Below are 72,089 nucleotides of genomic sequence, written 5' to 3' on the forward strand. Positions count from 1 at the left end.
TTTAACTTTTTTCAGTTCATTATTTTCCAAATTGATATTAGCACAAAAATTTTTTGTTGAAGTACCACAAATGACCATACTTTTAGACACACCATTTTAACAGTAAATAAAGCAGTAAGTTGTGCATCATGCAGTAGAATCGCATTGTTCATGATACAGAAATGATAGAGAAGTTCCTGGCAAAGGTTGGCATGCATCTTAAGAGTCAAGGGAAAAAAAATCTCACATACACAAGATCATAAGAGTTAGTAAGATGTTATGAATGCAGATGAGACATTAAAACCCTACCGAACCCTAGTGAAGCAACCGCCTTCTAAAAATGAGAAGAAATTATCAGGAAATAAGGCAAATTCAATTCAATTTATCAAATATATTGAGCATCTTCTATGTACAAAATATTCTGCAATTTGCTTCTGGCATTCAAAAATGAATTTCTAAAGACATACTTCTCAGCTTAAAAAAAAATTGAACCTAATGTAATAGAATAGTATAGAAGATAATACATAAATAAAGAATAAAACATTTGGTATAGTGTGAGGGTCACAAGAATTAAAAAAAAAATTATTTGAGGATCTAAGCAATGAAAGAGACTATATGAGCATTGAATTCATGGTAACTTGGTAGAGGAGAATATATTTTAATAACTGAAGGTGTTTTAGATCAATTTTACAAACACTGTTGGGTAGTACACAAGACTGGAATAGAAGATTTTCATTATTTTTCAAAAGAAATAAATAGGAAGAAGCCATGTAATTTAATTATTACTGGACATAGTAACAGAGAAAAAATAAAGTGTAATCCTTGACCAATGGTTCTCAATTGTTAGCAGTCAAATGCTTGCTAAAAATTCAAATACTAGATTCTCTTCTTTAGAGAACGTGATTCAGTAGGCCTAGGATCAGTCTGGAACTTTTAATAATCACTAAAGATATTTTTATTTAGGCGATCCACGCACCAAACATTTAAAACAATATTCTAGTTTTTAGGAATGCAACTGACACAATATTTATGTTTAAAAATTCAGTAAGTAAAAGTATTTTTTTGATTAGTGATTTCAAAAGAGAAGAGGTTTAAGAGTTACGGTAACCTCTAAAATACAGTTCAGACAATGAAAAGGTAAATTAGCTCAGTGGGTTTGAATCTAATGCAATCATTAGGCCTGCATATGGAGTTAACTGATTATCTCTGATTTTAGAAGATCATATATTAAGATGGTTAATACAAATAAATGACATACACCCTAGAAACTGACATCTATAAGAGGAATAAGGGTAAAGACAATAAAAGGAGAAGAGTCTCAGCAATGAGATTCTAAGAAAAACAGAAAGGAAAATTGGTTAGTTGGGGGAAATGGTGTAATAATAAAAACATCTCTTATGGAGAAAGTACACCTTCATCCTGAATAAGAGTGAAATAAATCCCAATATATTTGAAGAGGTCATGAAACATCAGAATTGTTTGCTAAGAGTTAGTCTTCCAACTCATACAAATGACATATAGAAACTGGCAGGGCATAGGGGACTAATTGAACTAGAGCAATCATTGTTCAGAACCTTTGCAGTTATGAACTGCAGTGGTGCCACATGACTGGTTTTTAGCAAATTCTCTACAATTAAAAAAAAGTAGTTTGGAAACTACATAATACCTGGCATTATGTTTGAAACTTGTTGGCAAACTCAAATAATTATCCTTAAATTTTTATGAACACTAAGTAAAAAAATATAAAAGTGGGTAAAAGGAAAACAGGTATCATTAGGAATTAACATAATCAACAGGATTACCTATAAGAGTAATTCTGAAACATATTTCAAAAAACACTAATTTTGCCTCAAATATTAATAAATACATATTTTCATAAAAATAATTCCTTGGTCAAAAACGTTTATAAAATTCAGCCGTGTGTGTGTGTGTGTGTGTGTATTTACATGAGCATTTTTTCATACTAACATAAAAAGGCTCAGAGAATGCATGAAGTTTATAAAACTCATCTCTTTATCATTTTATTGCCCAGAATATCCCAAATTTACTTAACCATAGAGACAAAATTTTGAGTAACTTTTCATTGGATATTAGAATACATTGTATCAAAAATACACAATTGCTATAGTATGTGCAAGTTATACTACACTAGCATTATTTCCTTTTTGTGTGTATGTGCCATACAATTATTGGTAGAGCAAAATGAACTTTCAGATATGTTGTGTATTGAATATATAAAGAGTCCCTGATAAAAATATTTTATGAGATCCTTGATGTGGGCTAGCAGAGGCACCAGTTAATCAATTCATATTTTCCTTATGGCTTTGATGCCAAAGGCTAATTAAAATTGACATCTAACTAGGAGAAGGATTTATTTTTAATGACATTTAATGGATCTTTGTTTTTGCCCTTTTCATATATTTTTAAATGAATTGGAGAAGGGCAAAGAAGGTAATCCTATTAAATTTTTGGATTAAAATATATGACAGAAATAACTATAATTTGGGAATAAAATCTAAAATAAGTGGGATAGAATAATGGATTTAATTCCAGAAATTAAAAGTTAAAGATGAGTCTTTTTTCCATATGTTGGTGTAAGTCTGTTGCATACTAATGAATTTGTCAGGGCTCTTAAACAAAAGCAGGCAGATTGTAAAGGGGTTTCAAAACTTGGAAATACGATCCATACAAAAGTGATGTTACCAGGTTATATTTTTTCCCCTTTCCTCTCTTAGATCTGCCCAGAGTATAGGCACTGTCACAGAGCTGCCTTCTAGGACAGCATTGCAAGAGATAAAAATGTAATGTATTAGTTTCTTAGGGATTCCATAACACAGAACCAAAGACTGGGTGGCTGAAGACAACAGAAATTTGTCTCACATTTCTGGATGCATGAAGTCCAATATCAAGGTGTCAGCAGGTCCCTCTGAAACCTGGAGGGAAGAATCCTTCCACGCCTCTTCTAGCTTCTGGTGTTTACAGCACTCCTTGGTGTTCCTCGGCTTGTAGAGATATCACTCCAATTTCTACCTGCATTATCACATGGCCATTTTCTCCCTGGTGCCTCTGTCTTCAGAAATATGGTGTTCTTATCTCTGTATGTGTCTATCTTTGTGTCTCTTCTCCTCCTCTAAGGACACCAGTCATATTAGATTAAGGGCCCATCTTATTCCAGTAGGACATCATCTAAATTAAATCTTTACTACATTTTCAGAGACTCTATTCACAAGTGCCTGTGGCTAGGTCTTTAACATATTTGGAGGGAGGGACACAATTCAACCCACAATACTCAGGAACCCCATATTTCTGAAGAAAAGAAACAGTAAATGGGGCCTATATAGGTTGAAGACTGCAGAGGGAATCCTGGAGAGGAAAGAGTTAGAGAAGGTGGGTACCGTAATTCTATGTGTGAATCAACACAGGTTTGGGCTCACTCACAGGAGTGAGTGCTCACACACAGGACAGAAAGAAAGCAACACAGCACAGTCTTTGAGAGCTTCCCATGTATTTAGACATGGCCCAGTTCTTAGATTAATCTCTGAGTAGTACATGCGTGAGACAAATTCAAAGAGGCATAAGCTTTGAAAAGTGAACTGAAAATTGTACTGTCAGAACATTCTCTGAACCTAACTCAGTTGGCTGCCCAGAAAAATAAAACAAAACAAAAAATCAGTGTTCTCCTGAGAATTCTTAAAGGAAAGAGAGTCTGCCCAACATAATATTGAAAATATCCAGGGTCCAGTCCAAAGTTACTCAACATAAAAAGAGCTAGAGATGTTTGACCAGTTCTTAAGGGAAAAGACAATCAGATGCTGAACCTGGGAAAACCTAGATAGTATAATTATCAGACAAATATTTTAAAGTAACTACTGCAAAAATGTTTCATTAAATTAATGGAAAGATAGAATTTCTCAGTGTAGAAATAGAAACTAAAACAAAATGGAATTTAAAAAAAAAGAAAAATCACTGGCTGGACTCAAATAACAGAATGCAGATGAAAGAGGAAAGAATTACTGAGCTTGAGGATAGATCAATAATGTGCATTCAGTCTGAAGAAGAGAATGAGAAAAGGTTGAAAAAAAAAAAGAATAGAGCCTCAGGGATCTATGTGACAACATCAAAAGAAGTACCATTCGTGCTGTTGAAGTCCCAGAAACAGAAGAGAAAGATATTAGGGCAGAAAAAAAATTTTGAAGCAATAATGGCCAGAATTGCCCAAATTTCCTGAAAGACATACACTTAGATATTCAAGAAATTCAGTGAACTCCAAAGAAAAAACTAAAAAACAAAACACACACACCAGACATACCAAAATGAAATTGCTGAATACCACAACTTAAGAAAAATGCCTTCAAAGCAGCTAGAGAAAATGATACGTAATATACAGGACAGGGCTTCCCTGGTGGCGCAGTGGTTGAGAATCTGCCTGCTAATGCAGGGGACGCGGGTTCAAGCCCTGGTCTGGGAAGATCCCACATGCTGCGGAGCAACTGGGCCCGTGAGCCACAATTACTGAGCCTGCGCGTCTGGAGCCTGTGCTCCGCAACAGGAGAGGCCGTGATAGTGAGAGGCCCGCACGACGCGATGAAGAGTGGTCCCCGCTTGCCACAACTAGAGAAAGCCCTCACACAGAAACAAAGACCCAACACAGCCAAAAATAAAAATATACAGGACAATGATAATTCAAATGACTTCAGATCACTCATCAAAAACATGGAAACCAAAAGACAGTGGCATGACATCTTTAAAGTTTTGAAAGAAAAACCTTCCAACCTAGAATTCTATATCTTGAGAAAATATCTTTCAGGAATGAAAACAAAGTAAAGACCTTCCCAAAGGATGAAACAGTGAAAGAATTCCAGAACAGCAAACCTGCTCTACAGGTACTTCTAAAGGAAGCTCTTTGGCCTACAAGGAAATAATACCAGAGTAACATGGATTTATAGGAAATAGGGAATAAGAAGAAAAATACTAAACAGTTGGATAAATATAAAAGATTGACTTTTCTATTTAAGTGAGGTAAGGTTTACAATGTGTGGTTATGTAAGAGACATCATAACTATAACATAAAGGCCCAAGGAGGAGAAAAGATTCTATATGGTTGAAAGCCTTTTATATTTTAATAGAAATAGTACAATCTGCACAGTAAGCAGACTGACACTTTTCTTGTAATCCCCAGAGCAACTATAGCCCATAAACCAATATATAATTTAACATTTTACAAATAATCCAGGAGATGGGAGAAAAGATGAAACTGAAAAATAAGAGAGAAGAATCAGAAAACAAATGATAAATTTAGTAGACCTAAGTTCAACCACATCACTAATTACATTAAATAGTAACTGTCTAAATACTGCAATTAAAAAGCAACATAACATTCAAAATGTCCAAGGTGGAATTCAACATACATACTGCAGCACAGATTGAATGGAAATTACTATATGATAAAAGACACAACTTAAAATATCAACACAAAGATTAATTAAAAAGAATAGAAAAAGATGTAGCATGCCAACAAAACACATAACAAGTCTGGAATTACTCTTAAAGAACAGATAAATACAACTTCCAAAGAATTTTACCAGAGTAGAGATAAGGAGAGACATATCAGAGTGATGCAAGGAAAAATACATTAGGAAGACTTAAAAATTGAAAATGTATATGCATCTAATAATAGAAGCTTACATGAAGCAATATTGACAACATAAGAGGAGAAATAAAAATCCTGCAGTTATAGTAGAAGATTATAACATGTTGTGGAGCTACAGAGAAAACATTTTTATGTTTTATGTTTCTGCACAGTTAGGGCTCTGTGAGCAAACTTTACTGTAATTTGGAGCTTTATCCAAAAGAATAAGGCTTAGGATAGACAATCAGATGGTGAGAGAACTCCAGAGGGATTTACCTTTCTAGATGTAAGTGTTTAAATTTCAAGTGGGGTTAAGATCTGGGACCATAGGGAACCCCCCTGAGCCATAAAGCCTGAATTTGTACTGTTCTTCTAAATGCATGATTTTGTACTTGTCTTAGAATAAATGTGCTTATTAACAAAGAGACCCTTACTTTCTCTGCTTAAAATGACCGCTAAAAATAAAAATATCTTTATCTTCTCCTATTTGCAATAAATAGTTTAGCCTAACTTCAGAAGTAATGTAACAGATCAATTCTTATGGCAAACAAATAAGGTTGATGATTATCAATGAAGTTTGAGATGCTAAAATATGCACAAAAGATTTTATTACAACACAAGTATTTAATAACAAAAAATTGTTTTGAAGAGGGATCACATGGCATTTTCTGGCTCATTTAGTAATTTTAAAATGCATATGCTTGATTTACATACATTTGACTATTTGCTTATGAACAGAGAATATTTCCTCTGGCCACTAAGACAATGCTGCACAAATGGGTCTAAGTTATATGAGTATCAAAATGGAAGTCTGAGTAGCTGGGGTTTACAAGGACTAGTGTAAGAATGGGAGATGTTTATAGGAGGCTTGACATCTAGAGATATTTAGAACACTCTCCAAAAAGATCTAAGAAATCTGTATCAACTTGTATACTCACTTCATGCCTGATAGACTTAGTCTGCATATTTTATTGCATACTAAATACAAATTTTCTATTGCAGAATTAGATTTCTTGCAAAGTTGGCCATTTAAAATATGCCATAGGGCTTCCCTGGTGGCACAGTGGTTGAGAGTACGCCTGCCGATGCAGGGGACACGGGTGCGTGCCCCGGTCCGGGAGGATCCCACATGCTGCGGAGCGGCTGGGCCTGTGGGCCATGACCACTGAGCCTGCGCGTCCGGATCCTGTGCCCCACAACAGGAAAGGCCACAACAGTGAGAGGCCTGTGTACCGCAAAAAAAAAAAAAAAAAAAAAAGCCATAAATTCAGTAATAAGCAAAAAAAAAAAAAAAAAACCTTTTAGAAGTCATGATAATGAAATATACAAGCATTGCTACTTTAAACCATAGGAGAAATTTTAAAAAAACTAAACCAAAGAGATCAAATCTAGGAATTGGAAGAAATACACAACCAGGCAAATACGTTTTGCAGTCAGATGACATTTATAATTAGTATAAAGAGATCTATTACCCAAAAAAAAATCCCTGAGGATATTAGAAAATTTATATTCTGAACAAGAACTCTGAATCAATAAGAGAGAATTCAAGAATATTCACTGTGCTATGTTTAAACATAAGTGATGAGGGAGTTTATTTTTTTCTTTAATTTTTTTTAAACACATTTAAAACATTTATTTATTTATTTTTGGCTGCATAGGGTCTTCATTGCTGCGCGCAGACTTTAGTTAACTAGCAGAGAACGGGGGCTGCTCTTCATTGCGGTGTGTGCATTTCTCATTGTGGTGGCTTCTTTTGTTGTGGAGTACAGGCCCTAGAGCATGAGAGCTTCAGTAGTTGTGCCACGTGGGCTCAGTAGTTGTGGCTCACGGGCTCTAGAGTGCAGGCTCAGTAGTTGTGGCACACGGGCTTAGTTGCTCCGTGACATGTGGGGTCTTCAGAGGTAAGGAACTCCCTACCTTATGAGTCAGCCCATGCAAATTTTATATGGCTAAATTGTTAAGAAATACATTCTTATGGACAGAAGAAATCTGCCTTCTTATAACTTATACTGTAGTTTTGTCCTCTTAGAACACAAAAAGAAAGTCTAAGCCTTTTCAACATGACGGTTTTTCATTATTGGAAGACGACTGAAGGGATGTTTCCATTCTCTGTTCCTCAGCTAGAGATTTCCAGTTCCTTAATACTTGGTAGAGTTTTAGGTCCTTCTGTCTTACAAACCACTCTGCTCTGGGCACACTCAGGGTGTTGAGCCCCACTCTGTGTTCTTCTGTGTACAATGTAAGAGAGGTGGGGTTGACTGTCAAATCTTTTCTGCCTCCTTCAGTTCCCTTAGACAAAAATGAGAGAAGGACAGTGTCGGCCAAACATTGAAGGTCTTTGATTTGTCCATGGTCTAACTTGTACATAGTTGGCAATAGTGTAACACAATAACACTTTTGAAGATAAATTTTGTTACCAACAAGAAACTACTTTGCACTGAGGCAGGACGTGAAGTTCCATAAGAGATTGTTTCTTTTTATGTATCTCTTTTGTCAAAATTTAGCCATTTCACAGTCATTTCACAGTGATTGTGAGTCAATCACTGCTAAGAATGGGCCTACCATATTTGACTATCAGATTTTTACTCTTAAGTCATAATAATGAACAAAATCTAATTCTACCAAAAAGAAAGAAGCAAGTATTTGTTATTATTTAGGTAAGTAATAAAAGCCTGCTATGTTTTCAGAATATGAACCAATGTATAAAAGTTTCTCAAAGCACAACCATGGTTGACATTTTATCGTGAAGTGAGACTCAGAATTGTGGCCAAAAAAAATCATAACAAATTTTGGAATGAAAATGTGGTCAAGGTCAAAGAATAATTAAATAATTCTAGATGACTAGAAATTTGGAAATCTCAAAGAGCTATCAAGGTAATAAGAGGATTGGAACCATAAAGAGTATTTGGCATTTATTTTTTAATTTACACATTAATTTACCCATTGTTTACGTTATTTAAAAACTGTTTCCTTGAGCATCTACTTTATGAGCAATACTTATCTGTAGCATTAGGTAGTCAATGATCAATAGACATGTACTGTCTCTGCCTCATTTTTTGTGTAGTAGGAATAGAATTTAAGATAAAGAAACAAACACAAAATTATAAAATATAATAAACAATACATAGTACTGCAATATGCAGATGAAGAGACACTTTAAGTAATAATGACATTGAGACCCTCTCATAGAATGTAGCATACATGGTACCAGCTATTCAAAAACCAGTTGGAAGAATGTCAGAAGAGAAAATATATTCAAGGACTTTAAGGAATAGGAAACTCACAGAAGCAAAGAGCTGAATGAATTTAGTGGCTACAACATAGTGATCAAGAAGAATAGTGATCAGTGAAGAAATTAAAAAGATTGTAGAATCTAAATCATTAAAGACATAGATCATGAAAAGGAGTTTGGGTAGTACTGTAACCCAATGGGAAGCTGGAAAATGATATAAATTTAAGCTGGCAAACAGGAAAGCAAACAGGATTCCAAAAGATAGGATAACTTAGCACCTTAGTTAATACCTGTGCAAATTAAAGTTATTTTCTTCTCTTCTGTTCCTTCTTCTCTTCCTCCTAAACTTTCTCCTTTCCTCCTCCCTCCTCCTACTCTGTCTCCTTCTCTTCTTTACCACTGTCTCCTTTCCTCTTTCTCTTTACCCCTCTTCTTCTTCCACTGCCCCTCCTCCTCATTTTGTTTTTCTTCTTTAGCAGGAGCAAACTTAGGAACTTTATCAACCTGTGTACAAACCCTTGTTAGTTAATCACATCTTATTTGATTATGGAAGTTGAGACTGTGTGAGCAGCATAATTGAAGACCATTGATGTATAGGGAAAACTCATTCAGGGCGTCTTTTACCTTATGAGAATGCATCTTTGAGTGGCCACTGTACAATTTATGCACAAACTCTTCTCTACCAATGCTAACTTCTTACAAGTATGAATACTTGTAAGAATATCTAGTAATGAGTTTGGGGATTTAATCCAACACTGAGGTGTGGAAAACCTAGTAGCATTCACTAATTCATCCAACTAAAAGTGTGTGTTTACTGCTCAGGTCCTAGAGCTCATACATACAGTGTCTACCACTGAATTTGTTACTTAATTACCCACTGTCTGGAATCCCCCCTTATGGCATTGTGTACAGCTTATCTACTAAGGAGACCACTAACTCTCTGAGAGCATTTATTTTGTAGCTTTTACTACCTTTAATAACACCATAGAACATAAAAGAGTATTTTGTTCTGAATAAGTACTCAACAATTATTTTGGAATTGAATCAATACTGATCATTTATTCTCTATTATAAATTCAATATAGGTAGGGACTAGGTCACATCCATCTTTGTATAAAATATATACTAGCTTATTACCAAGAGAAGATTAGGCACTCCATGTGTTTGTTGAGTAAATGAACAAATTTATCAAGCTTTAAGATTTACCTTTCAGGAAAAACTAAGGAAAACACCTTGTCATAATCATCAAATTATATAGTGAATCTATGGCCACCATTTTTTTTTTTTTTTTTTTTGGTACTCATTCTTTATTTACTTTTTTTTTCAATTTTCTTTTATTTTTTTTTAAATACAGCAGGTTCTTATTAGTTATCTATTTTATACATATTAGTGTATATATGTCAATCCAAATCTCCCAGTTCATCCTACCACCACCACCTCCCACCTGCCACTTTCCCCTCTTGGTGTCCATATGTTTATTATCTACACCTGTGTCTCATTTCTGCCTTGCACACTGGTTCATCCATACCATGTTTCTACATTCCACATATATACGTTAATATATGACGTTTGTTCTTCTCTTTTTGACTTACTCCACTCTGTATGACAGTCTCTAGGTCCATATACATCTCTACAAATGACCCAATTTTGTTCCTTTTTATGGATGAGTAATATTCCATTGTATATATGTATCACATCTTCTTTATCCACTCACCTGTCGATGGGCATTTAGGTTGCTTCCATTACCTGGCTATTGTATATAGTGCTGCAATGAACATTGGGGTGCATTTATCTTTTTGAATTATGGTAATCTCTGGATGTATGCCCAGTAGTGGGATTGCTGGGTCATATGATAGTTCTATTTTTAGTTTTTCAAGGAACATCCATACTGTTCTCCATAGTGGCTGTATCAATTTACATTCCCACCAACGGTGCAAGAGGGTTCCCTTTTCTCCACACCCTCTCCAGTATTTATTGTTTGTAGATTTTTTGATGATGGCCATTCTGACTGGTGTGAGGCGATACCTCATTGTAGTTTTTATTTGCATTTCTCTAATAATTAATGATGTTGAGCAGCTTTTCATGTGCTTCTTGGCCATCTATATGTCTTCTTTGGAGAAATGCGTATTTAGGTCTTCTGCCCATTTTTTTTTTTTTTTGGCTTAATTAACAGAAATGTATTTCTCACAGTTCTGCCCATTTTTTGAGTGGGTTGTTTGTTTTATTAATATTGAGCCACATGAGCTGTTTATATATTTTGGAGATTAATCCTTTGTCCGTTGATTCATTTGCAAATATTTCCTCCCATTCTGAGGGTTGTCTTTTGGTCTTGTTTATGGTTTCCTTTGCTGTGCAAAAGCTTTGAAGTTTCATTAGGTCCCATTTGTTTATTTTTGCTTTTATCTCCATTACTCTAGGAGGTGGGTCAAAAAAGATCTTGCTGTGACTTATGTCAAAGAGTGTTCTTCTTATGTTTTCCTCTAAGAGTTTTATAGTATCCGGTCTTACATTTAGGTCTTTAATCCATTTTGAGTTTATTTTTGTGTATGGTGTTAGGGAGTGTTCTAATTTCATTCTTTTACATGTAGCTGTCTAATTTTCCCAGCACCACTTATTGAACACTTTTCTCCATTGTATATCCTTGCCTCCTTCATCATAGATTAGTTGACCATGGGGGTGTGGGTTTATCTCTGGGCCTTCTATCCTGTTCCATTGATCTATAATTCTGTTTTTGTGCCAGTACCATATTGCCTTGATTACTGGAGGTTTGTAGTATAGTCCGATGTCAGGGAGTCTGATTCCTCCAGCAATGTTTTTTTTTCCCTCAAGAGTGCTTTGGCTATTCGGAGTCTTTTGTGTGTCCGTACATATTTTAAGATTTTTTGTTCTAGTTCTGTAAAAAATGTCATTGGTAATTTGATAGGGATTGCATTGAATCTGTAGATTGCTTTGGGTAGTAGAGTCATTTTCACAATATTGATTCTTCTAATCCAGTAATTGGAAGAATCTGTTCGTGTCATCTTTGATTTCTTTCTGTGCCTTATAGTTTTCTGCATACAGGTCTTTTGTCTCCTTAGGTAGGTGTATTCCTTGGTATTTTAGTCTTTTTGTTGCAGTGATGAATGGGATTGTTTCCTTAATTTCTCTTTCTGATTTTTCATTGTTAGTGTATAGAAGTGCAAGAGATTTCTGTGCATTAATTTTGTATCCCACAACTTTACAAAATTCATTGATTAGCTCTAGTAGTTTTTTGGGGGCATCTTTAGAATTCTCTATGTATAGTATCATGTCATCTGCAAACAGTGACAGTTTTACTTCTTTTACAATTTGTATTCCTTTTATTTCTTTTTCTTCTCTGATTGCTGTGGCTAGGACTTCCAAAACTACATTGAATAGTAGGGGCAAGAGTGGACCTCCTTGTCTTTTTCCTGATCTTAGAGGAAATGCTTTCATTTTTTCACCATTGAGAATGATGTATGCTGTGGGTTTGTCGTATATGGGCTTTATTAGGTTGAGGTAGATTCCCTCTATTCCCAATTTCTGGAGAGTTTTTACCATAAATTTTGTTGAAATTTGTCAAAAGCTTTTTCTGCATCTATTGAGATGATCATATGGTTTTTGTTCTTTAATTTGTTAATATGGTGTATCACATTGACTGATTTGTGTATATTGAAGAATCCTGCATCCCTAGGATAAATCCCACTGAATCATGGTGTATGGTCCTTTTAATGTGTTGCTGGATTCTGTTTGCTAGTATTTGGTTGATGATTTTTGCATCTATATTCATCATGGATATTGGTCTGTAATTTTCTTTTTTTGTAGTATCGTTGTCTGGTTCTGGTATCAGGATGAGCCACAGCTGCCCCCCACCTCTTCAGGAGACCCTCCAACACTAGCAGGTATGTCTGGGTCCATCTCCTATGGGGTCATTGCTCCTTCCTCCTGGGTCCTGATTTGTATACTACCTTGTGTGTGCCCTCCAAAAGTGGAGTCTCTGTTTCCCGCAGTCCTGTCAAAGTCCTGTAGTGAAATCCCACTAGCCTTCAAAGTCTGATTCTCTGGGAATTCCTCCTCCCATTGCCAGACGCCCAGGTTGGGAAGCCTGATGTCGGGCAGAATCTTCACTCCAGTGGATGGATGTCTGTGGTATAATTATTCTCCAGTTTGTGAGTCACCCACCCAGAGGTTATGGGATTTGATTTTATTGTGATTGTGCCCCTCCTACAATCTCATTACGGCTTATCCTTTGTCTTTGGATCTTTTTTGGTGAGTTCCAGTGTCTTCCTGTCAGTGATTGTTCAGCAGTTAGCTGTGATTCCAGTGCTCTCTCTTTTTTTTTTTTTTTTGCATTTTTCTTTCCTCAATTTTTATGACTCCGAAGAGTCAAACAAAAGTGAAATATTTGATTGAATTTTTAATTTTGCCTTAGAAATGTGTCTGAGAATGAGAAGCTTGTCATCACAGATTTTCAAAAGTATAATCAGGATATCCAGAGGAAGACAAAATTCCAATTGATGTTTATCAGTAGCATATAGGCAGTGGTAAGCATTCTTCCTCACCATTCCCAAGTTAAAGAGCTAAGATAAAGTGTGTGAAGAGTAGTAAGGGGGCCTCCCTGCATTACATCAGAAGTTCGCAGAAATTTATAAATAGTCTTACATAAGTCATTCAAATTGTTTGTTAAAGTTTGCATGGACTAACTTTTGTCTGTTTTAAAATGTGTGATTAATTCTCAATTTAGCATAGGTGCCTGATAATACAATTAGAATTACAGTTTCATTATTTTCATCTTACATTTTAATATGAAAATTAAATAATATATTACTGTCAGTGAATTAAGTTATGGTAGGCAATTTGTCAGTAATAACTCTGGATAACATATCCAAAAGAGAATTCAATTTTACAATTCCCTTTGGAGTGCAATTAAGCCCATAATGAACCATTTAATTCACTTGATCTGTTTTATTTAGCATCCAAACCTAAACTAAGCTATATAAAATTTATTGAGTTACCCATATTATAATACATAAATATTTAAGTGATCAATCAGATGATCCTGCACTAATTTTCAAAACATTTAATTCATACATTCAAGACATACATATCAAAAGCTGACTGTGTGTCAGGCTGTGGGCTATAATGAGTGCTAAATCAAGTCTCACAAATATTTTAGAATTCAGAATGCAATACATTAGGGAAATTTCCTGGGAGTGGAATTTCATGTTCAGTGTCTGGGTAGGGTGAGAATTGGGAGAAGTTGTCACCATATCAGTCTTCATTAAACCAATTTTTTCAAAGTTGATAAACATGGCTACCAAAATTTTTCAGTAGATCTGCTATTTCTAGGACTGCTAACCTCTTTTCTTCTTATGAAGCAGGCAAATATATATTCCTAGCTATAAGCCTGCCATCACTGTTTTGAATGTAACTGCCTTTATAGGTACTTTCTGAGACTGGAAGCTGGTAAATAAGGTCAGGAAAAAGAAATTGTAAGAGAAAACCTTCAGTAAGCATAAAGTGGATGCTTTAATCAAATGGATATGTTTTAATATTCAGTTATTTTGCTGCATACTATCCAAAGTAAAGAGTGTTCAGTCATTATAAAGCATCTTTTGTAGTTTAAAACATACTGTATGGTGTTAGAAATTCTGATAATATCTGCATTATTCTTTTTTTAATTTAATTCTCAATGTACACACACATATATGGAAAAATATGTTAGAGATATCACACTAGCTTCTAATCTCCATCACCAGTTACCTCTTAAGCGTTGGTGTTGACTACTGTAGACCAAGAATTTGTAGATCATAGATTCTGCTTTCCTGGTCAAGATCCTCTGCTGCATGTCCCATCTCACTCTTTACCCACACCATCTGCTCTAAGACGTCTGTTTCCCCTTTTAGTGGTTGTAATTATGGTCCCAGAGAAGTATTAAAATTGGCTTGTTAATCCCTGGGATGGCTGCATAATGTTGCATCTTGCTTTCTTCTAACTGAAGCACACAGTGTCTGTGCTTTCTGCTATTTGTATTCTCTACCTAGAATCAGGATTGCTTTTTAAATCATGGCATGAGGGTGAGCTTAAATCCCCTTCCATAGCAGAAATATATTTCTGTCAAATTTCTACCTTAAATTTTTTTTTCCTGAACTAAGACACTTCCTATATACTATTACAAAAACTATCTACACATAACAGTGGCTTGGGGCATTGCCCTTGAATTGTTTTCCTTCCAAAGTCCTTATAAAGAAAGCTGACTATATCGTTATATTTTTAGAAAGAAAGCAACCATATGAGCAAAAGCTCACAGCACATTTGGAAAACTTATTGAAACCTTTGATAAGATGAAAATTAAAGAGAGTCGTTAGCATCATCCGACATCTCTCTCAAAGATTAAAGGTGTGCTGGTATGGAACAAGGTGAAATCTTAACAATAAGCCACAACCTGAAATTATGTATTAACCATAATTCTAATGGAGCCCATTTTTCCTTTCTATACCTAAACTATATTGAATTCAGAGTATAAAATGAGAACACCATAAAGTATAGAATTATAAGAAAAATATATTTCCCCTAGCAAGGGAAAATATTAATTCATTCTCTACATTTGTGGGCGGGTGTGCTGTTTTCAATGGTTTCTGCTCTCTGTTCTTATCAATACAAGTTCTCTATCACATATTTCAAATAACTTGAAGTAATGAATTATTTTATATGATTTAAAATTTGTATTAGAATATATGTCAGAAGGTTCTGTTTCTTGGTTTGCAAGCAAACAAAACATCCTTTAAATAGTTTCTAGAGGAAATGAATGGATCAATTGCTATTATGGAGCCAACAGAATCTTAAGAAATGCCTGAGTATCAGGCTGTAATGACTCATAGTCAGGAGCATCAAGAAAATGATACTACAAGACTTTTCCAGTGGAAATGTACTGACCCCAGCCAGTTCCAGGCACAGACCCTGCAGCTTGCTGTACATGCTTGCACATGCTGCCACCAGGCACAACAGCTAGAATTACTGCCAAGCTGACCCTGAAAGAGGAACATTGTTGCAGCCACCCATAACATGATAACAAATTCTATGTGTTGCTTGCTTCTCCACATGACCAGTTTCTAGATTAAAGCTTCATACATTGATTTTGATTTGTGGAGCCTAGGGCAAATCTATGCACTCTGGCAGGAAAGGCAAATTTCTGTATTTTCCTTTGGGAGAATTTTCAAATATACTAAAAGTATTCAGTCATTACATATGGCTTAAAAGAATGACAAATGTCTTTTACACAGAGACAATGCAGTTTGTATATTTAATTACTCCATTCAAGCTGAGATTTAATGTGAAACAGGAGAACAAAGTAGAATAATCAATCATTCTCATGTAGCTTAAAGAGACGAGAAAGAGGAGTTGCAATTAGAGTTTGCCACAGGTGCAGCAGGTTGGAAGCATATTCTTGGAAAGGAAAGGAAGGGAAAGGAGATAGATATATCAGTATCTAAATAGATATAGATGTCTATTTATATAAAAATAGACATCCCTATATATCTATAGGGATGTCTATATATAGATATATACATTTTTTTCTAAATAACATAGTAATTCATTAATATTCAGCTATCTCACTTGCCTTAGTTCCTAGAGTATAAATATTTTAATTAAGGATGGAAAAGGTATATAAAAATGTTATTCTTTCTAAAGATTCCTCTAAGAATGTAGTTATAAAAGTGGGAGTAATTAATTGTCCCGACTCACAGAACTCTATTATATATGTCGTTGTTAAATATATATCCTGTTTTGTATTTTTTTTCATTTGGAGTCAAAGTTGTACTGAACTGTACTGTTAAGGAAGGGGAGGCAGGCAAAGGGACAGAGTGGTTAAATCAGATAAAGTATGCTAAGTACAAAAGGCACACAAATCTTCATTCTCTTCTATCTCTGTTACTCTGTGAGACATCATCCAGCATCTGACTGAGGTAGGCTTGATTTATAAGAATGGGTATGGATACGTTTCTATTTCTTTTCAAGAGTGATTTTGCTAGTTTGAACAAGACCTCAGATAAGATTTCAGTTGCATTTTTTTCTGTGACAGTTGCTCTTCCTACTTTCTTTGTGTGCATTAAAGTGTGTGTTTAATATGTACTATAATGAATTCACTTGCCTAAGTTTTATTTCAAGGCTTATTTTAATTTTTTTAATAAATTCATTTTTCACCAAAAGGGTTATGGTTACATAATTCGTAAAGTAGTTAGGAAAGCATATTCCAATCAAAGTAAAAAAAGATACAATTCAAGGAGTCAAGGAGTCCACTAAAATGTCAAAATGACATGTTACATGTTGAATGAGATGGTATAAAAATCCCGAGAGAACAGTTTGTGCAAGTTATGTATTTATGTTTAATTTTTGTTCTTCAAGACAATGTTATTACCATGAAGATATTTTCTCTTTAGTAATCTAAATCAAATTATCATATTCCCTATGCTAAGGGCTAGTTTATAATACCTCCTTACATCCCTTCCAACACAAAAGTATGTGCCAGTGACTGCATGCACACATACATTTAACCATGGTTTTTGGCAAATTATTTTCCTTAATCATCTGATGCAGTGCTACATAATATACCTGCATAATGGCCTGTTTAAGCTTAGTATGATTTCAACACGACTTTGTATTTCATTCATAGGTATTCTAGATGTATGCTTCTAAAAAGCCTTTTCTGTTACGATGTACTTGATGAATGATATTTACCTGAGTGGCAGATCCACACGGGCTTATTCTAGATGTTGTGGAAGTCATACTTCTTTACTTGCCGTAGTTCTTTACTGCTGTCCTATTTGGAATTTAAAACCATCTTGGGAATTTTGTTGTGATCATTTGTTTTGTTTTGTTTTGACTCTCCAAGACAAAAGAAATAAAATATCTTTATGCTTTGCTCATGCAATAAATTTTCCATGATTTGTTCTTCCTTCTCTCTTCTTTTCTAGATAATATAAACTTTGATGATCATCTACTGTCTCTAATTCCACCACATAATTTATCTGTCCACTTCTAGTGCTTTGTCCATAGGCCAGTTTTGTAGTATACCATTTCATTCACATTACTTCTTTATTTGTGTATCTCCCTTTGGTATTTTTATCTCCCAGAGAGTCATGTACAATAATTCATCTTTATTCTTCTTGTTATAATATCAATATGTAATTAATAGAAAGCATTCAGTATTTGTTAGCTGAATTGAAATAAAATACAAAAGTGAAAACTATTATATTAACCATTTTAATAATATGTAAACAAACTTAAGGGGAAGAAAATGTTATAATGGTTAATTTTGGCTCAGTCTTTTAGAAAGTATGTATATATGTATGTATCCATATGTACATGAATGTATATACCTTCTAATTTATAAAACCAATGGCAGAGGTAAGTCAGAACCAGAAAAATTCAAATAAAATATCTAAACCCAGGTATTGGTTTTAAAAAACAACTTACAGTACAGTAAGAAGCTCTTCTATGTTCCTTTATAATATTCTTTATAAACATATAGCTTATATTTTGACTCTGAATATAATTACCTATAGGAAAAGCAGGATATTGCCTAAGATTGGATGTAGAACCCTCTTTTTCATTAGTATTGTGGCAAGTCTTTAATAGTGGTTGAATGTAAAAATGAAAAAAATATTGGAAATATCGGTAAAACTTTATCTCTTTTATTTAATCTTATGGAAAGGAAGTAAAAAGGATTAAACAGGAAAAAGAAGAGATTTCTACAAAATTTTAATTAGTATTTTCAGATAATGAGAGGTTATTGTATCTACACAGAAGAAATAGAAGGCTATGAAATAAATAGCATACGTATTTCTGGTAGTGGTATTCCTTTCTCTAATTTTAAAGTTTTCCTGATTATAGTACCACAATTAATAGCATTATTTCTATGAATTCAGTCTACACTGGAAGTGTAGAATGTCATTATTAAACTAACTCAGACAGATCTGACATTGACTTCTTTGCTTTTAATTTTTAAAAAATTTAAAAAAAGAAATCAGTTTGCAAATGAAAAAGATAGGTTTAAGCTACTTAAGTTCTATGAAATAAAAATGTCACATAAATCTTGTTTTCTACATGAAACATCCAATTTAGATGTTTTTAAAAACTGAAATTTCTAATTCAGCATGGCCTCCATTGTGACTGTCTGAAATGTCATTGCAGTCTAATAACTAATACAATTTTGTCCTTAATTTATTCACAGTTATGGGGTTTTAGTTTGGTGCAAATGTAGACACTGAAATATAGCCCTCACTGTCACCCCTGGACCTTTTTCTCACAAGCTTTGCTTTTCTTTACTTGTCTATAGATGTTTTGTGTATTTATCCCTTCACTTATTTTACCAAGGTCAGGAGGACATTCATTCTGTGTTTCATAGGCTTATGATGTTGGATACAAAATGGAGTGAATTTCATTTCTAAACATGGAGTTACGGAGAATGTAAAGATGGAGAGCACTTAAATATTAATACATACTGTCTTCTCAATTTTAATGCAGAGAAAGTAGTGGTTACGTGTAAGGGAAAGAGAGAAGGTAACAAATGGAGTGAGCTTTGAGAGATGGCAAGATGGGATAAGAGTCAGGAATGTGATGGGGAGGAATGGATTAGAAAGGAATAAGATGTAGAAAGAACACCAATTCTATGCTTTAGTAAGAAAGCAAAAAAGTAGGGGTAAGTTCACCTGTATATCTGTAGGTGGAAGTTGTTCAAATTCTCATCTCATTGCTTACCTCTTTCTATGAACATTATGCAAAAACATCTGCTGAAAATTAAATCTGATGGATAGTACGTGGAAAATGTTTTTATAAGAATGGAAACATTTGAAATATCTACTGTGTAAATGGGGAAAAATAAACATCATAGGATGGCCAGGATCCAATTTATGTTGAAGACCATGGCTGTGTTGAAGCACCGATCTGTGAGCGTTGGTAGATTTCTCTCTGGATAGTGTTTAGGTTCAGAGAAGATAAAAAGATTTATCTGGGGTTGGTATTTTCCCTGGTCGTGCTGAGAAGACAATCAATATGATCAATAAGAAAACTGATACAGAAAAACCTAACATGGAAGGATGGAAATGGTTTAGGATTAACGACAAAAGAGTAACTAATACTTTGAATAGCTTTATGAGGTCAAAAAGCAGTGATGTCGTGAGTAACTATATGAGGAAGCTAGAGACAGAAACTTGTCATGGGGTTGGGCTACCTGAATGTATCATTGCAAAGGTACGTTGTTTCAGATGATTTAAAAATGCCCCAGGTATGTCCTCAGCAATGATTGGTTGAAGTTGTTTTGAGAGTTTTAGTCAGCCACAAGCCTCAGATTACATTTTGTACACCTATTACTCATCTAGTCAATGTTTCTAATCCAGTTTGCCTAAATATCCTCTTTCCTTCTAATAAAACTAGATGTTCAGCATTAGAACCAACCCCAACTGTTAAGAAATTTTAGAGACATTAGTCCTGTGTGACTTATCAGTCAACTATTGATTACTATCACTACATTTCCTACAAAGAAACACATTTCCAGATTCAGATATCACAAGCCTTAATAGCTAAATGAACACAAACAGATGGTTACACACCAAGCATGACTAACCAGTTTAGATGTAAGAGTTATGTGCCACATAAAGAACCATGCTTCCTTTACACTGAAGATCTTCTGACTTGTGTGTGTTAACAAAACAGACAAGCACTCACTAGTAGCACATGAGTCAGGGTAAATCACTGATTAAATAGTGAGTATCTCTGCTGTGATAAACTTTTCCATTAACCCTTAAAAAAAGAAAGATGTATAAGATCTATGGTAAAGAGGAGAAAAGACATTCTATATAAGGAAAACAGTCTCTATCCTACTGTCCAATTCCACAAATCTTTAACTTTATATGCAGATTTATGCTCACAGCAAATCCTCTAGGCTTCTGTGTCCCTGATATCATGACAAAGACATATGTCCTCTAGCGTCTGCTGTGCTCTTTCCCTTCTGTACTTACCACTGCTGTCTTTTTGCTTTGCATTGTATTCTAAGATTTTAAACTCTTAGCCTTCATCTATAGAAAAAATAAGAGGTACTGTTCCACTAATTCCTGTTTATCTTTCTTTGAGGATGACTTAATTTCCTTGTTTCCACTGTAATAACTCAAGTCAGGGTATCAGTTCATCATCAACAGTGTCTATATTTTGTTGAAATCTGTCTGAAAGCTACTGTAATATAAACTGTGCACTATTCTCACAAGGTGGAAACAAAAGTGTTCCCTTAAACAAATGCTGACTTATTGCTTATGGACCAAAGAGAAATCTTTTTCTCTAAGGACATAGGGTGGTCAAATATGACTAGTGTAGGAGAAATCCCTGAGACTAGAAGTTCTGAAAAATTGTACAGTGTTTCAAAGTCCATCTGGGTGTGGAAAGAGAAACTGAACTATATATTTAAATATATTTTCGTTTAAGATTTACTGTATTTTAAATGAAAGCATTATCATGTTTAGAGAGGGGTCATAGTTATGAATTGGGATCCTGTTTGAGGCAGGACAAACTTCAACTCCTTGCTGCAGAGTTGAGTGAAAAAGCAACCTTTTTTTTCCCCCTATTTCTGAGCTAACTTAGACAGTTGCAGTGTTGTTTTCATGTATCTTCAGCTTCAGTTGAACTGGAAGAAACCGTAAACATGGAATTCACTTTGCAGACTTCCTTGGTTCAAGGAAGAGAAATTCCTTTTGGAATTTTTGAAGGCATACATGCCTTAATTCTAGAGTACAAATACCCACCAAGTAGCTTTAGATGTGTGCAGCCGCAGGAGACCACCCATCACTCTTGTCCTCTCACATTTCTCAGGAAATGAACTCCTAATCCTCCTAAAGCATGAAAATAATCACACTGTAAGGCACAAAACATTGCAGATTGGCTGTAGGCTGTGATGTAAGTATGAACAATATTACCCAAATTTTACAGATGAGGAAACTGCAACTCAGAGAGTATGTTTCAGTAACTAATATAATAGAATTGGGGTAAAATTCAGACATCCATCTTTCTCGAAATTGTAGTTTTTATGATTTTCCTTACATCATTGGTTTTCAATTGGGGTCTTTTTTGCCCCCAGAGGACATTTACAGTGTCTGGAGACATTCTTTGTCACAACTGGAAATGCTTCTGGCATCTAGTGAGTAGATGCTAGAAATGCTGCCAAAAATCCTGCAATGCACAGCATAGCACCCTGCCCCCCAACCCAACGAATAACTGTCTCATCCTAAAAGTCCATATGCCAAGTTGAAAAACTGTGCCTTAAATATTATTGATATATTTTGGCATACGGAAAGAACCTATACTTACTGGGGTACCATAGGAAAAGAATGTCTTTCATCCTTGCATTTACACATAAGCTTTGCTAAAAAAGCAAACCTACTGGTTGAGTTTCCTAGAGCAAATAAGCTGTCTTCATAGTGCTTCCCAGAATATGTAGCCATATCTCAAGGACAGCAGTGTTACCCTTAACAGGTCACTAATCAAGTGGGAGAAACCAAAGCTATGGGCTGTAGCTAGGTTATTTTTCCCAACAAACTAATTAAGTTTTATGCATTGTGTTCACATTCTATGAGAAAAAAAAAAAGTTATTTATTGGAGCATAGGCCTTTTCTGGTGTCTGCAGTATTAAAGAGTCCTCAGTAGAGACCAGTATAAGCAAAGAAAGGAATACAAGTGTAAACGAATACAAATGAAAAGTAGATTGCACATTTGGATAACACTCCTCTTGTAGAGCTGTAAATCAATATGCCCAAATAGAGGAAACTGAAAATTCTGAGCTATATTTGTTGCTCACCAATCAAATGGTCTCAAACACAGAACTGTTGTTCTAGACAAAATCAGTCATCTATTAGTGGTTGCTGAAATAAAGTATTCATAATCAAGAACTTTCTTTCTTCTTTAACACACCCCATGACTGACATATATAGTGTTATTTTATGAAGGTACTCTCTGTGGTGCATTACATAAAGAAAAAAATAATCAATGTATCTATCACCAGTGTGTTTAAGTAGCATAAAATGACTATAGCTCACCTTTTCTTCTGACACTACACTTTTGTTATTTAAAAAGAAAATTTGCCAGTCTCTTGGGTAAGGGTTAATAGCTAACATTTTTATTAACATTTTCTTTATTTCTAATTATGTTAAGCATCTTTCCTATGTGTATTGTCAGTTGATATGTTTCCTCCATGGATTGTCTATTTACATTTTTTCCAATTTGCTTTTTTTTTCCATTATTAAGAAATTTGAATACTGTTTTCTTAATGATACACATTGGGAATGTGTAATTTCTCATAATACCATGGGCTGGCAAGATGAGAGCTACAGAGCTCTTTATACTCCCGAAGTGTACAAATATTTTGAAAAACAATTTCTCAATGTTTTGTGAAGTTGATGATGTGTATATAATACTATCCAGCAACTTGACTTGTGTCTCTCTAGTGTTACCACTATACTTATACAAGTAATCATGTTGTAGAAAGATGTTCAAACTAGCATTTTTTACGGTAAACTATGTATTTATAATTTTCTATAGTTCAAACATTTAGATGGTTCTATATTCTACCTTTTAATCTTACAGAATCTACTGAGAGGTAGACTATTTTTAAAGACTTTTAAGAGTCGTATTAGGTTAACAACAAAATTATGTGGAAAATATAGAGATTTCTCTCATCCCCCATCCCCAAACACACAGAGTCTGCTCCACTATTGATAACCCCCAACAGAGTGGTATATTTATTATAATCTATGCACCTACATGGACACATTATCACCCAGAGGGTCATAGTTCACATTAGGGTTCAATCTTGCTGTTGTTTGTTCTATTCATTTTGACAAATGTATAATGCATTTATCATCCATTATAATATAACAGATAATAGTTTCCCTGTGCTGAAAATCCTCTGTGCTCTACCAGTTCAACCCTTCTCCCGCCAACCCCTGACAATCACTGATCATTTTACTGTCTCCATAGTTTCACTTTTTCCAAAACATAATCACAGAGTTGGAATAGTACAGTATGTAATCTCTTCAGTTTGGTATCTTTTATTTGTAATATGCATTTAAGGTGTCTTCATGTCTTTTTATGGCTTGATAACTCAGTTTTTAGAGCTGAATAATATTCTGTTGTCTGGATGTACCACAGATTATTTATCCATTCATGTACTAAAGGACACCTTGGTTGCTCCCAAGTTTTAATGATTATGAATAAAGCTGTAATAAATATCCTGTGCAGGTATTTGTGTGTACAAAAATTTTTGCCTCATTTGGTTAAATAACAGAGTGCATTTGCTGGATCATCTGATAAGAGCATATTTAGTTTCGTAGGAAACTGCCAAACTATCTTCCACAGTGACTGTACTACTTTGCATTCCCACTACCAATGAATGAGAGATCCTGCTACTCTACATCCCCACAAGCAGTTGGTGGTATCACTGTTCCAGATTATGGCTATTCTAATAGGTGTTAGTGGTATCTCATTGGTGTTTTACCTGCAATTCCTTAATGACATACGATGTTGAGCATCTTTTCCTATGTTTATTTGCTATCTTTATATCATCTTTGGTGCTGTGTCTGTTCAGGTAGTATGACCACTTTTTAATTTTCTTTTTTTTTAATTGTTGAGTTTTAAGAATACTTTGTATATTTTGGATAACAATCATTTATCAGATATATCTTTTGCAAATGTTTTGTCCCAGTCTATGACTTATCTTCTAATTCTCTTGTTGTTTTCCACAGAAGTTTTTAATTTTAATGAAGTTCCACTTATCAATTATTTCTTTCATGGATCATGCCTTTGACATATCTAAAATTTCATCACCATACCTAAGGTCATCTAGATTTTCTTTTTCTTTTTTTTTTTTTTTGCGGTACGTGGGCCTCTCACTGTTGTGGCCTCTCCCGTTGTGGAGCACAGGCTCTGGACGAACACGCTCAGCGGCCATGGCTCACGGGCCCAGCCGCTCCATGGCATGTGTGATTTTCCTGGACCAGGGCACGAACCCGTGTCCCCTGCATCGGCAGGCGGACTTTCAACCACTGTGCCACCAGGAAAGCCCTAGATTTTCTTGTAAATTAACATCTAGGAGATTTATAATTTTGCTTTCTACCTTTAGGTCTATAATCCATATTGAGTTAATTTTTGTGATGGCTGTACAGTCTTTGTCTAGATTCATTTTCTTACATGTAAGTGTCCAGTTGGTGTGACAACATTTATTGAAAAGACTTTTCTTTGCTCCATTGTATTGCCTTTGCTCCTCTAGCAAAGATTAGTTGCTTATATTTATGTGAGTCTATTTAACCTTTCTATTCTGTTTTATTGATCTACTTGTTCTTTCACCAATACCAAACTGTATTGGTTACTGTAGCCTTACAGTAAATTTCAAAATTAGGTAGTGTTGGGTCTCCAATTTGTTCTTCTTCAATATTAAGTTCGCTCTTCTGGGTATTTTGCTTCACCAACTTTAAAATCATTTTGTCAATATCCACAAAACCTGCTGGGATTTTGATTGGAATTGCATTGAATCTATAGATAAATTTGGGAAGAACTGACATCCTGACGATATTGAGTTTTTCTATACTCATGAACATGGAATATTTCTTCATTTGTTTGATTCTTCTTTAATTTTTTGTAAGAGTTTTCCTCATGTAGATCTTGTATATATTTTTTTATATTTACACTTAAGTATTTAATTTTTTGGATGCTAATATAAATGCTTTTGCACTTTTAATTTCAAATTCCACTCACTCATTGCTTGTATATAGGAAAGCAATTGACTTTTGTATATTAACATTGTATCCTGAAAACTTCTTATAACCATTTAATAATTTCAGGAGTTTTTTGGTTGATTTTTTTCATATATTCTACATAGATAATCATGTAAAATGCAGACAAATACAGTTTTGTTTTTTTCCTTCCCAACCTGGTATACTTTTCATTTCTTTTTCTTGTCTTACTGCATTACCTAGGACTTCCAGTATGATTTTGAAATGCAGTGGTGAGAGAGGACAACCTTGCCTTTTTCCTGATATTTCTGGGAAAGTTTCTAGTTCCCCCTTAAGTATCATGTTAATTGTGGGTTTTTTTGTAGATGTTCTTTATCAAGTGATGAAGTTTTCCTCTAGTCTTAGTATTCTGAGCGGTTTTCTTTTTTTAGTCATGAATAAATGTTGGGTATCTTTCAAATGCCTTTTCTGCACTATTGATATGATCAGGTTTTAACCTGTTGATGAGATACATACATTAATTGATTTTTGAATATTGAACCAGCATTGCAAACCTAAGATACATCCTGCTTGGTCATGGGGTTAATTTCTTTAAACATTGTTAGATTCCATTTGCTAGTATTTTGTGGAAAGGAAGCAAAGCAATCCATTGAGTAGGAGACATGTAGAAAACAAGAACTGGTGTAAAGCTTGAAATTGTTGGAAATTGGCATAAATATTTAAGGTTGCACATTGATATGTTCAACTTTATACTGATTTCTCATCTTTTCCATTCATTTCACATATTGAACAGTACAGATAGAGCACTCAAACTGCTGACACTAAGGTCAAAATTATGAATATATTTTAAAATTGTTCCTTTTAGAGGATGAAGTATTAACAATATGGACATTGGGCTTCACTGATGTTCTACACTAGTTGCGGAATAAAATGAGGAAATTTTAATGATAGGACAGTGTGGGAAAAAAACCAAGATTAGAAGTCCAGGAAATTTGCCATGGAAACTGTCAAACATTGAATTATTCTCCTACAATTATATCCCTGCAAGGCATGTGGACCATTAGACATTCTGTGATAGAAAAGACAATGAAGGTCATCTTCTCCTTGTATTTTATAGAACAGATAGTTACACCATTATGAATTAAGATGAAAGATTACAGTCATAACTAAGTGACAAACTCATAACCATCACAGTCCTGATCAGAATGATGATGATCATGATGATGATTAATATAAGATTAATAATCTTATAGCTATCTCTGGGCCTGTGTTAAGCATTGTGTCTAGCCATTTATTACAGTTGGTTATACCATAATACTAATGGAGCTACATTTGTGGTTATGTCAGCTCTTTAAAGCATACATTTCTTGGTTTTAGAGTCAGGGACTGAAATCTTGACCTGCCAGCTTTCTTGCAGTTGAACACAAGGTGCGTCTACATAAAATGTGTGCGTGATTCAGTACAGTCAGTCAGCACTACAACAAAGTACAGGAAAATAGATAATTTTTTGTCAAAAAGTTCAATGAAATTATGTCTAGGAAATGACAGCTCAGTATTTTTAGGATTCTCATAGTCTTATGACTACATCTGGCACATTCCAATTTTTAATAATGAAATTATGTACATTAATAGATACTTAAACATTATCAGAATAAATTTCAAGTATGAGGTTCCTTGATCCTGTACTTAGCTCAAAATTTCTGTCAATGATATGAATAAAATAATAAAATTCATGTTCATAATATGTATGGATAAATCTTGCAGGGCAAATTGTGTGATCCATTACAAACATAACGTTAACAAATTTTTCATTGGTCTGAAAATCAGGTAAAATAAACTAGAGCAATTTGTATGAAATCCAAGGTAAACAATTCCATTTAGTCTAAAAATTCTACATAATTATGAATAGAAGCTACCCATAATACAGAAAAAGATGAAATTAAAAAAGCCTGCATACATGGATAGTAAGAAATGCTCAAACTTAGCACGAGCTCCTAAAAAATTAGGATGTCTGCAGAGAATTGTATCTTGAAACTAAGCCATACAATGAAGAAAAATTGTGACTATATAGATCAGGAGAAGACCTTGATAAGTTGTGGCAGATGTTTGTATGGCTCTCATTTGGGAAAGATATTTTGTAAATTCTAAAACAAGTGAGTGGGAATTATAAAGAAATTATTTTACTTCAGCATAAGAACTTACTATACATAAAAATATGTAAACTTTTGTTTATTCCAAATATTACTGGGCTTCCCTGTGATGTGATCTTCCCATCCCTGAATGAACATATATCCATTTTGCAAGTACTGGTTGCTATGCACTATGTTGTCTCTGAATAATTTATCAGTGGACATGAAACTTACATGTTAGTGGGACAGCTACTCATGAATAGTTGCAGTGGAGAGTCCTCTGCAGTGGGTAGGGAGAATTCTGTGATTGACAATGAAAGCTTATGGAATGTTTCTCTGTTTTTCTGGAGTTTTCTTGTTTAGCACAAGTTTTCTTGTGCTAAATATGAGTAAACAATGCTTAATTATAATAAAATATAGGATCATGGATTTCTGTTGTTTGCTCTCCCTGAGCTTTTCCTTTCTGGTGAGCACAGCATATGTTTTACTACTAAGATTCATCACACAAAAAATAAAATAGAAAAAATATATTTGTCCTCCAAATGAAATGTAAAGAGGCCATGTGATCCAAACACAAACATATTAAACAACCAAATCCATTAACCAAATTTGCAAAATTCTATATTCTTGCTGACCTCGGTGTGGTGCTTGCCTCACATACTAAGAATTTAGGGCAATGACACTACTAAATGCTTCATAGCAAACACCCCATTATATTATTTATACATGTTGATTTTTCCCCTCAGTAGTATTTCTCTAGGTAAATAAAAATACGAAAGGGTAGCAAATCTAATCAATTAGGTATAGAATTCAAAACCAGTATCTCTTGTGCCTTCAGTGCATTCAAGCATGTTATTTATTTTCAATATTGAATCTAAAATGTGCAGAATATGCTCTAATTAAAGGCTCCTGAAGACAAGGTCCCTCAGTCATTGTACAGACTCTGTTTCCTAATTTGATTGCTCTTAAGCTTTCCTTCAAAATGTTTCATTCCTCTCAGGATTATACACGCACACACACACACACACACACACACAATTGTGATCTCATTCTCCCTCATCTTAATTTTTCTCAGTTATTTGCAGTTTTTGAAATGTAAAAAAGAAACATGATATTATCCGTTAGTTACTGAGCATGTACATTTTTACAGACACTGTATGAGTGGTTTTACTATGCATATGTCCTATTGAATATGTGAAACAACTGCATAATTCTATTTCTATTACTCCCTTTTATCAAAGTCAAAAATTGAGACCCAAAGAGGTTTTAAATAACTAACTCAAAGTCACACAGCTAAAAAATCAGAGCACACTGGTATTTCAACATTTTCCTTTTAAAAAGTTTCAATATCTATATTAAAATTTCTACAATGAGTTTAACAAGAATTTCAAGTCTTATGCTACTTTTAGAATGATTTTAGTGTGAATATGATGCAGTGAGCCTCATAAAATTTGTCATAAAGCGCTATAATGGGAATCTAATCCATTTCTTAAATGCACTAGGGATCTCTGGATGCTTAAGGAGATCAGTAAACTACACAGTGTTTTCTGAAGAGGGAATATGTACATAAACAAGTGGAATTGACATAATAGAAAATAAGAAAAATGGTAACATATTTTTGGTATTTTTATAATGAAATTATTGCAGAATTGTTCATGAAATTTACTTTTATATAATTTGATCGTTAAACAAAACCTACTAAGATAAGTTGATAAATTGGAGAAAAAAGAAAAATGAGTCACAAAATAGTATAATTTAATCTAAAAAAATTGTGCTGACATTTATTGCCCTACATCTCAGGAAATATTCAGTCTTTCAGAGGCACCATCATATAATCCTGGAATGCTTTACTTGCATAGACTTAGGTTTAATTTCCATAATTTTTATAGCCACAGTAATTAAGAGATAGAGAAGTAAATTATTTCCCAATAAAATTAAGCTAATTAGAGTTATGTCGTTACAAAAACCTAACCCCACTCTGTCTGCAACATTCTTCTATTCTTGTTTGGTGGGAAATGATTTTTATTGGTTTTATAATTTGATAATGAATTGTGTGGCAGTTTGACTCATGCAGGATTCCTCACAGCCACAGATTATAGGCAACACCATGAACTCTAAAGATATACTAAAACCTTACTAAATAAGCAGTTATTTTACTGTCTTATTTATGATTAATAGTATGAATTTGGAAAAACCCAAATTCAGTGTTGGTGGTGCAGTATGTGACCATTGAATAGAATTAACCTCACAGCATGCATAAAAATTCAATCCATACACTGCACTTTGAAAAAAGCCTTCTAGATTGTAGTACTATAAAGATTTTAAAAAAATTAAAATGGTAATTTTTTATTAAATATTAATATTAATAAGTACATTAATAATTAATGTATAAAATAAAATTTCTAGGGCTTGTCAAGGAAAAATATTTCTCAGTGACCAGCTTAACTTTAGAATATTACTAGTCCTGTACAGTACTTTTGCAAATTATTTCCTGACTCTATACTTCTCACTCCTCCTCAGCAGGTACATATACTTTGAAATTTTGGTCTCTTATTTATTTGTTGTTTTTTACTACTTTATCTCACATACTTTTACTTCAATCATTTGTTGTTTATTTTATGACCTGTTGAATTTTAGCCAAGTGGAATTAACCAATGCATATTCCTGTGTAAAATAGTTTAACTCAACCCTTGAGTGATAAGAGATACATGCATCAAAACATACATAAAAATACATACATACCTATATACATCAAAAGGGCAAGTTATGTTGGGTGAAAAAGCAGGCCTTACTGGGAAAAATAGCATGCAGATTATTGGGAGAGAATTCTCCATGTGTCTCTTAGGTTTATGCATATCTTGTGAAGAGAGAACTGACTGCCCTTTCTTTTGGAATATAATTTCAAAGATGTTTGTTTAGTGTACAATCTTAGAAGACAGAGATAGAATCTCTCTGGAGCAAAGGGAAGTTTTGGAAGATAGAGATGGTGTCACTTTCCAAACAAAAGTGCAGCCCTGTTTACTGTTCAGTTTAATCAAGGTAATATTTGCATCTGGTAAAAAGTGTAGGGCTTCCCTGGTGGCGCAGTGGTTGGGAGTCCACCTGCCGATGCAGGGGACACGGGTTCGTGTCCCGGTCTGGTAAGATCCCACATGCCGCGAAGCGGCTGGGCCTGTGAGCCATGGCCGCTGGGCCTGCGTGTCCGGAGCCTGTGCTCCGCGGCGGGAGAGGCCACAGCACTGAGAGTCCCGCGTACCGCAAAAAAAAAAAAAAAAAAATAAAGTGTAGGTACACTTGCTGCCCACTGTAGAACATTCAGGTTTTGTAAGCCCAGGGTTTCTCTTCTATAACACAATTACTATGCGTAATGTGTCATCTGGATCTATTTGCATTCCTCTATGGGAATCATGGTTTATAAATTGGTTAAAATGCCATTACTCCGGTTCCTATTACTGTTTTGAGTAATAAATTTGTGTCTGATCCAAGGACACATATCTTCTACCAACTTTCATGCAATCTACAGAAATTTTATTTAAGAAAAAAATTACTTAAGCTCAAAGGACAGTGAGACTTACAAAAGTTAACTTGGCCTACCTCATTCCTCTCCCCTGCTCTGTGGTGGTCTTAAAAAACATCAGACTTACAATTTATGGTAATGATGAAGACCAGCAATCTTGCAGGTATTGGAAGAGATAGGCCAAATTTGGAGCACCTTATAAATCCCTGCTCCCAGGCATTGTCACCATTTGTTCTATCTGTGGCCCTATAGAAAAGCCCTATTCTAATGGTATTGTCAATTTGTGACTTGACTTGGAACACCCTTCGTAGAAAAGGCCCTTTTCCCAGGGTATTTTTCAAAAAGAATCAGCTGCAACTGATTAACACCAAAGCTGCCAAAGACTGTGGTACTAGTTGAAGCAAACAAAAGCCTAGACAAAGTTTAAAAGTAAGGTTTGGGAAGTAGATGTCCATAGGGTACTTTGAAACGCACTGACAGATTGCTGAGGATTTAGAAGGATGTGTGCATATGCAGCACTGTGTGCATGCCCAGGCAAGATATGAGACATCTCCAGTTACTTACCTCTGGCTGACTTTAGGCCCTGTGCAAGCAAGAAGCAATCGTTAATGCAGACTTGTAAACTGCCTGAGCATTGAAAGTATATCCCAACACACACACACATACACACATACACACACACACACGCACGCGCACACACACGGCCACTTGGCTAAGGTAGAAGATATATATATATTAGCTAACCTATAAACTAATCAAGCAGTTGCTTCAGTGGCTGCATATGACAAGGAACACAAATTTTACAGAGTCTAGGGAAGTCACTCAACAAACAAACAGCAATAAAAACAACAAACAACAAAGATCAAAAACAAACTCCGGAGACAGGAGAAGAATCTCATTTCCAGAGTTTCCACATGACATTTTTATATTGTTCAGTTTCAAACAAAAATGTTAAGACATACAAAGGAATAGGAAAATATGGCTTATAAGTTAGAAAAGAAAAATCAGTCAATAGAAATTGTCCTAGAGGGGGCCCAGAAGTTGGAAAATTATAATATGTTGAGTACTTTAGATTCAAAAAACCAAATAATTTGAAAGTAAAATGATGAAATATATGCAAATATAACCTAGAAAGAGAGTGGCTATGCTAACCTCAAAAAAAGAATAGTCATTAAGATAGTAATTACTACTAAAGACAATGAGGGACAGTGCATAATGATAAAAAATTAGAGATAACAATTATAAGTATATATGCACCTAACAAGAGAACATCAAATTATGTGAAACTAAAGCTGATAACAGTAGACAGAAATAATTTAACAATAAGTTCATGACTTCAATATTTTATTCTCAATAATTGATAGAACTAGTTGTTATTAAAAATTAGAAATTAACGGTAATTTGTTATTAGAAAATAACAATATTTAGAAAACTTGTGTAGAGCAATCAACCAACTTGATCTAAGAGACATCTACAGAACACTAAAAGCCAAAACAGCAGAGTATACTTTCTTTTGACGTGCTTATGGAACATTCTCCAAGGTAGTCTGTATGGTATGCCATAGACCAGTTTTAACACATTTAAAAGAATAAAAGTCATACAAAATACGAATTACGTACAAAATAATGCTAAAATATAAATTAAAAATTGAAAGAAATTTGGTAAATCAACATATATTAAAGTTGACATAAAATCTTAGGTAAATATATTATTTTCTTTTTGTCCTTCGGCCCCTACTAATCATTACAAAAGATATATATGTATCCATATTTAAAAAGTGTTTTTGGCAACTGGTCTGTTAAATCTTATGTGTTTATATTAAAACTATCAACAATGAGGACAAAATAAAAGAAACTACAAAGAAGCTGTAGTACAAAGATGCTAAAATTGAGGGCAAAACAAATAAAATTCAGTTTTTATTCTTGTTTTCCAGTTGAAATCGAGGTGAAAACTCTATCTCATTTTGTTAGCTTCATGTTCTGGCTATAATTGGGGCAACAGAGATACATGAGACTTGCCTAGTGAAGAGCTGGCAGTCCATTAGTAAATCCTTCAGGGAATCTTAAAACCAGGGAGAGAGATCCTTACAAATTAACAGTAAAATGAGATAAGAACCATTCCTCTTGGAAGAAAAAACTTTGAGAAGTGCACCACAAATACAAGATATGTTAACCTTGGACTGAAGTTTAAGTGGCTTGATACAAATTAGTTCAGTCTTTTTTTCTGGGTCTCACTGCAGATTTAACCTGATGAGTTGATACAATGCAATTACTTAAAACATCATTATTCTAAGTTCTATGTGAAGTCATGCTATTCTGTCCCTATTTAAGAAAGATAATATATACATCATAATATGGTATTCCATAGAAACAATGAAATAAAAAGAGGATATCTTTTCCAATAAAGTGGCATTGCTTGGCTGAATACGAAAATTGCCTCTTCTGAGAATATCTGTGTAATTTAATCACTCATTTGGCAAATACAACTTTTTATAAAGCACTGTATTTAAAAACACACGTGAGAGTAAATCCCTTATAAGAGATACACACATTGGTTTAACTTCATACATAAGACATGAGGAAATTCTGAATAAGAAAACACTCTCAGAGGTGCAATATTAATGATGTAAGGCAACAAAACAAATGGGAATGACTGTTTATTAGTTTCTGAAAATCTTCACACATATATAAGACTCTGTTACTGTGTCTTGGCTCATTTTTATTTTTTCATTGTTATGTTTTTAACCTTTTTCAAAAAATGTTTTTCCTCTCTGTCCTTACTCCTAAACACACGGGTGTACACACACACACATCCCAATACTCACATACAAGGATTCCATTAATTTATAATACAGAAAAGAAAAATCCAACCAACCTATGTCTTAAGTAAATTTCGACTTATTATTTTCTCATTTAACAGGAAAAACAGATATAGTCATTTTAGGACTGAACTAATTTCTTCATAATGACATCAATGATTCAGTTGCCTTATAAATTTCTACTCTGTCATTTTTTTTTTTTTTTTTTGCGGTACGTGGGCCTCTCACTTTTGTGGCCTCTCCCGTTGCGGAGCACAGGCTCCGGACACGCAGGCTCAGCGGCCCAGCCGCTCTGCGGCATGTGGGATCTTCCCGGACCAGGGCACGAACCCATGTCCCCTGCATCGGCAGGCGGACTCTCAACCACTGCGCCACCAGGGAAGCCCTCTACTCTGTCATTTTTAGTTTATGGGCTTCATCCTCATATTTATCACCTCAGAGTCCCAAGAAATCTTCTTCACTTCCATTATATATCTGTATTTCCAGCAGGGAAAAAGAATAGGAAGATGGATAAAATAATATTAATCACCCAAATTTGTTCTTTTTCAAGGATATTTACTGGGAGCCTTATCCAATATCATCTACTAACATCTCTTTCGTCAGAATTATTGTGTCAGATACTTTTTTCTTGGTTATGAATAATGATGAGAAATGTAGTTAGTTTAAAGCTGAGCACATTGCCCCCAAACTAAATATAAGTTCTGTTAGTTAGCAAGAAAAGGAGGGTGAATATTGAATTGGAATTTGTCAGTGTGTGTGCACATACACACAGGTTTGAGTCGAATATACTCCACTAAGCTCTCCTGTTTTGTTTTTTTCTTCTGGCTCTCTGCCACTTATATAGTATAAGTAACAATTTTTTTTTTTTTTTTTTGTGGTACGCGGGCCTCACTGTTGTGGCTTCTCCCATTGCGGAGCACAGGCTCCAGACGCGCAGGCTCAGCGACCATGGCTCACGGGCCCAGCTGCTCCGCGGCATGTGGGATCTTCCCGGACCGGGGCACGAACCCGTGTCCCCTGCATCAGCAGGCAGACTCTCAACCACTGCGCCACCAGGGAAGCCCTAAGTAACAATTTTTAATACTCTCTATTCTTCACTGTGCATCCCTTTACCTAACACATTGCCTAGGAAATGGGGACATTTAAGAAATATATGTTAATTTGTGCTTATATATCTGTGTGTATGTGTATATACATGAGTAAACACATCAGATTAGGTTTGAAACTGGTAAGCTTATGAGGCCAGCAGCCTGGTGACGTCCAGAATTCATTGATGGTGACTGCCAACTAGAAACTGTTAAATAAGACTGCAGAAGTTCTATTGAGAACACAGAAGGAAAAAAGGAAAATCCTTGTATTTTTTTTAGCAAATTTTTATAACCTTATTTTGTACTCCTTATCAGAAAAGCAATATATGTGAAAGTTGATTCTCACTGTCTGACTTTTTCTGTTTGTTTTTTTTTTTGTTAAATTCAGTAAAAAAAAAAAAAAAAGAATGTTAAGAATGAGTCAACTCATATGAAAGCCATGTGAACAGGTAGCAGCTTCCCAGGATAGTGCATCAGAGTACAAGATAAATGAGTATAAACGAAGAATTCATTTCAGGGAATTAGATGTTGATGTATGTTTTGTGCCTTATGGGCTTGTTTCACTGAATGAATTTGAAAAATAATAAACTTTCTTATAAGCTGATTGGAAAAAATTGAGAAAGCTTTTAAAAAATTTGTTTATAAGTAGTTCACATGATTATAAAGGCAAAAAGAAATAATAACTATGAAGTTTGTGTGTGCGTCTTTGTGTGTGTGTGTATATGTGGTAACTCTGATAATAGAAGTCATTTATTTAATTCAACAAACCAATAAGCAGCTATTAGTATCTTGATTTTATAGATTTAAAAAACTGATGGGCTTTCCTGGTGGCGCAGTTGTTGAGAGTCTGCCTGCCGATGCAGGGGACACGGGTTCGTGCCCCGGTCAGGGAAGATCCCACATGCCTCGGAGCGGCTAGGCCCATGAGCCATGGCTGCTGAGCCTGCACGTCCGGAGTCTGTGCTCCACAACGGGAGAGGCCACAACAGTGAGAGGCCCGCGTACCACAAAAGCAAAACAAAACAAAACAAAACTGATAATCGGAGTTTAGTAATGTCCTCAAGTATAAGAGCTGGTTAATGGAACAACTAGGATGTCCCTCTCTTCAGAGTCCTTTTGCGATATATGGCGCATTCAACCCACAATTTTCTTAAAAATAGATATTCTGAGGAATTTGTTGTAGAATATAATTGCCTTTATATAATTCCCTGCTTTGGTTACCCATTGGGCAGGCATATTCTTTAATAAGATTGTCTACTTATTAAAATGTGACTTTTAAAAAGTTTTCCAAATTACTCACATACAAGTTTTATCTTAGAATTTTAAGATTCGTTGTTTATCTGTATATCTCTTTTTAACTCAGCCATCACCTCAGTGGTTTAACAGCCTTCTTCTTTTGTGCTGTCACTTGGTCTTAGACCCTTCGTACTGAAGAGTCATATTATTTTCTGTCTCTTCTTATACAGCAGCTCTTTTCATCTTATCTATCTATCTATCTATATCTATATCAATATCATCTATATCTATATCTATGTAGGTTTATGTGTGTACGTGTGTTTCTCATTGATCTTTCCCTGCATATTATTTTATTTTAACTTTCTGAAGGTGCACATTTAGAGTTACATACAGCATGCCATAATTTTAATATTATTTTATTTAAGAAAATTGAGCACTTGATTTTAATAAGGTACTATACCAGACCTCTTAATATTTTCTCTTTTGTTTCTGTTTGTCTCCATCATGCCAATATATTCTTTTAAGCTATAGCAGCACATTAGGAACAACTTATTGGCTCATTTACATGGTCATATGTTTGGGCAAGACACTTTTTCATTAAAAAGTTATTTTGGGAGGGGCAATGTCCTTGGCATTGTGAATTCTATGTATCAAATATTTTAATAAAAATGCCTTCCAAATAAAAAACCCATATTTTCCAATTAACTTTTAGATATGAAACTGAATAAAACAAATATCTACTTAAAGTAATTTATTAATTTTATATGTGTAAATACATGTCATCTTTGTAAAATGTATTAATTCTTGTATATTGTTTACATATATGATAAAATTAAATTTTACATCTACTTTAAGCATCTTTTTCTCTGCAATAAATATAAAAAAAAATTCAGATGCTGTGCTGGCATCTTTTATAACAATTTTTGATTTATTAACACACTATTCCAGAGAATATCGGGGTTTTTTTTGTTTGTTTTGCGGTACGCGGGCCTCTCACTGTTGTGGCCTCTCCCGCTGCAGAGCACAGGCTCCGGACGCACAGGCCCAGCAGCCATGGCTCACGGACCCAGCCGCTCCGCGGCATGTGGGATCTTCCCGGACCGGGGCACGAACCTGTGTCCCCTGCATCGGCAGGCGGACTCTCAGCCACTGCGCCACCAGGGAAGCCCGAGTATATCGTTTTTACTTCCTTTTAAGCCATTTAATATGGATTATTTTTCCTTGTGTGAATTTCGTTTTTAGTTCATGTAGTACGATACCTGAAGAATCCATTCACACATCATTGGACTGCTGTTTTTATGTTTGTATTTTGTCTTTTTATGATTACCATATTTTAGTTACTTGCTTCTAGTGACTTAAAATGTTTATTTGCAATTACATCAAATAATTGCAATTGTGAAGTTGCATCTTTGAGTTTAAATGGCACATCTGTGTTGTTTGTTTGTTTATCCCCATGATTTTATTTAACAATTTTAAAACAAATTTCTTTAAGTATGCAAATTGATATTGATTGAAAATGTTTCTGGTTATTCTATATTCCCTGAACCATATTTAGGGCTCAAAATACAGCATTATATTTTATCCATTTTAAGACGTTTATTTTCATGTTTTAACAACTTTGAAATTAGGATGTCTCTTATAGTCAGTGATAGGTCATAGTTTAATTGCAATCATTTTTTCCCTTTTTAGTAATATATAAAATAATGTGCCTCTTCCAATGAATGGCATTTTAAATTTGATGAACTAGAGCAATTGAGTACTTTGTAACAACCGATATATTTAATGAATCCCTCTTTTCTGGGGAATAATTATGTACATCCAAGTTTGTACATTTGGGAACAGATGGAACATGGTTTCTAACTTAAAGCTCTCATGGAGGAGAATAATTACACTGCAGTTAGTAATGTCTATAATAGAAGTACAAAGAAAGCTCTGCTGGAGTCCACTGAAGGGCTGAACAGAGTGTCTCACTGTAGAGAGTCAGAAAAGACTTTAAAGAGTAGATGACTTTGAGGTGAAATTTGTAAAATTAGGCTTTTATTAGGTGGAAAATGTGAAGAGGAAAATTTGAACAGAGGAGGAAGCCTGTGAATAAATATGAAGACCAATGAAACAATGACATGATCTAGATGCCCAATTATTCTGACTGGATTATAGGGTGTGGGACAAAATTGTGAAAATAATCTGAAAAATTATACAGGAGCACTTAAATAAAAGTCTGTGGCCTTAATAAAGAAAATGGACTTTTTCTTGTAGGTAAAAGAGCACCATGGAACAGCTATTATTATCCACTATATGATTTAGAATGATCAGTATGAGGGCAATGTGCAGATCAAGACGAAAAGGCTGGAAGTAGGAAGATATAACAGGTTGATGAAGAGAGGACCTTAAAAGAGAAACAGTATAGCACAAGAAGAGTGATTGTATCTAGAGATTATCTAAGAGAAATTATCTGGCATATGTGATAATGTTACTGAACCAAACGTGGATCCATTGTCCTGTGGGCAGTAAAGTCAATGTACTGACACCAGGTGGTGGTGAAGGAAAGTACAGCGTTTATTGCAGGGCACCAAGCAAGAAGAAACAGGCAACTCATGCTCAAAAGACCTGAACTCCAAGTTTCAAGGAAGCAGTTTTAAAGGAAGTGTGAGGGAGGGGGCTGCAGGGTACTTGATCACCTAGTGCACAAATGTCGGATTGGTTGGCATGAGGTGAAGTTTCAAGCATCATCAACCTTCTGGTTTCAACCAGTCTAGGGTCTATGTTCTTGCAGTCCATAGTTTTCATCTGGTGGAGGTCTGCTTCCTGTAAAAACAACTTAGGAGTGTGTGTCAGGAGTTTATCTATATCTTTCAAGGAACTGTGTGTTTGGTGATTCTGCTATGTGACAGATTTATAGTCTAAATTTTACCAGTTTCCCAGCCCAACAGCTAATTTTTGTTTCTACACCTTTACATTTCCTAATCATTAACTCTTGAGTCGGCCTTTAGAGACTCAAGGGAGGCCTGGGAGACTAAAGCAAAAGCCTGTTACTTCCAAGGACAGGGACACAAAGGCTTGTATATGGTTTCAGTAGTAGACTACATGAAAAAAGAAAGAACTTGAACATGAGCATTTAGGATTTGGGGAACGTTAGCTGAGATAATATGTAAAGGAGTAGCTTTGGTGAGAATGTATGTGTTGTTCTAGGTATGGAGATGTCCAGTAGATAGAAATAGTATAAAGTCAGATATCTTAACTTGTAGTAGGCCTCAGAAAAGTAATCATTATAACTATGGAGGATTTTATGTCATAAATAATACCACACAGCTCTTACTTAAAGCTTAAATGTTGCTTAAGTTAATTGTTCCTGGACTGTTTGGGGGAAGCACTAGAGAGCACAGGGTTATTTTAAGAGTTTCTTGGATGGTGGGGGTTGTGGGATTTGATAAAAGTAAGTAAAATTTTAGTTTCTTCATCACACTTCACCAAGAGGAGCTCTGCTGATATTTAATTTATTTGTCTATGTTCCTTGGTATGATTTCATTGGAAGAGAGACAGAGACAGACAGACAGACAAACAGGACAGAGATTTCCCATGTACCCACTGCCCTCACTACACATGCACAGCCTTTCTTATTACCAATATCCTCCACCAGAGCTGTACATTTGTTACAATTGGTAACTAATAGATTAACCTCAATTTACACATTATTATCACCCAAAGTCCATAGTTTACATTGGGGTTGACTCTTGGTATTGCACATTATATGGATTTGGACTAATATATAATTACATATATTCACCAGGTAATTATAGTATCATACATAGTGTTGCTACTGGTCTAAAAACCTTCTGTGCTTTGCCTTTTCATCCCATTCTCCCCCCGTCCCTTGGCAACTGCTGATCTTTTTACTGTCTACATAGTTTTGCCTTTTCCAGAATGTCATGTAGTTAGAAACGTACAGCATGTAGATATTTCAGAATGCCTTACTTCATTCTCCATGTCTTTTCATGGCTAGATAGCTCATTTCTTTTGAGCAAAATATTATTCCATTGTCTGGGTATAATTCAATGTATTTATCCATTCATCTACTAAAGGACATCTTGACTGCTTCCAAGTTTTAGTGATTATGAATAAAGCTGGTATAAATATCCCTGTGCAGGTTTGTATGTGGATATAAGTTTTCACTTCATTTGTGTAAATACCAAAGAGCACAATTTCTGGATCGTATAAGAGTATGTTTAGTTTTACAAGAAACTGCCAAACTGTCCTCCAAAGTAACTGTACCATTTTGCGTTCCCACCAGAAATAATGAGAGTTTTGGTTATTCCATCCTCTCTACAGTATTTGGTGTTGTCAGTATTCTGAATTTTGCCAAAGGTGTGTAGTGTTAATAGGTGTGTAATGGTATCTCGTTGTTTTAATTTACATTTCCATGATGACAAATAATATGAAGTACCTTTTTCTAAGTTTATTTGCCATTTGTATAACTTTATTTTGAAGTGTCTGTTAAGGTCATTGGCCCACTTTTTAATTGCTTTTTTATTGTTGAGTTATGAGTTACTTTTATATTTTGGATAACAGTCATTTATCAGATACATCTTTTGCAAATATTTTCTCCCAGTTTGCGGTTTATCTTTTAATTCTATTGTCCTTCACAGAGAAGAAAATTTAATTTTAATAAAGTCCAACTTAATTATTTCTTCCATTGATTGTGTGTTTGGTGTTGTATCTCAAAAATCATCATCAAACCCAAGGTCACCTAGACTTTCTCTTATGTTATCCTCTCGGAGTTTTATAGCTTAATGTTTTACATTCGTGTTTGTAATCTATTCTTAGTTAATTTTTTGTGAAGGGTGTAAGGTCTTTGTCTAGGTTCAATTTTTTTGCATGTTGATGTCCAGTTGAAAAGACTATCTTTGTTCCATTGTATTGCTTTTGCTCCATCGTCGAAGATAAGTTGACTATATTTATATATTCTATTTCTGGTCTTTCTGTTATGTTCCATTGATCTAGCCATCTACATTTTTGTCAATACTAAGCTGTCTTGATTATTGTAGCTTTATAATAAGTCAATATCTGGAAGTATCAGTCCTCCAACTTTGTTTTTCTCCTTCCATTTGCTATTCTGGGTCTTTTAGCTCTGCATATAAATTTTAGAATAAAATTGTCAATATTCACAAAGTAACTTGCTGGAGTTTTGATTGGGATTGCAATGAATCTATACATCAAGTTGGGAAGAACTGCCATCTTGACAATATTGAGACTTCTTATTCACAAGCATTAAAGATCTCTCCATTTGCTTAGTTCTTTGATTTCTTTCATCAGAGTTCTGTAGTTTTGCTCATATAGTTCTTAAACATATTTTGTTAGATTTATATTGCTAATGTAAATGGTATTGTGTTTTAAATTTTAAATTACACTTGTTTATTGCTGATATATAGGAAAGTGATTGACTTTTATATATTAATGTTGTATCCTATAACTGTCCTATAATTGCTCATTAGTTCCTGAGGTTTATTTTTTCTGTTCTTTCAGATTTTCAACTTTTCAATCATGTCGTCTGAAAGCAAAAACAGTTTTATTTCTTCCTTCTCAGTGCCATTTACTTTATTTTCTTGTCTTACTGCATTACCTAGGACTTCCAGTACAGGGTTGAAAAGCAGTGGTGAGAGTGGACATTCTTGTCTTGTTTTTAATCTCTGTGAGAAAGCTTCAAGTTTTTCATCATTAGTATGCTATTAGCTAAACGTTTCTTTAATAGATATTCTTTATCAAATTGAGGAAGTTCCCTTCTACTCCTAGTTTACTTAGAGCTTTCATCATATATTAGTGTTGGAATTTTGTCAAATATTGAATACTTTTTCTACATCTATTGATATCATGCGACTTTTTGTTTTGTTTTGTTTTTTTGCCTTTTGATGTGATGGATTATATTAACTGCCTTTTGGAATGTGAACTAGCCTTGCATACCTGGAATAAATCCTACTTGGTCATGGTGTATAATTCATTTTATACATTGTTGGATTCAATTTGGGAACATTTTGTTGACAATTTTTGCACCTATGTTCCTGAGAGGTATTGGTTTGTAGCTTTCTTGTAATATCTTTGTCTCGTCTTGGTATTCAGGTAGTGCTGGCCTTCAGCTTCTGTCTTTTGAAAGAGATTATAGAGAAGTGGTGTAATTTCTTTCTTTAAGTGGAATTCACTTTTTATCTGAGCCTAGTGCTTTCTGTTTTGGAAGGTTATTAATTATTGATTCATTTTTATATTTGATAAAGTCTTATTCAGATTATTCTTGTATAAGTTTTGGCAGGTGTGTCTTTCAAGAAATTGTTTAATTTCATCTATGTTATCAAATTTTAGGGCATAGAGTTTTTTATAGTATTCCTTGATTATCCTTTTTCTGCCCTTGGGATCTGTTGTGATGTCCCCTATTTCATTTTTGATATCAGTAATACATGCCCTCTCATTTGTCTTAGTTATTCTGGTTAGAAACTTATTGATTTTATTGTTTAGAAAAATTTTAAATAGAATGGTAAAGAAAATCTCACCAGGAAGTTGGCATTTAAAAACAAACAATCAAGCAAAAAGTTTGTAGGAAGAAAAGTGTGAATCATGTGTATATTTGGGGAAAGTATAAATGTGAAAATGTGTTTCAGGCAGAGAAAACAGCAAGAGGAAATCCTTGAATTTTAAGCTTGTCTGGTGTGCTCCAGGAATAGGAATGGTGCCAAAATAGCTAGAATTAAATGAGCATGATTGGGGAGATAGTATAAAAAGAGATCAGACATGCTATGAGAAAGTGCTTAGATTTTATAGGTTATTTTATGCAATGTAAATATTGGGATATTTATTTCAAGTAAGATGGAATTTTATTGGAAATGGGTGAGCCTTTACATTAAAAAAATCACTTTACCTTTTGATAAAGATGGGGTAGACAATACTAGAAGCATTTATCAGATAGAAAACATTTTGTGATTATCCAAGTGAGAGATAATGGTGGCTTGGACCAGAGTCTTAGCAATGGAGGCTCTGAAAAATTGCTGTGTCATAACCACTAGGATTTGATCATTTGTTTTTTAAAAGCCCCAAGTAAATTACAATTGCCAAGTTTATACATACATACATACATACATATGTGTGTGTGTGTGTGTATAAAGAGAGAGAGAGAGAGCGCTTCTGTATACAAGAAAAGTGATGGGAGTAATACGAAAATAATAACTAACAGTTATTGAATGCTTAGTAGCTTAGTATATGTCAGGCCCTGTTCTGTGTGTTTGAGATATATTTACTCAGTTAATCGTGATAATAACCCTTTAAGGTAAGTAAGTACTATATATATATGACTATTATAAAGAAAATAAACTTTCTGTATATGGTGCTATCCAAAGTCCCCAAGTTAATAAATGTAATAGAAACTAAAACCTAAACAATTTAATCTAGAACCTACACACCTCACCATTGTTGTATATTGCTTCCCTCCTGAATATAAATGTGAAGGTAGAAGAATGAGCAAGTATGTGTGCTGAATTTTCAGCTTTTTTATGGAAAGGCATAGGAGGTTTTCAACATTTAATGAATCAAGTACACAATTTAATTCACATTATACAATTGTACAATTATAGAAGTAATCATCAGAAGCACTAAAACCAGAAATGTTTAATAGAAACTCCCTCTTGGGAATGATTCTCTAAAACAGGGAAGATAAGGGCAGAAGCCGTTACCTTAAAACCGAACTTCCATGATCACCCCAGTCAGTGCCCACTTTACATGTTTACTAGGCTCACCCACTTTATGGGAAACATTTTCACTGTTAGATGTAAGATGATTTTTTTAAGCGCTAAAAGTTATATTCTGCTTTATTATCAGTAGAAGGATTTTATGAAAGTCAATGAAATTGTAACCTCATAAACATTAGGATTTTATGGAAGATAGTGCTAATCTCTAATGTAACTCCAGCTCCTTAGCTATTTGAGAGACTTTTGAATAAATAGACTTGGTCTAGTGTTTGTCCAGCTTTTTGAATTTTGATATTAGCTGTAGTATTACTGAGTTACAGATATTTGTCCACATAATTTGTGTGAGAAAAACATAGGAGGTACTCAGTAGAGGGCCAAGAGAAGATCAAGAGTGCCAGTTAGTAGCCACTCAGAGTCCCCTGCCAGGAACTTTTTCATTTGTATTCAGAGGTTTGGAAAAGATGGTTATCCACGCCCAGAAGAATTCAATGTGAACTCTTGGGTGACATATAAAAGAGAAAAGTTTCATTTCCAGAGAGTAGTGGAAACACAACTAATCTTATGTCCACAATTCTTCCTTCCAAATTTATGAGAAAATATGTATAGAATTTTTTAATTTTTATTTTAATATTATAATGTAGATGAAAGTCTGAAATTTAAAAAGAAAAAACAACTCATGAAAAGAAATAGTGTATTCATTTCTTTAATTTATAACCTTTGTTTTTTCAAACAAATGACCCAGGGCTTCAAAATTACTTATGTCTTTTGTAATTTAGGATTGTTTTCTTCTTCTTTCTGAAACACTTCCTTATATACTTATTTTCTATGCCCTGTGCCTACAACCTATCCTTTTAGAACCTGATTAAAGGAAGACAGAGGGTCAAATAACTTTTGAAGCTCAATAATTTATTAATATAGCTCCAGTCAAAAACATTGACCTGAATACTGTCTTCCTTTTTAACTGAGATGTTAAATGCTATTTTAGGGATTCTTTTTTCCATTTAATTATGCTTATACTTAATTAAATCTACATAATTCAGCTGATTTCCATCATTATAAAGTATTGTTGTAGGCATGCAGAGAATAAATAGATTTGATTCTATCAGGAAGAAAGAGCAAAAGCTGAGAGTTGCTGATTCTTTAAAATATAATTTCTACTTAGTAAAGAAATTAACTCCAAAAAATACTTATGTCCTTGCTTTTTCTCAGGATCACACTCAAGTAATGAGCAATTGGGTAATCTCCAGAGCCTATCCTAGGTTTAATGATAATTTTCCCCTTATCTTTCCCTTTACTTTCTTTACTCTTTTTTCTTCTTGGTCTACAGTCCTCTGCATGCCCCAAATTCTAAAGCTTTCCCCTGATTTCCCAGAGATTCTTCTGTGACACATGTGATTCTCCACCCTGAATTCAAACTAATCTATAATTTCTTAGCTAGTGTCTTGTGCTCTTGATCTCGTCATCCTTTCCCTACCTCAACTGTCAACAATTCAATATGATAACTCATATGAGACTCATCTGTGCCCATTTAGTATTTCCTCATAGGAGTAATTCTCTAACTAGATATTTAGGGCTGCTGGGGAAACATATTTTCAGAGTGTAGTGAGTTCTGTACAAGAATCTATGAAAACCTTTTATTTGTATTTCAAAGATCATCTATTATAAGCATATTTTACGTACTTATTATTGGGATAAGTATTGAATCATTTGGTATCTAAAGGAATTATTCAGTGGATGATTATCATCATTTTTGCAGCATGCATAGATCCAAAGACCCTCCATGAAACTGTAGTTAGTTCAATAGTTCAAATAGAGAAAAACAGTGGAAAAATTAAGCCATTATATCATGTCTAGGAAAAAACGCATGTAGGGGAGAAAAAAATTTCCTTAACTCCCTTAGGATCCCTGGCTGAGCCTGAAAATTAGACTGACAAAGACAAATCAACAGGAGAAACACATAAAAATGTATTTAATTAATAGAAGTTTTATGTGATATGGGGACCTTCATAAGGAAATGAAGACTTAGAAGAAATGATTAAGTCTGATGATTTTATACTGTGTTTGATGAAAAGTGGAGAGCTGTGGGAAAACATGATAGCACAAAGGGTATGAGCCAAGGGTAGTAAACTGGGGAAAACTTAGCAAGGCCTGTTCATTCAGATTCCTCTTAGTGTCTTTCCATCTTTGCAGATAAAAATGTTACTTTCCTCTGGATATGAAGTCTCCTCTTACATGAAGGTCCTATGATCTGCTTCAGGGGAGAAAGGGGAGTTTAGAGATCCCTTCACCTGCTGTTGCTAGTATTCCTTAAAATCTTCAATATGCCAAAGCACCATATTTCAGGAGCAATGCATCCTGAACCCCAATAGGTATATCAAATTTAAAGAAATCAATTCTATCACCATCAATGCTCAATTTACATGACTAGCAAAAGTAATATGTCAGTCATATCTCTTTAATACTAACTTGCTAAAATTCATTGGCAATAAGAATCCTGGTCAGTGTAAAATGAGTAAATGCTATGTCCCTGATTCTATCAGTGTAGATTGTATATCCATTTTTGGTAAAGTCAGAGAGCTAAATTTAAATTTCAGGTGAGTGAGACAGTTTTTAGAGATACCTTGTTAAAATAAGCCTTTGAAAGTCGTTCCCAGGAAGTTGTTCCCATATTATTTTGGCTAAATGTAAATTGGAATTATCCTGAGTTAGCAAGTATATTTTCAAGTTAGTAGACTGTTTTGCACAGTATACTTAAGTATACTTATGTTACATTTTACTAAAGTCAAAATGAAGAATCAGAATAAATCTAGACCTGAACCTGATGCTACTGTTTGTATTTTTAAACTTCACATTAGAAGTTGGTCAACTGGTTTTAGGAAAAACAAGGTCTGTCACATTAAACTATGTATGCTATTGAATTTTATTGTTTTTTAAGAATCATTTGTATCTAGCTTATAATTTTATTGTTAAAATTTAATAATGTTTGTATCTATTGTTATATTTATTTGTTTTTAAATAGCATCAAAAGAAATATAAAATACATTGACACAGAGCCAAGTAAAATTGTTGCATTACTTTTCACTTGGATATCACTGAAGTTTGAAGAAAAATGCCTCATAGCTTCTGCAGATAAAGGGATTGTTAGTCTCTAAGTTAAATGTTTCAATTAGAAGAACTGATTTGTTTTAACCTTTTGCTAATATTAGCATTTAAATGAAGAAAAGTACATTTATGAGGAAAATTTTTATTCTATGGCTAGTCAGCTAAGACATGCCTTTTTTTTTTTTTTTTTTTTTTTTGTCTCACCGTTGTGGCCTCTCCCGTTGCAGAGCACAGGCTTCGGACGCGCAGGCTCATCGGCCATGGCCCACGGGCCTAGCTGCTCCACGGCATGTGGGATTTTCCCCGACCGGGGCATGAACCTGTGTCCCCTGCATCGGCAGGTGAACTCTCAACCACTGCGCCACCAGGGAATCCCTAAGACATGCCTTTTGCACAGCTAAAAAACACACACAAAATATTTTTACCCATAACTTTCAAGTCATATCTTGACAGTTATCTATTTTCTTACAAATTATGCCATCCTCCAAACTGAAGTTAGTTCTCCATCGTCTCAAAAATGTTACATTTTGATTACTTTAAAGGTGAACACTTTATAAAGACAAGTCCTTCAAAATATCTCATTTATTTTGATGCCTGCAAATTGTTTTGCTTTCTTTGCTGTCTCACATCAGTGATCAGTTTTCTTCACAACACAAGGTACTAGGAGGAATGGGAACTCTACCAGGTTTAATGTTACTAATAGAAAATTTTAATTTTTTTTTCCATAGGATCCTAGGTTTTAATCATATATACTTTAAAAAAGCAATTATTTTAATATGGAATAGTACAAACACATATAGATTTTATAATCACTGACATTCAGAGTGTCTCATCTTCCTGGACATCTGCTTTTACTTACATGGGAATGCATGTGTGTAACTGTACGTAATATTTTACTTTTTTAAATTTTTTATTTTTTAAAACCTTTATTGGAGTATAATTGCTTTACAATGGTGTGTTAGTTTCTGCTTTATAACAAAATGAATCAGCTAAACATATACAAATATCCCCATATCTCCTCCCTCTGGCATCTCCCTCCCACCCTCCCTATGCCACCCCTCTAGGTGGACACAAGGCACCAAGCTGATCACCCTGTGCTATGTGGCTGCTTCCCACTAGCTATCTATTTTACATTTGGTAGTGTATATATGTAAATGTTACTCTCTCACTTTGTCCCAGCTTACCCTTCCCCCTCCCCTTGTCCTCAAATCCATTCTCTACATCTGCGTCTTTATTCCTGTCCTGACCCTAGGTTCATCAGAACCATTTCTTTTTTATAGATTCCATATATATGTGTTAGCATACAGTATTCGATTTTCTCTTTCTGACTTACTTCACTCTGTATGACAGACAATAGGTCCATCCACCTCACTACAAATAACTCAATTTTGTTTCTTTTCATGGCTGAGTAGTATTCCATTGTGTATATGTGCTATGTCTTCTTTATCCATTCATCTGTTGATGGACACTTAGGTTGCTTCCATATCCTGCCTATTGTTAATAGAGCTGCAATAAACATTGTGTTAAATGACTCTTTGTGAATTATGGTTTTCTCAGGGTATATGCCCAGTAGTGGGATTGCTGGGTCATACGGTAGTTCTATTTTTTAGTTTTTTAAGGAACCTCCATACTGTTCTCTGTAGTGGCTATATACAATATACAATTGTGGTTATATACAATTTACATTCCCACCAAGAGTGCAAGAGGGTTCCCTTTTCTCCACACCCTCTACAGCATTTATTGTTTGTAAATTTTTGATGATGGCCATTCTGACCAGTGTGAGGTGATACCTCATTGTAGTTTTGATTTGCATTACTCTAATGATTAGTGTTGTTGAGCATCCTTTCACGTATTTGCTGGCAATCTGTATATCTTCTTTGGAGAATTGTCTATTTAGGTCTTCTGCCCATTTTTGGATTGGGTTGTTGGTTTTTTTGGTATTGAGCTGCATGAGCTGCTTGTATATTTTGGAGATTAATCCTTTGTCAGTTGCTTCGTTTCCAAATATTTTCTCCCATTCTGAGGGTTTTTTTTTCGTCTAGTCTGTGGTTTCCTTTGCTGTGCAAAAGCTTTAAAGTTTCATTGGGTCCCGTTTGTTTACTTTTGTTTTTATTTCCATTTCTCTGCGAGGGGGGTCAAAAAGGATCTTGCTGTGATTTATATCGTAGAGTGTTCTGCCTATATTTTATTCTAAGAGATTTATATGCTCTGGCCTTACATTTAGGTCTTTAATCCATTTTGAGTTTATTTTTGTGTATGGTGTTAGGGAGTGTTCTAATTTCATTGTTTTACATGTAGCTGTCCAGTTTTCCCAGCACCACTTATTGAAGAGGCTGTCGTTTATCTATTGTATAGTCTTTTATTAAAAATAAGGAGTCCATATGTGTGTGAGTTTATCTCTGGGCTTCCTATGCTGTTCCATTGATGTATATTTCTGGTTTTGTGCCAGTACCATACTGTCTTGATTACTGTAGCTTTGTAGTGTAGTCTGAAGTCAGGGAGTCTGATTTCTCCAGCTCCATTTTTCTTTCTCAAGATTCTTTTTGTTATTCGGGGTCTTTTGTGTTTCCATACAAATTGTGAATTTTTTTGTTCTAGTTCTGTGAAAAATGCCATTGGTAGTTTGGTAGAGATTGCATTGAATCTGTAGATTGCTTTGGGTCTTATAGTTATTTTCACAATGTTGATTCTTCCAATCCAAGAACATGGTATCTCTCCATCTGTTTATATCATCTTTAATTTCTTTCATCAGTGTCTTATAGTTTTCTGCCTACAGGTCTTTTTTCTCCATAGGTAGGTTTATTCCTAGGCATTTTATTATTTTTGTTGCAATGGTAAATGGAAGTGTTTCCTTAATATCTCATTCAGATTTTTCATCGTTAGTTTATAGGAATGCAAGAGATTTCTCTGAATTAATTTTGTATCCTGCTACTTTACCAAACTCATTGATTAGCTGTAGTAGTTTTCTGGTAGCATCTTTCGGATTCTCTATGTATAGTATCATGTCATCTGCAAACAGTGACAGTTTTACTTATTCTTTTCTGAGTTGGATTCCTTTTACTTCTTTTTCTTCTCCGATTGCTGTGACTAAAACTTTCAAATCTATGTTGAATAAGTGGTGAGAGTGGGCAACCTTGTCTTCTTCCTGATCTTAGTGGAAATGGTTTCAATTTTTCACCATTGAGAATGATGTTGGCTGTGAGTTTGTCATATATGGCCTTTATTATGTTAGGTAAGATCCCTCTATGCCAATTTTCTGGAGGGTTTTTATCATAAATGGGTGTTGAATTTTGTCGAAAGCTTTTTCTGCATCTATTGAGATGATCATATGGTTTTTCTCCTTCAATTTGTTAATATGGTGTATCACATTGATTGATTTGCGTATATTGAAGAATCCTTGCATTCCTGGGATAAAACCCACTTGATCATGATGTATGATCTTTTAATGTGCTGTAGGATTCTGTTTGCTAGTATTTGGTTGAGGATTTTGGTATCTATGTTCATCAGCGATATTGGCCTGTAATTTTCTTTTTTTGTAGTATATTTCTCTGGTATTGATATCAGGGTGATGGTGGCCTTGTAGACCTCTGAGCTGAATGCTGTTTTTCTCCTTAATAGGAATAATGATTAATGTATCTTACCCTGATCGCTTGTGAGATTGTATTAGTTTTCCACAACTATCCACTCCCCTTTCTCTTTAATACCTTGAGAGGACTACATTTCCCCCTTCCTCACATTTCCTTAACTTTGTGTTTGGCCAAGTAACTTGCTTCAGCCAAGGACATGTGGGAAGACATGAAAATACATGAGTTCCAAGTTTCTATGAGCTTTCTTGCCCTCCTGCAGTCTACCATAAGAAGATTGTGACTGCTTCATGTAGTTACTGCTCTTTGCCTTGTTCCCCAAAAAGCAAATCTATACAGTGGACTTAAACCCAAGTCTAGTCAAGCTCAGTTGAGCCAAGTAGTATGCCATACAACCTACTGACCCATGAGTGAAAAATACATGTCTGTTTTAAGCTAATAAATTTTTTGATCTGTTGTTTATGTAGAATTCTTGCAGCAAAATATAAGATATTTCTTGCAGAGCTGTGATCTTCAAATAGGTTCCCATATACAAATATGATTTATAAATGTTATAGTATAAAAATATCTTACAGCCCTTATACTGCAAATAAATCAAAGACTAAAAATACACACTGTATAATTGTACTTTTGTGAAGTTGTAGAATAGGCAAAACAAGTCCATGGTGATAGTAATTGCCTCAGGGGTGAGGCTGAAGGACCTTGGCAATAATTTAATAGTATGAGCATTAAGGAACTATTTGTAGTAGTGGAAAGTTTCTAAAATTTGTTATCCATGTTGAATACAGAGATATGTACAACTGTCAAAGCTCAAATAGCTTAAAAATTATGCACCATATTATAACACAGTAACACAAAACCCATTCAATATTGCTGACTCATCCCTGAACTTGACTTTTACATCCAAGTACACACTCAGCATTTTCACTTGAACATTCATAGGCAATTCCCACTCAGTATTCTCACAATCAAACTCCTAATTCTACCCACCCCTTAAGAAAATTTCTCTGGCAACAGTATGCCTTATCCAAGAAGAGAAAACAGCTCCATTTCCCTAGTTCTTCAGGCCAAAAATTTTTTAAAAACATTGATTCCTATCTCTCAAATAGTGCATCCAACTCATTGTCCACTCCTCACTACTTCCTCTGCAAATATCCTGGTCCAAGCTGTAGTCATTTGTAAGGCTCCCAACTTTTATCCTTGACATTCTGCTGCTCAGATAGCTAGAGTGTGCATAGTTGATACTCAATTGATATTTACTAAAGTGATGAGTGAATGAAAATGACTTTGCATCCTAGCTTTTTCTATTTAATTTCATCCAGAAGAATCGTGATCTCCCAGGAGTTATTATGGCTCAAACACCAGCTCTGCAAGCACTTACTGCTTGTTCAATCTAATTAGCATTACTTACAAAGGAAATGTAGAACAGCCCAATGCAAGTGTAAAGAAAGCATTAATCAAGCTGAGTGCAAAGCTTAAAAGCAAGATAGTAAGAGAAACTACTTCCCTGCTCCTTTAATTATTCTGGCAGCCACAAACAAAACAGTATGAAGAGAGAGGATGAAGGCACTAAAAACACTGCCATGATTTTATCCTAAGGAAGTCATCCTTTCTCCCATTTTCTTCCAGGTTTCTGGCACCCCCATCCTAAACAGTTCTAAATCTTTACAAAGTGAATTCAATCACCCTAGAATTCATGCCTGAATTCTAAAATTTACAAGCCTGCCTTATATCGGTTAAGTAAAAACAAAATCTTCACAGAGAGAAGAGAGCATCAGTGAGCCCAAAACAATATGATAATGACAACCCAAGTATCTGAACACATGTTAAGACCAACTTTCCCTCTTTAACTTTGTACATTCTGGTTCTTCCAGTCATTAATTCACTTAATAATAGCAGTAAAGCATAATTTTCAAAAAGAATAAATTTATGATTCACACACAAATATAAATGAACACTTGTAAAATATTTCAGTCAACTCAATAATTAATGAGTGAGCCAATAGACATTACAACCAGTTCAAATGAGATTTTAATTACAGAGATTTTTATTCTCTACAGGACAAAATTCATTTCCATCACCATGAACAAGAATCATCTGCATTGCTGTAAGCATTACTGTTTTCTACAAGTTAACTTCTATTTACAGAGTTGTTCAGTTGTTGATTGAAGACATAGCTAGCTACACACCCCTATGGAATCCAGTATCTCCAGTAAGTCTGTTAAACAGTGCAAGCATGCCACTCAAAAGACACTTGAATTCTATTTTGCCCATTTCCAAGTCATTGTCAATTTTTCCTGGCAACAAGAAAAGGAATTACCTTACTGAACTATTATATAATAACTTTTCAAAACAAGTTCTACTGAAAAGTTTCCTAAACAGTGGAATAGTTTAAACATCTTTATTATATCAAAAAAACAGTATGTACATGTTTTCTTCTCAATTCTTCTTCGACTCATGGCTTAAAAGTTTACTCTCTAGAGGACTGACTTTTAAAAAAACAATTGCACTCCATTGCTGCAGTGAAACTATCATTTGTCATGAGTGTGTGACTGCAAAAACGGTGACAAAGCAACAAGCAAAATGTTACAGAAATGCTTCATTTAAATTTATTGTTTTCCATTTTTCGTTTTCATGTGTCTGTAGTCTGAGTGCTCCTGCTGGCAAGAGAAAAGCTCTTTACTCTGTGGCAAAAAGTGAAATCAATGAACAATGCCACATACATTGTACAATACTGTTCTCACAGTTTCACTAAGACACATAAACATAAATACCTCCATTCTATAAGAAATTGCTCTTTCAATTTAATACACAGAATTGCCAGTAAGCATTTGGATTTTAAAGTTCATCATGCTCTCAAATTAAAAAAAAATATATATATATATATATATAATTTTACATATACTTTAAAGTCTTCTCATCCCAATGGCTTAGAGAATGTCTTCATTTTAAATACATACATACATACATAGTATAAAAATGTAAATCATTTCAAAAATCTGAAATTGATTAGTCACCACCACCACTGACAACAACAACCAAATAACATGAAATTTATTTTAATAAGTTTGCCAGTTTTATATTATTTCTAAGCAATTTTTTTACTGAATATCAAATCTTGGAAAAGGTTTGAAAAATCATTACCATTTGCTAAACACACTCTTATTATCCTGTTTCACCCTTCTAAATTCAACTACCTTCTTTCTGTTTTGTATTCTCTCAGGGACAAATTCACATCTTCTATTGCCCCATGTGGAATTTTCCTTTGGGTAACATCTCCATGATTTTTCCACATTTGGATAAAATGAAAAAAATATTATGGTTCACATAAACCTACATCCAAATCATCTATACTAGCATAAAAAGCCATTTTTTTGATGGTAACATCAGTTCTTTTTTATTTTTTACAAATGTAACATCTTACTCATTTTATTTTGTTTTTAGTTTTTCAATTGTGTGCTTGTTATTTAGTTGTCTTGTGACAAAATTATTATTAAATTTAATCCCAACAGATGTTTTTTATATAATTCAATAAATATTGCATGCATCATTTATTATTTCTTGATATGCAAAGAATCCATGATGATATTACATATTTAAATATGCTACGGTGTATTTAAAATGTTATGGGAGAGACCTTCAAAATGGCGGAGGAGTAAGACGTGGAGATCACCTTCCTCCCCACAAATACATCAGAAATACAACTACATGGGGAACAACTCCTACAGAACACCTTGCCTTTTGGGCAAGAAACTCCCCACATACCTGGGCAGGGCAAAGAAAAAAGAAAAAACAGAGACAAAAGAACAGGGATGGGACCTGCACCTGTGGAAGGGAGCTGTGAAGGAGGAAAGGTTTCCACACACTAGGAAGCCCCTTCACTGGCAGAGATGGGGGGTGCGTGGGCAGAAAGCTTCAGAGCCACGGAGGAGAGCGCAGCCACAGGGGTGTAGAGGGCAAAGCGGAGAGATTCCTGCACAGAGGATCGGTGCCGACCAGCACTCACCAGCCCGAGTGGCTTGTCTGCTCACCCGCTGGGGCGGGTGGGGCTGGGAGCTGAGGCTCGGGCTTCGGAGGTCGGATCCCAAGGAGAGGACTGGGGTTGGCTGCCTGTGCGAGGAGAGGGGTTTCAGAGCACCACCTAAACCAACTCCAGAACCGTGGCCATCAGTGTGGACACCAGAGACGGGCATGAAACGCTAAGGCTGCTGCTGCAGTCACCAAGAAACCTGTGTGCGAGCACATGTCTCACGTATAAAAAGTGATAAAGTAAATGGAATGCTTCTTTAGAGGATATGAAGACATAGCACAAGGTAAAACAGATTTTTTTAAAACTCTATGAAACATCTGGAAAACACTATAGACCAAAATTTAGTGTAGTGTAGACCATCTTGGAAGCCATTTATGTCAATTTAGTCTCTAAATTATTATGCCTAACACAGGGTCTTGGTCAACAAAAGTGCATTTTTGCCTTTATGAAGTGTTTTTCTTGAAGTGGCTCCAGTGGCATAAATCCCAAGGATTTCTATAAAATAAAGCACAGGATACAGTCCAAACTCAACTTATTTTCATGTTGATTTACATATATGATAATTTATGTGATGGATATCTTATTTAGGCATCTACAGGAAGATTTCATTTTTTCTGTTGTTACAGATTTATTTCTATTTGAAGAAGGAATAATTGCTTTTTATAATTCGATTGACGGTTTATTTGAGATGCCTTTTATTTGAGAATCACTAAGTTAGCTGCCAGAGATGCAGAGGTAGAAAATTCATGTAGCTTGGAGTTCAGCATAAAAGTAAAATGAATGAACAATTATAACAGAGTTTGTGAAAAGTGTTATGATGTAGTTATGCCCAAAGGCCTGCAGGGTTACAGTGAAAGGGTTCAAACTGAGATTGAAAGATCAATGTTTGAAGGATGAATAGGAGTTAGATATAACTAAAGTTAAAGAGAATGAAGAGAGAAGAACATTCTTAACACGGGAAACAGACTGCATGGATGAATAAGAGGTGTGCTGAGAATTTCAAGTAGTTCAACATGACTGAATTGAAAAATGAATATGATGCAATGGCAGAATATAAAGGATCCCACAGTACTTGAACTTTCCTTTTTTCACTTTGCCTATGTTCCTTCCCCATAAATTCCCTGTCTCAGAAGCTCCAGTGTCTCCCAGGATCTTCTTATTCACCCAGAAAATAAAGAGTTAGTTGAAATCACAAACTAGTAAAGCTGGAAGGAATCTTAAAGGTGATATATTAAACCCTTCATTTTTCAGATAAATATCTTTAAGTACATAAAATTTAATTTTCAATTTGTAAATAGGAATTCAAATATGACTATAAACTAAGACTTCCTGCTTTAATTTCAAATATTTTACTAAAGAACTTGTTGATAGTCTCCTATTTTTCAATCAGATTTTCAACCAGCTGAACATCTTGTTTTATTCAAGCTTAAAAGCCAGCTACTGGATGAAACTTATTTTTAGAGTAAAATGTTAAACCCCCAGCTTTGTTCCACCCAGTTTCAATTATTTTGTCAGAGGTCCTTTTTAATTCTAAACACATTCACTAGGCAGAGTTGATGGACACTACTGAGGCCTAATTATTCTTGAATAACATACCACACATATCTAAATCATTCCCTTATGATTGGGATGACTTATAGCCTGGCTTTCCCAGGAGATGCTCACTTTACTACTGTTGTCCTAAATGTAATTACTCATAGCTCTTATTTTGTTCTCTAGTAGCACCCAAGTTTGGACAATAAATGATATGGTCACCTTTCTAGTCAGTCAGATGAGTCCCTTTTACAATTAGCATAATTGTCCTGCAAAATTTCACCCAATACCATTTTAAGTTATAATTCAGCTATTCCATAATCAAGATAAATGAACAATATGATATAAGCACTCTTATCAAATTGTCAAGGAACAGGTAAGTCCCTAAACTTATAGATACCAGGAACATATACTCTTAGCACATTTATTCTAGAACAGGATCAGGGGAGTTATGACCATGAGTTGTGTCTGGGATACTTCTAATGGGACATTCTGAAAGTGGATGTGGTCTTTGAGCTTTCCAAGGGACTTTTAAAGAACTGACTGATTTTGTATGCCTTTAATTGTGAGAAATGTATATCTTCTTTTATACCTCAGCTAAAATATCTCTTCCTGCCATTTCGTACACAGTGTGAGAAGGAACTTAGCAGAGAGTGAAGATCCCTAGATAGCAACCTACTGCCAGTCTAACAGCCCCCACATAACAGTTATTTTTGCTTTGCCCATGGAACTGCTCTGTGTTTAATGCCTCCCTGATTGAGGAACCAAATTTTTAACCTCCTCAGAGCCATGAGAAAAGTCCTGTGAGCCTGTGTCATTTCTAAGTGCCCTTATCCAGGTACAAAAGCTATTGAGCTGTTTTAAAGCACCATTTCTTCTTTCCAGAAATGTGATTACCCCTGCTGTAGAAAAGGGAAATAAAACCCTCTCTGACAGAGAACAGCCAGCTATACTTTCATGTGTATGTTTAACAAAGTGGGGATGAAGAAAAATATAAGAAGCAAATGGAAACTCACATCCTTCATATCATAGAAAAGGTCTAGGCACCCTTCCAAGAACTTTTCAGCTTAGGTTAAAACTGTCTGGAGTGAGGCACCATTAAACTCAGTAATACTCCAGACATATTTGTTTAACAATAAATAATTCCACAGTAAATGATTCTGGAAATGGAGTTGTGGTAAAGATATTCATGTATTTAGATACTTTAAAGTAAGTAATTTTTTTAAAATGATAAATTACATACCCTTGAAAGGATTAGTACAGCGACTTAACTGATGATGCATATTTGCCTAAAGTTGTCCTAGTGGGTTTTCTATACATAAAAGAGAAAATTCAGTTACACTTAGCGACAACTCTTTTATTCCTGAAATCCAGCTGCTCAAGTTCTTAAAAATTGTTTTCTATTGAAGTATACTGAACATGATTATCTATATACATATTTTAACAAACTTTTCCCCAAAAGGTATGTGAAGATAAATCACAGTCCAATGTGTGAGAATCATTTTGCTGAAAACTGTTAATTCTGATCAATATAAATCATTTTATTCAACTAATGTCTGTCTAGTCTATATTTAAATGTGTTCAACAATAAGAAATCAATGCTACTTGATTATTATTGTAGAACTTTAAAAAATTTTCTTTAAAGGAAACAAAAGTATGACATGTTCCCACCAGTGTCAGACTTCATAGGCTAGCTAGATCATTTGTCAATGATATTCTACTGTTCACAGTTTTGTTCTTAACACCAGCTCCCCCTACTACTCCCAAGCACACATTGGCTCTACTAACTTGGCCTAGTGACCTGACCAGTCAGGCTTGTCTGTGATGCTTACATAGTCATGTAATAATTACATAGGTATTGGCACTCCAAGACACCTGCCAGCAAATCAGGGGAGAATAACATCTAAGTGGGTTGTCACCAAGAGAGCTGAGTTAACCCCATGATGATCAAACTGTCAGAGAAAGGCTAGTAAACATCAACCAGTGTGCTTCAGTGCACAGGGACTTGTAGAGAGGAGTCAACAGTACATGGCTTCTGGGCCTCTGGGCCTCTCGTGGAAAAGCAAGCATCTGCCAGGCCGTACCTGGAAGCCTCATGACTTTGTATAAACTGAGGAGATACCTTGCCCTTGACACTCTCTCTTTCTATAAGATGTTTTTCCTTTTATAGGCTATCTAAAGAGAATGGAAGCATTTTGATCACACAACGCTTTTACTAGAAAATTCACAGAATCTCCAAATCGTATAATTATTTCTCTCCCACTCTCTTTCTCTCCCTGTGTTTATCTGTCTGTCTCTCCTTCTCTCGTTTTCTCTTCACACACACACACACACACACACACACACATACACATACACATACACATTGCATTCCACTTCATTATAGAGCATAGTATGTCTGACAATGCAAAAAGAACCAGCAACTTTGAGAGAGTTCTTTATCTTTTCATTTCAGAAAGAATCCAACAATTAAAAATAAACATAATAGTTAAAATAATAAAACAATATGTGATATACAATTAATATTGTGATTTATAATCATTGTAATCTTTATTTTACAGTCCACATAATATTACTTTTGTAAATACAGCTTTTGGACAACAAATATCAACCAGATTTCCACCTTTACGATCACCCTAATAAGACAAAGAGGACACTCTTGAACTTGTAACAGTGTTGAAGAAATGCCTAGGGAAAAGAAATAGGCAAACTCCATAAGAAACTACTAAAAGGAGAAAAGAAAAAAAATCAATCAAGATATTTCAGCTGATGAAAATTCCTTTCCTCCCAAAGCTACCCACAAAGCAGAATAAAATGAAAACACAACTTTTCAACTAAATTCAATATACTTAAATGAGCATTTAGACCTATAAAAAACATTGTAAAACAAAAATCCAAAAACTCTGAAAAGAAATAGAGAAGAAATACACTGAGAGCTGATCAAACTAAGAAAGTCTGGAGTGGATGGTGGGTGAAATGAGAGTAGAAGGTCAAAAGGTACAAACTTCCACTTTTAAGATACGTAAGTCCTGGGTGTGTAATATACAGCATGGTGACTATAGTAATAATGCTGTATTCCATATTTGAAAGTTGCTAAGAGAGTAGATCTCAAAAATTCTCATCACAAGAAAAAAAATGTAACTAAGGGTGCTGATGGATGTTAACTAGACCTTATTGTGGTGATCATTTCATGATATATACATATATTGAGCCATTAGAATCATTGTGTTGTTTACCTGAAACTAATATAATGGTTTATGTCAATTATATTTAAATTAAAAAAATAGGAAAAAAAAAAACCTCAGAAGTAAAGCATAAACTGTAAGGTGCCCAAAATAGAAATTAAAAATAAATTATAGCAGATAATTTTATATTGCTCTACAGAAATATTCTTTAAAATTTATATGATATAAATTCATAGAAGGATAAAATTGACAAAACTGGCCACAGTAGAGATAAGCACACACACACATAAATACATACATACACAGCCCCAGATGGTTTTACTAACAAATACAACCAATCTTTAGATACACAGTAGTGTCAATAAATAAATTGCTTTAGAAAAAAGAAAATGAAAGAAACTTGCCGCATGATTTTGTTAAGTAAGTATAAAATTCATGCTTAAAGATGATAAAGACTGCACAAAAAAGAATATTATGCATGAATATTGATGGAAAAAATCTGAATAAAATATTAGCAAACAGAATCTAATTTAACATTTAAAAAATGATATAACATGGCCAAGTGGGTTTGTATGAGAAGTGTAAAGGGAATTCAATAGTGAGTCATTTTAATATAATGTACTAATAGGTATAAGGAGAAAAATGATACCTTTATAGAGGCTGAAAATCCTTTTAGACTTAGCTGATCACATATTACTAATTAAAATCTTGGGAAAATAGGAATGGGTGGATACTTCCTTAATATGATAAAATATATATGTATATGTGTATATATCTCAATTTTAAACTCAGCATTCTATTTAACAAAAAAGTAATGAAGGCATTCTGGCTGTGATCAGGAAAAAGGCAAGGATGCTCAACATCTCCAGTAATATTTAATATTGTATTGTAGATATTAACTACTCAATAAAATTTGATAAGAGTAAGCAAATTGAGAAATAATAATTTAAAAAATATAATTTATTTGAAGATGGCAAAATAACATTCCTGGAAAAACGTATAAGACTAATAAAACTAATTCAAACAATAAGATAATTCAGCCAATTAGTATAATATAAAACTAACATACAAAATATTCATGTAATAACCATTTAAAAGATATAGTGAAAGAGAGGACCCTACTCAATATAGCACACAAAAAATAAAATTCTTAGGAATAAACTTAAAACTTTTTGAAACTTGCAAAAAACTAAAATATTCCTAAAAACACAGAAGTTGACTTGAAGAAATGTAAATATAACCCTGTTCTTAGGATGTTTGAGTTCTCTAAGTTGCTCTATAAATTTAATAAGATCACAGTAAATTTTCATTAAGATTTTATTCTGGAACTAAGAGTTGATTCTAAATCTCATAGGGAAAAGTAAGCACACAAGAATAGATACTGAGAAGGAAGAGTTATGGAGGTTGATGAGCCCTGCCAAAGCTTAAATATCTATTACAAAGCCTCTATACTTAAAACAGAAAAAGAATATAGAAATAGAATACACAACAACGACAGTATTATGGGTTAATTCTGTCCTCCAAAATTCCTATGTCAAAGCTCTAAGCCTGGTACTTCAGAATGTGATGGTATTTGGAGATTGGGCTTTCAAAGAAGTGATTAAGTTAAAATGAGGCCCTTAGGGTGTGCCCTAATCCAATCTCATTTGTGTCCTTATAAGAAGAGGATATTAAGACATATAAAGAGGCAAGGAGAAAAGACCTGTGAACACAGTGAGAAGGTGGCCTTTTGTAAGCTAAGCTGAGAGTCTTCAGAAGAAAGCAAACCTGCTGACACCTTGATCTTGGACTGCCAGCCTCCACAACTGTGAGAAAATTAATTTACCTTATTCAAGTCACCCAGTCTGTTATATTTTGTTATGAACCTAGCAAATATACACAGATAGTATCTCAAATTCTTGGAAAAGATAGACTTTGAACTAAATGGTGCTTGAACCACTGGCAGCTTTATGAGTGTAAAATTAAATTAGATACATTTCTCACTGTGCACAAGAATAATTTCCATTTAGGTATACAGATCTAAATTTAAGAAAAAAAATCGAGTATTAAAAGACAATATGTGTTAATTCTTATACAAGCTCAGTCATCAAAAAAGTCTCTCTAAATATGACTAAAAATTCAGATACAATGAAAGAAAAGAGTGATAAATTTGATTATGAAATATAAAATATTTTTGCATGACAAAAGAAAAACAACATAAGAAACTCAAAAGACAACAACTGGGATAAAATATTTGCACTATATATAATAAATAGAGGGCCAATATTAGACTAAAAGAACATTTTAAAATTGAGGGTAATAAAGAACTATATTCCTACAGAAAATTTTGTAGAAAACATCAATAGAAAATTAACAGAAGGGAAATAAAGAATGACCTTTAAAAATATGAAAAGATATTCAACTTCATATATACTAGAGTAAATGAGGATTAAAACTGTGTTGACATACTATTTCTTACCCATCAGATTAGTAAAAATTGAACAACCTATATCTATTGGTGAGGCTGTGAGTAAAAAGGCACTCTTTTACATTGCTGGCCATAATGCAAAATGGCACAAATTTTAGAAAGGAATTTAGCAATAAAATGACATGATATATATACAACCTAACCCCAAATAGGTCAGAATTTTGTTGAACTTTGTGTGTGTATGTGTAACAGAGAGAGAGACAGACTGATCAAGAAATAAATCTGATTGAAGGGCATATAAAAGTGTCTCTGAATTAGTTTTGTAACTTTTCTATAATTTTAAAATAAAAATAAAATAATTTATAAAGAATGTAGGGAAGAGCATTTTTATGACATTGAGTTGGGTAAATTTGGGTTAGGAAAATATTTCTTAAGCAAGTAACAAAAAGCACACCTTCCCCCAAAATTTTTGCAATCTAGGAGAAGATAAGTAGAATGCATATAATTAACTGAGGATTAATATTCATAATAAATAAACAAATAATATTCACAGTTATAATTTCTAATAGAAAAATAGGCTAATCATGAAAACTTAATTCAGAGAATAAGAATGCTAAACATTTGATAAAATGTAAAAACATTCTAAAAATCTATACTAACCAAATTAATTTTAAAAACAGCCTTAGAATATTTAACATAGATTTTAAATAATATTATATAATAGTCTTTGATGTTACACCAAGAACTCTCAAACTTTGCTGAAAGTATTACAGTACTTTGGAACACAGTTTGGGAATATCTAAAAAAATGGAAAATCTATGTACCCTATATTCAGTAATTCTGTTCCTATGTGCATCCAAGAGAAAATTCCCTTCATGTTAAAAAGAAAGATCTATGCAACAATATTACTTTATTATGATATAAAACAATAAAAGGAACAACCTCAGCTTTATCAATTAATAGGATAAATAGTGGTGTATTCATGTAATTGAAAACTAAAGAACAATTAAAGAGAATGGATTATATCTATATGTATATATCTTTCTATTTGTATACATGAACCTCAAAAACATAATTTGAGGGGAAAAGTATATTTAGAATTATATGTAGAGTAGTATATAAGTTACATAAAATTTAAGAACTCAAGAACAATACATGTTTAATATATTCAGACACATGTAGAAAAAGCATAACAAAGAGAAGTATTATATAGACAACTCATGAGAGTGTTTTTATCTCTGATTCCATTCAGAACATGGAATGTGGAAGAGGTAGAGAGTTTCTCTTGAAAGGATTTTCAATATTTATTCTGAAATCAACTTGTTAAATATGGATGATTGGATTATGGTTGATTCCTATATTACATATACATTTTTCTAAGCATTTTAAATACTTCTAATACAAAAGTATATTTATAAATAAAATGTAACTGTAGTTGATGTATTTGCTTTTATCCTGTTAAACAGTGAGCCTGTCTCTGATTTGTAATTTTCCTGTTCTCCTTCCTCCCTTCCTTGTCCATACTTGTCTCCTCTTCCTTTTCTAAAATGCTTAGGATTTACATCATAATACCACATAAAATAAGAGCAAAGTGTTAAGAATTAGATGGGAAGGCTCTAAATCCTGGTGTCACTTCTTACTAGCTGAATAAGCTTACTGAGATACTAAAATTTGCATAATTTTCCTAATCTTTTGTGAGCTACTGCTAGTAACCAGCTACAACTAGCTATATCAAACTAACTAGCTGCTATGTACTACCTCAAAATATATGCCTTAGATGAATCTCAAAAGCATAATTTGAGGGAAAAAAGCATATTTCAAAATACATACAAGTCTCTTTCTATCATACCAACATGGAGATTTTGGAGATATTTGACTAAATTTAGAGTCTATTTAGTAGGCAGAATCTCCTTTTTCCACTTTACTCTTTTCATACATCCCTTCCTTCCCTTCTTCCCACCCTCCCTCCCTCTCTCCCTTCCTTCCCTCCTTCCCTCCTCCCTTCCTTCCTTCCTTCCTTCCTTCCTGCCTTCCTTTACATTTTCTCTCTTTTTAGCTAAATGTCATTTCTTTTGCTCAGAGTCAGGCAAAATATCTCTGCTGAAATGGCATCAGTGGTGGCCTAGTGGACTGTCAACATTTTTTAACCACTATGCAAGTATACTATCCACCCTCACCAAAATGTCAGTGAAGAACATGTGGGAAGCTGCTCCCAACCCTGCCCAATAATAAGGAGGTTTCCTTCAGGTGTCAACAGATGTTGACTGGTAAACATGAACTTCTACCTCCACCTGAAAGTACCAAGGCAACCCCCCTTCCATGATGGAGCAGTGTCAGAAAAAGCCACCAAAATTAGAAAGTTTAAATAAGATTTTGTATCTCATAATATAATATGAAAGTGTCTAGGTTTCAAACAAAAATCACTCATCATATCAAGACACAGGAAGATCTCAAACTGAATTTTAAAAAATCAATTGCTGCTAATACTGAGATGACAGAGATATTAGACTTAGGACTTTCAAACAGCCATTATGAAAATGTTTCAATAACCATATACATGAAGTAATTAAAAATAGAAGGGTAGGGACTTCCCTCGTGGCCCAGTGGTTAAGACTCCATGCTTCCACTGCAGGGGGTGCGGGTCAATCCCTGGTCAGGGAACTAAGATCCCACAGGCTGCATGGGCAGCCAATAAAAATAAATAAATAATAGAAAGGAAAAGCAAAAAATAGAAATTCTCAACAAAGTAATAGATTATATAAATAATCAAATGGAAATTATTAAACTTAAAAATATAATAACCAATATAAAAAGCTCAGTGGATGTGCTCAACAACAGACTGGATATAGCAGAGTAAGGGAACAGTGAGCTGGAAGACAGAACAAAATAAATTGCTCATACGAACAAGAGAGATAAAATAGGTTAAACAACAGCAAAACAAAACAAAAAATGTGATCAGAACCTCATGAACCTGTGAGACTATAACATAGATCTAATAGCTGAAAGCTTCACAAATGTGCTAAGAGCCAGATACCTACAGATTCAAGAAGTGGAGCAAAACCCAAATTGGATAAATGCAAAGGAATCTGTGGCAAGACATATCACAATTACACTTTTGAAAAGTAATGAAAGAAAAAATCTTGAAAGCAGCTAGAGAAAAGAAACACCTTACCTATGAAGGGAAAATAATTCAAATGATAAATACTGCTTATCAGAGACAAAGAAGGCCAGAAGGAAGTGGCACAATGTTTTTAAATACTGGAAGAAAAGAATTATCAACCATGGAATCTGTATCTGGCAAAGCTATGCTTTAAGAATGAAGGAGAAATCGAGACATTCTCAGCTGAAGGAAAACCAAGAAAATCTGTTGTGAGACGTACCCTAAACAATGGTTAAAAGATGTTATCTAAACACAAAAAGAAATAATAAAAGAAAAATCATTAGAGCATCAAGAGTAAAAAAAAACATGATAAGCAAAAATGTGAGAAAATAAAATAGGCTTTCCTTCACCTGTTGGATTTTCTAAGTTATGTATCATGGTTGAAACAAAGATTATAACATTGTCTAGTGTGATTCTAAATGTTTATACAAGAAATATTTAAGACTGGACATACATTGGCCAAATAAACAACAAAAACCCTCAGCTAAGTCTCACACCTTATACAAAATTAATTCAAAATGGATCAGAGACTTAAATGTCAAATAGAACACTACAACTTTTTAGAAAAGAAATGTAGGTAAAAATTTTTAGTATCTAGGACTAATCGAAGAGCTTTTAGACTTGGTGCCAAATGCACAACCCACACAGGTATAAATTAACAAATTGGACTTTATAAAAATTAAGAACTTCTGCACTGCAAAAGGTTATGTGAAGAGGATGAAAGGACAAATTACAGACCAAACAAAAATATTTGTAAACCACATGTCCAAAAAGTGTTTAGTATCCAGAATAAATAATGTACTCTAATCTTAATAGAAACCAACCAAATCCAATAGAAAATGAGCAAAAGACATGAAGAGACATTTAACTGAAGAAGATATACAGATGGCAAATAAGCACATGAAATGATTTTTAACATCATTAACCATTAGGGAAATGCAAATTAAAACCATAAAGAATAAACAAGACGAAAAGACAACCCTCAGAATGGGAGAAAATATTTGCAAATTAAGCAACTGACAAAGGATTAATCTCCAAAATTTACAAGCAGCTCATGCAGCTCAATATTAAAAAAATAAACAACCTAATCCAAAAATGGGCAGAAGACCTAAATAGACATTTCTCCAAAGAAGATACACAGATTGCCAACAAACACATGAAAGAATGCTCAGCACCACTAATTATTAGAGAAATGCAAATCAAAACTACAATGAGGTATCACCTCACACTGGTCAGAATGGCCATCATCAAAAAATCTACGAACTATAAATACTGGAGATGGTGTGAAGAAAAGAGAACCCTCTTGCACTCTTGGTGGGAATGTAAATTGATACAGCCACTATGGAGAACAGTATGGAGGTTTCTTAAAAAACTAAAAATAGAACTATCATATGACCCAGCAATCCCACTACTGGGCATATACTCTGAGAAAACCTTAATTCAAAATAGTCATGTACCACAATGTTCATTGCAGCTCTATTTACAACAGCCAGGACATGGAAGCAACCTAAGTGTCCATCAACAGATGAATGGATAAAGAAGATATGGCATATATATATACAATGGAATATTACTCAGCCATAAACAGAAATGAAATTGAGTTATTTGTAGTGAGGTGGATGGACTTAGAGTCAGTCATACAGAGTGAAGTAAGTCAGAAAGAGAAAAACAAATACCATATGCTAACACATATATATGGAATCTAAAAAAAAAAATGGTTCTGAAGAACCTAGGGTCAGGACAGGAATAAAGACGCAGACATAGAGCATGGACTTGAGAACATGAGGAGGGGGAAGGGGAAGCTGGGACGAAGTGAGAGAGTAGCATGGACTTATATATACTACCAAATGTAAAAATAAATAGCTAGTGGGAAGCAGCTGCGTAGCACAGTGAGATCAGCTTAGTGCTTTGTGACCACCTAGAGGGGTAGGATAGGGAGGGTGGGAGGAGATGCAAGAGGGAGGAGATATGGGTATATATGTATAGCTGATTCACTTTGTTAAAAAACAGAAACTAACACACCATTGTAAAGCAATTATACTCCAGTAAAGATGTTAAAAAAAAAACACACAAAAAGAGATAACTACATACTTATAAGAATGGTTAAAAATGATTGACAATACCAAACGCTGATGAGGATGTAGACTAGATCACTCATATATTGCTGGTAGGAATGAGAAATGGTACAATGACCCTGGGAAACAGTTGGACAGTCTCCTAAACAATCTAAACATGCACCTATCACATGACCCAGCAATTTGTACTCCGGGGTATTTATCCCAGAGAAATGATGGGTTTAGGTCACACGAAAAACTGTACACAAAGAGTTTTAGAAGTTTTATCCATAACAGCTCCAAACTGGAAAAACTAAATGTGTTTTTCAGTGGGTGAATAGTTAAACAAATAATATACACCCGTATCGTGACATACTACTCAGCAATAAAAATGAATGAACTACTGATACACATGAAGCAACCTGGATAAATCTCTAGAGAATTATGAGTGAACAGAGCCAATCCCCAAAGTTTACATGATATATGATTGCATATACGTAACATTCTTGAAATGACAAATTTATAGAAATGAGAACAGATTAGGAGTTGACAGTTTATAAGGAGTAGATGGGGTGTAAGCAACCTGAGATGGCTATACAAGGGCAATTTGAAGGATTCTTGTGGTGATGGAAACATTCTGTATCTGCCTGTAGCAGTGTCAATATTGTGGTTGTGATATTTTACTATAGAGTTGAAGATGCTACCATTAAGAGAAATTAGGTAAAGGATACATAGGATCTTTCTGTATTATTTCTTGTAACTGTATGTAAATTTATAATAATTCCAAAATAAAAAGGTTTATCAAAAAAACAAGAATTTTTAAAATTTTCACATTGGAATGCCTGGGAACATTGGCACAGAGGGCCAATCTAAAGCAATTAGATAGAACAATGGTAGGAATAAATAAAAGACATAAATATATGACCAATTCGATTAATCCTGAAGAACTTGCCCTAAGATTAAGGAAAATGGTATCACATTCAGAAATTTACATGTGGTTTTGTTTACATTTTCACTTTAATATCAGACTATAGTATTTTACAAAAGTCTACATCATTATAAAATAACAAAAGTAAAGGCTGCCATTACTTGAGCACTGTGTAGATTTTCAGCACTGTACTGCTCTGTGGGTAGCTTTACAATCATTGATACACTAGATCCTCTCAAATCTCGTTGAGACTAGAACCATAATTATTTTGAAATGCTTGAGACAAACAGAGGTGAAGTTAATTATGTAAGACCAAATAGTTAATAAATACTGGATTGAACTCAAGTATTTGTGACCTGAGAACCCGAAGTTTTTAAACCCTATACATCCACCAAACAGATTACCAGAGATTTTAATTTTTGGTCCCTCTCTTTCCCTCTCCTTCCTCACCTCTGATTCTTAGTCACACCCCCGCCCTCCTTTCTCCCTCCCTGCCCAACCCCCCACCCCCGTCCCTAGCATTTAATTCCAGCCACTTTATGTCTGGCACTGAACTAGATGGTAAAAATAAAAGATTATATGTACTGATAATTCAGGTCAGTAAGATATAGTCTTCATCTTTGAAATAATGCTCTGTTTCTCTTTAAACAAAAGACAGTATTTTGAAAGAGCAAGTTGACAGTTTACTCCTGCCCCCTCATAAACTGTTCTGATCCTTCTTGTATCAGAAAAATAAGAAAGTTTGATTTTATATATATAAAAATTGCTAGTATTTTGCTGCCTTTTGCCCCATGACCACTATTAAGAACTTGTTCTGGCTGGCAGGGCTTTTCCCTCTCCAAAGTGCTAGGAGGATGATGAGCTGGAAATCAGGAGTTCAGGATTTATTCTTATGAAACCATCATTCTTCTAAATTCAGGAGAAAAAGGAAAACATCTACTGACTTCCTTCAGAGTCCAAAATATATTCCATAATATTGGGGATACATCCATTTCTGTCAAGATCAAAATGTATAGATATGAACATTTGAATAATGAACTTTAAAATGGTTTTAGAAAAAAATTTAGGTTATCTCCCCCAAATTTCTGCCATATAGGAGGCTATATTATTTTGGTAACTTAATATGTTAGTTACTGATTTTTGAGCACAAAAATGTAATACCTGATGCTTTTAATAATGAACATGTCATGGTTTTTTCTCTCTATCTTAAAAAAATTATCTATTTATCAATAACTTGCAATCCTGGATTTTTTACTCTATTTTCTTTAAAATTATTTAATTATATATCTCTTGACTTTATGAGCTACCTCAAATTTACCACTTGAAAATTTGTGAAAATGAAAGCAAACATTCCTTTCTCAAAATGCATGTTTTTTTTTACTTCTTATTTACTATTTCTATTTAGAAAAATTGTTTTTATTTTTATTTGCATATTTATGCACAGTGAAGCCACAGAAGGAGAGAATAAAGGTTTTCTTCTCAGAAGGGGACATCTATAGATACCCTAAGCTCACGGGTAGCTTCAGGGTAGGATTTAGTTAGATGAGAAAGGGAAAGAAGTCAACTATAAGAAAGTCATTCATGAATATCACTTTATTGCCACATAGCTGGTATCCTGTTCAGAATTCTATAACTTGGCAGACATTGGGAGCATACTGCCTGATAACTGAGTATCACTATATTTCTTGAATAGGATTCCAATGAGACACATATCCATGGGGATCTTTCATAGTGAAATAGAAAACTCAATTTTTCTCCAATAAACTGTGATGTAACACTGTTTTTCAGAATAAATGAAAAGGAAGATAGCAGAGGAAAGAATCATCATGTGCCCCCATGCACATTCTGCCCATTGGTTCTGAATTATTCAGCTAGTATGTGAAAACCTGGGCATAAGTCCTGACCTATCGTGCCAGTTACACCAGAGCCATCTGATGGTTTGTTGACATTCGGATTTTTAGTCCCCCAAACAGAGTTCCCCACTGAACCAGAATCTGCTTCATTCTTACTCATTCTACAGGGAGAGAATTGCTTCTCTAAACATCTACAACCTCCTGGGTAGTTAGTATCTTGAATCACAAGATGTAGTCAAATGACTACATAGCTGGTCCATAAGGCATCAACAGCAGATGTCCTGCCCTGTGTGCAGAGGAAGCTCTTTCCAATACCTAAATCTAGGACTAAGAAGTGTGTTTCTTTCATTTCTTATGCTGTTATTTCATGGTTCCAGGAACAGTGTTTTAGTCAGCAGATGGAGAGCTAGATCACGCCTGCCTTCTTATTTATTATCAATAGTTTGCTGTATCCTTAGAGGAATGAACAACTATTGCACTGCTTAGAACAAAAAGAAAATTATAAAATTAGTGTTAAAATCAAGCATCTGTTCCTCTCGTTCCCCTTTAGGGGGTGTCCAATAAATGATTTATAGGCACTTATATAATGTACTTTATGACTGTTTATAGAATTGGCTATTCAAAGCATAATTCTTCTGGTCATATATTTTACATCATAGAGTTTAATTAAAAGTGTATCTGCTTCACTATGCCGTAAATGTTGCATGCACCTTACTCCACAGTACATACATATTTCATGTTATAATTATGCATTTCACAATCTAAAGTATGCGTTTAATTATACAAAAAAAGTTTTACAATTTACAAACGTGGTAGATGATAAACACCATTTTTTTAGGAAGGAATGAGGGGAATGTGAAAACAGGGGTTCTCTTAAAGAATTCATACTCGAAAATTTAACCTCTCTAATATCAATTGCTTTTATCTTTAGAACCATATATTTTAATCCAATATATCATATATATCTTATAGAATGTTTTAGCTGAGGGCCAAGCTGAGGATGATGATACTGAGAATCATAATTCTTGTTTTTACAAACCCAAAAACATTTTCTGTGAAAAGGCAAATATTTTAAGTTTGTGAAATTTGACATAAATACTCTTAGATGTGTCTTTTGTTAGCCGTTCTCTTTTGGGCCTTCTTAGACTTTCAGTTAGTACTGCTGCCATCACTCTTTTAAAACCTGATCTCTGGAATGAAGCTGAAACTTGCTATTTACAAAGAATTTGCTCTGAAATTGACCCTACCTCTCCCAGGGTTAGGCTCATTTAAGTGTCACCTCTATGTGAGCACATCTTGCTGAACAAGCCACTGTTAACATTTTCCTAGAAAAGTACCTGCTTCTTTTTTCATACCTAAGTTGTGTAGATTGGCCTCTAGTCTATTTGTTGCATCACTGTAGTTGACTTTTTCTTTCTGTTGCTGCTTTTAATGTTTCCTAAGTTTTAGTTTCATCAGTTTTGCCTAAAAGAAAACTACTTTAATACAAAGACACAGATAGATTAAATGCACAATTATGGATAAAGATATCCTATGACAATGCAGCTAAAAAAAGTTGGAATGACTATATCTCAAACAGAAGGCAAAATATTACCAGACATATAGAGGATCAATTCATAATTATGAAAAAGACAATTCATGAAGGACATAACAATTCTAAACCTTTATGCATTGAATAATGTACCTTAAAAACACATGAAGCAAAAACTACTAGTACTGCAAGGAGAAAGACAAATCCATAATTATTATCAGAGATTTCAGAAACCTGAATTCAATAATTAATTAAAAATATGGGAGAAAATCGGTAAAGACATCGAAGACTTGAAGAATACTACCAACCAATCAGACCTAACTGACATTTATAAAACAGTTCACCCAACAATGAAGAATATATATTGTTTACAAGTGCTACTGTATTTACCAAGAATGATTTATTTTTGGCCATATAACAAGTCTCAGTACATTTTAAGTACTCTAATTACATAAAGTATTAATATATTCTTTGACCACAATTGATTTAAAATATACATACCAACAGCAAAAAGATATATAGATGATCCCCAAATATTTGCAGACTAAATAATACATTTGTAAATAATGCAGGGGACAATGAAGAAATACAATTGAAATTT

The sequence above is a fragment of the Pseudorca crassidens genome, chromosome 5 (assembly GCF_039906515.1).
Source record: "Pseudorca crassidens isolate mPseCra1 chromosome 5, mPseCra1.hap1, whole genome shotgun sequence".
Taxonomy (NCBI): domain Eukaryota; kingdom Metazoa; phylum Chordata; class Mammalia; order Artiodactyla; family Delphinidae; genus Pseudorca; species Pseudorca crassidens.